The sequence below is a fragment of the Pseudopodoces humilis genome, chromosome 1 (genome assembly GCF_049639895.1).
Source record: "Pseudopodoces humilis isolate 2021_Gansu_Grassland_sample_001 chromosome 1, ASM4963989v1, whole genome shotgun sequence".
Lineage (NCBI taxonomy): Eukaryota > Metazoa > Chordata > Aves > Passeriformes > Paridae > Pseudopodoces > Pseudopodoces humilis.
The window spans coordinates 43,181,882-43,253,970 of NC_142200.1; the positions used below are offsets into that span (position 1 = coordinate 43,181,882).

The 72,089-nt window shown below is 37.5% G+C and overlaps 1 protein-coding gene across 1 annotated transcript; it reads right to left on the reverse strand.

The window, feature by feature from the left end:
* Window positions 1-3,828: 3,828 nt before the first annotated feature.
* On the reverse strand, window positions 3,829-27,704 carry DSG4 (desmoglein 4). The gene is made up of 16 exons (XM_005517201.3): window positions 27,540-27,704; window positions 20,821-20,856; window positions 20,322-20,450; window positions 19,505-19,660; window positions 19,223-19,370; window positions 18,166-18,329; window positions 17,782-17,916; window positions 16,938-17,123; window positions 16,508-16,767; window positions 15,388-15,530; window positions 15,020-15,238; window positions 13,366-13,848; window positions 11,161-11,309; window positions 10,620-10,680; window positions 8,995-9,203; window positions 3,829-7,523 (listed from the first exon to the last, which is right to left on the reverse strand). The coding sequence occupies exons 1-16, from the start codon at window positions 27,585-27,587 to the stop codon at window positions 6,552-6,554; spliced, it is 3,498 nt and encodes a 1,165-aa protein (XP_005517258.2). The 5' UTR covers window positions 27,588-27,704; the 3' UTR covers window positions 3,829-6,551.
* Window positions 27,705-72,089: the final 44,385 nt, after the last annotated feature.

A 72,089-nucleotide genomic window follows, 5' to 3' on the forward strand; every position in this document is an offset into this window, starting at 1 on the left:
TACAAATCAAAACAAGAATATGTATTTCTAAGAATTTGCCATGTTGCCTAGTTTTACATGAACTTTGCACCTTGGCCCCTGTTCTCTTGAATATTGCTTGTATGCTTTACTTTGAATCCTAGATTCACTCTTCACTTATTTATGTTCATACTGTAGGGTTTTAAAGTGTTTAAGAGTGCTCACTTGATGACAAAAGTGGAAAGAAGCAATGCTGTGAAAAAGACTCATGCCTGTCACCAAATATTAGTGTTACAAGGCCTGAACATACTTTAATCTTAGCTAAATTAAATAACAAAGGATTTTCAGGATAAGTGAGGAAATAATAAACTCTGCTTTCAGGAGCTTAACATATCAAGTGAGTTACTCTGTGAATCACAAATGGTGATAGAACAAAGTAAGAGCTGGCTCTGGTAAGACTTCTGTCAGAGAGGGCCATGGATGTGCACACTACTGTGTGGGATGGTTACAGGATATATATCCCACCACTTCAAGACCACTGATATTCTGTTCAATCAAAATATATTTTGATTTAAATGGCAAAAAAGAAAAATCCCAAATAACCCAAGGGCTGCATTCTCTTTTTTATTTTTCCCTTATGGTTACACATCTATGAATGTGCAAACCATATTGGCTAACATCAGTGTTGACTGACAATTTTCCATTAAGACTTACTTGTTTCAGATGCTTTCAGATGATTCCTCCACAAGAACTGTGAATCCCAGACAGTCTCTCAGAACTGAGACCAGACAGCTTTCCAAAGGTGATGAAGAAAACTATTTTCAGTCCTGGAAATCCTGCTGAATTTTTAGTTTAAACTCTCAACTTAGGTGTAATCAAATGTAGAGCAGCCCTCACATGACAGTGGAGCAGAACTAATAAGACTCAGAATAAAAATGGGGATTATTTTCATTCTGTCTCTGAGAATGGCAATAGGAGATGCCATTTAGGAAGTGTGTACAAGCCTGCACACTGTTTGCAGTCCATCCCCTAGTACTCACCCAGATGGGGCTATTTAGTTTGTATTTGTTGACCTGTTACACATGAATTTCTCCAGTCCCTATCTAAGGCTCTAGCTGCACTTACAGCTTACCATGGTCACTTTTATTCAGTAATATATTAACTAGGAAGGTCACAAAGATAAAAGTCAGATGTACAGCACAAGAAAGGCATTACTTTCCTGCTAGTATTTATAAATTTTGCATGTTCGATAGCTGTTATTTTGCTATTTATATTCAAACTTTTGATCTTGAGTGGATTTTACAGTCAAATAGCATTCATTAAAATAGACATTTAGCATCAAAGACTCGAGATGTCCCTCTGCATATGTGCTTCAGGCACATTACTGACAATGTATTTATGGGGGTTACCAAAACACCTTAACACCTGAGCATTTTTCAATCATTGATGAATTTGTAATCATATTCCTAAGGGGAAGAGATTAAGCTGCAATTCCCCTTTTCAAAGACAATGTATTGAAAATTCAGAAATGTTAAACAACTTACCAAGATCCTATAGGGAATCCTGGGGAGCCTTTGTCTCTTGAGTCTGGTTCTGGTGTCACAATTCACCTCCCTGACAACCTGTGCCTGCAGTGACTGTCAGAGGAACAGACCTTCACCTAGCTCTTTGGTACTGGATCACTGTAAAATCAAAGCCTGCAGGTACAAAATTACCGTTTGTTTTACCTAGATTTTGACTGACTTGAAAAAAATCTTTAATGAAGGAGCTGGAAGGAAGCCTGTAATAATATATGTTTTTTTTTTATTTTTTTTTTTAGAGCTTTTCCAAAGAGTATGAAAAATAAAAAGATTAAGCAGGTAAATATCTAAATTTGCAGTTAGGCCAAACAGCACATGATGAACATCAATAATTGGGGTACATGATGGATGTCAACTGAGCAGCTTTTGTTTCCTAAATTATCATTTCCTAAGTTATCATCATGTTCTATATCATAACTCATTGCACTGTATGCTGAATTACATGATGCTGTTTAGCAATTGGTCAAATATGCATCCAAAACTGACATCAGTTGTAATTTTGACATTATTCTCGTTTTTATAAATTTTAAGTGCACTTGGAATATGAAATAACATTGTTTATAGAAACTAGAATTTCTTGAGCATAAAAACTGGTGTTGTGTAACACAATTTTGGTTCATTTCTGTTTAGACAGGTTCTAAATACACAAAATATAAATGATAAATTATCTTTGTTGCATTGGAATGGGTAGTATCATCAGACTGATAGCAAAGTTGCTATAAATTTGAAGATGGACAATTTTTTTCTTCTGACTTCCTGAAAAGATACTTAAATCATTATCTGAAATATGTGTGAGTGCCAATAATCATTCTGTATGAAACTGTAGAAAAAATATGTCAGTGTTAAGGCAAAATAAAATCACAGATTATATATTTGCTTAATACATAATATTTCTTTTAAAAGCAGTAATTTATGGAGTTCAGATAAAACTTTTTGAAAATATCTCAGTACAAACAATAATTATTATCATGAGCACTGGTCTGGAACATTACAAAGAAATTTTAGAACCAAAGTGCTTTTCCCTCAGTTCAGCTCATTTTGACCAGTATGCAGTGAATGTACCTGTGGTGCCTGTGCTGCCCGAATACTGGGTTTCTAGAGACTTCTGCTCTCCTTCTCTCTGTGGTTTGTAGTCCAGCATTAATTTATAGCTCCTCTGAAGCACTTTTTCAGAGCTGCAGGAGAAAAGGGTATCACAGAAAAGGCTGTCTAAAGACAGAGAACAGTGCAGAGAATGATGGGTTGAGGAAATTGTACTGTAAATTCTTGTGAGACCTGACACACATTTCTGCTTGACAATTTGAAATAAAATATTCTTGTCAATTTAACACATGAAATTATTTTGGTTTGGAATGACCTGACTTTCTAAATCAAGACCTGTTTCTTGTTTTTTTTTTTTTTTTTTTTTTTTTTGTCATGAAAGAATGAGATTTTTTTCTGAAAAAAACCCCATCAGTTTAAGGAAACTGTATTTCCCACTGATAAATGGAAAAAAAAATAAAAATCTTGAGCCACTCTATGTAAAACATGATGTTCCAAATGATCATTTATTGTATTTTTTCAGTGCCATTCAGAAATTATTACAAACAAATCTCTAATATTTTTATTTATGAAAACACAAGCCCATAGTAATAATACTTATATTTTAAATAAAATTAAAATGATGCATTTGGTGACTCAGTAGTGAGGAGCATTTGAATTATGCAGTTATGTTAATTCAAGCAAAATGGCGGAATTTTTTTTAATTGTTGCTTAAATTGTGTGGCCTTTTCATGTTGTGCATAGTAAATGCTGCTCACAACAGTTTAAAAGTGTTATTTATTACCAAAGAATTAGGACAGAGTAAAAGGTATGGAGACTTGCAGTTCAAATTGAGAGTGTTCCTAAGACAGAAATCTAACAAGGCCCTCAGCTTGTGGCTCTGTTTTCTTCCATGTCAGTATACTTCTCATCATGCCAAGGTCTCAAAGAGCCTGTCTAAAGCTGTAGGATCCTATTCCCAAATAAACCCGAGTTAAAAAAAAATAAAAAATTGAAGCAAGACATGCACTTGGTATTGCATGCTGCTGACTTTAAGTAAGAGCAATTTTCTTGAATGGCGTAGAGTAGAACTGATATCACTACTGTTTTTCTTCCCTGAAAACCATTCCTTCTTCATTGTTAAACAATACAATTAAAGGTAAGACAGCAAACAGGCTTTTAAATTACAGCTGGAAGAAAAGAAATAAGCTAATGTCTGCTATCCTGAAGTAAACTATATGCTATATTTTAAACAATGAAGCTAGAAAAATAATTTGAACAGAATTTTTAATGAACCAAGTATTTGTTTACATCTTCACATGTATTTTTTTCTTCCACAATTTGTAGTAACTGGTAAAAGAATCCTCAATTCACTGAGAAAACAATTTTTAGGAAGTTTGTAAAAATTACACAGCAATAAGAGTTAACATTCAGAAGTGAACTAGATAATGAAATTGCTGTTTGTTGTGAGAAACCAATATTAAAAGATGCTAAAAATATTTAAAGAAATTGTATTACAATTTGTATTATAATACTGTATCATAATACTTGTATTATAATAATTAATAATAAAAGTTGGTAAAAGATAGTACTAGAAGCAGACAACCACCACATAACCAAAATCTGTCCTTTGAAACAACATTTTTTTCTCTATTTCTCTATTAGTTTTCTATTTATCTATTTTTTTTCTATTCATTCTTCCCCTATTTCTAGACATGCAAGAGACCATTGTTCAGACACTCATACTTCACGCAGCATTCCTTTTCAAGGAATTTGGCATGTGCTGTGGAAGACTATTCTCATTACTTTGAACACAATTCAGAAAAATATTTCTGATTTGCCTAAGATGATTATGGAAATATTTACACTAGGCTTATTTTTTTTTTTTACATTAAAATATTGTCTAGTGGGGTTTGGGTGTATTGCATAGGCTTTTTATATGTCAGATAGTAATACATGTTTAAAATATTTTTTTTAATGTAAACAGGTGATTTACTTTAAAAATGAAAGGGAGTTTATCAGCATTTTAGTGAATTTCTGCACAAATTCTCCAGATGAAAAAGGATATAGCTTCATATATTAGTACTTATTTTCCTTCTTTAAAGAATGGTTCCAGGAACCATAATTACAGGTGGTACATAACTTATAGGAAAGACTAATCCCTTTGAAGTCAATGCAATTTTACTGATACTTAAGATGATGATCAAGCCTACCGATAGAAGCAAAACCAGCAGTACATCAGATTTTATTGGGAGAGCATCTGGCATGCTCAGTTGCTGTAGAAAAAAACCTGAAGGTATGGAAGGGACCTTTCCTGGAGGTAGGCTTGGATTTGGTCATGATTCCTGGGGATTGCTGATGCTGACAGTGGCACCGACTCGGGGCACTGCAGGCTGTTGTTCACAGCAGATCTAGCTGCATTTCCAAAAACATCTTTTAAAAAGCCGTTCTTCGCATCAGGCTCAGAAACTGGTCATCCATCCCTACTTATGTAAGTTTGGATACACAACTGAGTTTCTTTTCCATTTTATAGAGTGGGAGGTTCACAGACAACTCTTAAACTTTTCAACAACCTATCTGTCAAAGCCAAAGAAGCAAAATTTGTGGGGAAACTACTGATTTGGTGGTCTAGCAAAAAAAGCTAGTCCTCCCTATAACTCTATTTTATTTACACTGAAGCAATATTGGGTATGCTATGGTTACTATACATATGATACAGAAGTAAAATGAGATAGAAGATATATTTCAGTATTTTTTTCCTTCAGATCACATTTTAAGACATGTTAAGGTATTATTAGAATAACAGAGTCCAGTAGAGCTGTTTTTGTGGGAAAATAAAAGCCAGATTTAATTAAGTTTATAGACTCATAAAGACTTTTTCAATTAATACATTCAAATAAACTTTCAAAATATCAATGCAAAATACATTGACATAAGAAATAAAAATTCTCCACATTGCTTATTAGCAAATTTATATTGCTTCCAAGTTTTTTTATTCTTTTCAGGAAGACTTCAGCTACGAGTGTCAGTAATACAATACTTGCTATTGCCTCCTCACATCCCAAAGCTTCCAAGATTTTCTTGTCTTATCAGTATTTGAGACAAGAATTGGCATAATATATTATTGCCCTTTTAATATAACCTGACACTGGTGATTTAAATGGTAGTCATAATTTGGCAAAAAAATCTGACTAAGAGTTCCTGTTGTCACTGAAGTCCTTTTAGATTTAAGCAAAGCTGTAATGGCAGTGGAGAAAGGATGAAGCCAACATCTTCCTGGGTGACTGTCAACGCGGCAGCACCAGCTGCGATGGATCGCTCCTCACCATGACAGGATCAGCATGGCAGGCTGTTTTAGGGTGTTTGTTTACTGAGAACTTCAGATAGCAATGGAAGTGCACTATGTTCATATAATTATTATTTATAACTATGGTTGGTGGTAGGAGAAATGGTTGAAAGTGCCGTTTTGTAGCGCTTCTTGAATTACATGCAAAGTAAAATGACGCGTTTGAAAGTGCTTATTTAGTCTTGAGTTGACTAATTATTAAATACATTCTTTTCTTCTCTTGTCAGTGAGGGCCTATTAACACAAATCTGCTTATTGTGAGAGATCACTCAGCTGCACAGTATTTTAACATGCTTTTGAAAGACATCAATTCATGTTGGTACTGTGTGCATGCAAGGATGGACCTCTCACTGCACTCCTCAGTCATTAGATATCTCTCCAAAAATACTAGTCTCTTTATACACTTGCAGTGCTAGGTGGAGAGAAAGAAGTAAATTTAAAGCTAACTTCTATTTTCCCTTCACTGACAAAGTCCTGCATTTGACCTCAAAATGGGGCACCCATCAGAGATCCTCACACAAGCAGGAATCCCTGAAATTTTAGCGCTATTTCTTAGTTATAAATAATAACAATATTCTTGATGGGTGGCAGCTAATGAGTGTCGGTGTAAATAGTGATTTCAGCAGGAAGGGGTGCCAGCAGAGGCCTTACTGACTGGAGTACTGCATGCTGCTGTACTTTGTCACTCGTCTCCGGGAGGTGCCTGGAGATGCTGTGCCCATTCCCTGGCCAAGATGACAGTCGGCACTGAGCATCTGACTCGTGCTGCTCAGGCCCCCCAGATTTGCTCCTCCCAGGCTTGTTCCTCCCAGGCTGCTCATCCCAGACCCTGACACTACTCTCTCTGTGACCACCACATTGTGGGTATTGGATAACTCTGAGGGAATATTTATTAGGCTGCCCGGCATACCGGAGGCAGGCCTGAACACCCTTTCTGTCACTACCACATTTGACCCATCTACCAAATCAGGAATGCTCAGAGATGCCGGGAGTCGGGAGTTAGGCGCGATTACTCTTTCCGTGACGATAACGTTGGAGCCCTCTGTGAGATCGGGGATATCGAGCATGCCACGCAAATCAGAGGCAGACGCAGGCCCGACAACCCTCTCTGTCACGACGACGTTGGATGCACGCAGAGGGTCAACGCAAAGAGAGGGGGAGCCGGAGGTGTAGGTCTCGGTCACCGTCATGTTGCCATGGAGCAAGGGATCCGGCATTGGCCTCGGGGGCTGTATGGTTGTCCCAGACGTGTAGGTGTTTTCAGTAACAACCGTCGTAGTGCCAGCTGGAGGAGGCATAGGTGCACTTCCATTGACAACGATGGTGGTGCCAGGTGGCGGCAGGTTTAGATCACTTTCAGGGCTGGGGAAGGGAATGTTGATGCCTGGCCAGGGTGGGTTGACATCGGGGAAAGGTTCAATCTCTTTGCCTAGACAGATCTCTGCTAGGGTCTTAAATTTTGGTCCTAATGTGTCCAAATACGTTTCATCTGTATCTTCTCCAATAAAGCTGCAGCAACCCACGGAGCCAACAGGAGTACCTACTCCTTCATGATCATAAATTAATAGGCAGTCATTTGCCGGCCGACCTTCATCTTCATCTGCATACACAAATGCTTTCTGGAGTTTGTAAAAACAAAAAAATGAAAAAGAAAAAAATAGAACAGAAGAACAGAGTGAATTTTGTCAGGTTTTTAACCATGAGCTCCCAAACCACAGTAAAGCTTCCCTAACCACAGTAAGGCCCAGCTAACCTGAAAAACAGGACATCAACAGAACAGACTATACCTTCAACGTTTTTTAACCTTGAAATAAGTTTATTTAAATATTACTGTGTTTTATTGTTTCTGCCAACACATAACATTTTGAATTCAGTCTGTCACCAATGGCTCTGTCTGTGGGGCAAAAGGGACAAGCAAACTGATGCCTTCTTTGGGCAGCGGTGTCTGAACAAACTGGTGGGAAGAGGAGTGAAGCAGGGTGGCAAGGGGAGAAATGAAGAGACCAGGAAAGAGGAGATGGGATGGAAGATTGTCCACAGTGGGGGAGGTTTGGTGAGTCCAGAGGGAAGTCCATTTTGAGCAAGAAGGAAATTGCCAACTGGGGATGGTGTTGGGGATCCTGGTGTGGTCATTGCAGGGAGATCAGGCAGGAAAGAGGAGAATTTAAAGTGAGTGCAGAGTGAGGTTGGAGGAAGCAGAAAAAGAATGGAATGGGAGGCCTGGGAGGGAGAGTCAGTGAGTTTGAGGATTCAGGTGGTCCAGGAAGATAGCAGGAACAGTATGTGGAGCCTATGGCTGGCAGACTATTAATATGTAGTGGTCCAGGCCACTTCCTAACAAAAATAGGCAAGAAGATTGCAGTCTGGGAGAAATCCATGCTCAGGATGTCAGGACTGCTCTGTTCTCTCCTCTGCTGAACCTTGTATTTGTAGTATAGCAATCCTTATATCTTAATTGATATTTTGGTGACATGCAGTTATAACATTTATGCCTCACAGTTCATGCATATGAATAAAAATATAGCCCATGAAACCATTAATCATGTAAATTCCATACCATTTTTAATCCCATATGTAAAGGCTCATTAAGGTGTTGTCAATTGAAAAACTGCATTATCAGTGCCACTGGTAGTTGACAAGTCTTTTAGGGAGCAGAAATGGCAATAAAAAATAAGCAAAAACTGATGTTTAAAGTTCTTAAGGATTAAAATTAGTTCATGAAACAAGCTGTACAGGAAGTAGGAGTGAACAACTCCAAAAAGGTATTATAAATTTATACACTGAGAAAGGTGGAAAATACATAAATTTAGTGGGTACTTAGGAAGTTTAAATCATTTAATTGTTTCCTACCCCTACCTTCAGTGTTTCCACCAATTTTACAAAAAGGATGTTGAACAATCCATCTACTATGGCAGCAGCTCAAAGTCAGTACTGCTACCAGTGTGATCAGCTTTGCTCTCACAGCAGTCTTACATCATAGAAGTTTCAATTTGAGTAGAATTAATTTGGATTTCCACCATGTAACCTGGGAAGGAGACTCTAACAGGAAGCATGCTGACAGATCTAACTCAAAGAATAGCAACTAATTACCTCAGAGAAGTAGTTGTCTAGGAAGGCCATGTTCACTCCTCCTTCTCGATACTCTTTTATTGTTCCTCCAATTGACCCTTTTGCTTCCCCTGTTCCAGAAATTCCTCCAGCTGTTCCGTAGCCAGTACCAGTGCCATAGCCAACACCTGTAGTTTCTTCAACACCAGAAGCTACCACTCCACCTCCTCCATACGTGTTATTATATATATCTGAAAACAGAAAACTATATCCTTCCTGTGCTCTGCAAAACCTTACACACAAATTGTTGTTTTTACAAATGCTATAATGACACTATGGATTTTCTAGAGATATTTTAGAGCAATTTCAGTCACAGGTACATGCACAGGTACCAAACATTGAAACTGCAGTAATAATTAAATACATACATATTAATGACACTTGAGCACTTGATTTTATTCCTGAGGCTAGGCAGCATGTGCTCATGTGTTTTAGAAAATCAGTGATTTATTCTGTTATTGGCTGGAAAGATTGTTCTGTCTAGTGTATATATATGCTGTCATGGGCTTTGTGTTAGAAAATCAGATGTTTATCTATGCAAATACATAAATGCGTATCTGTGATCATATTGGCATTGAAATTTTTTCCCTTACACATTTAGAAAATAAACAGTTTTTTAACTACTTCTATGTTTTCTAATAGTGAAATTTTTTAGGGGAGAAGAACAATGGATCATAATAACCACCAGTTTATAATCCAGAATGGGAATGGTCTTTAAAATAAGTTATAAAGTAATACTTAAAGGATTTTATCTTAGCTGTTTTTTTTAATACATGATAACAAAGAAATAATTTTACTAATGATCAGCACATATTATAATAAAAGAATTGCATACAGTAGTCTTGACTATGGTTTGATTGGGAAACATAGGCTAAATTATCTATCTTTTTCATTTTTGATGAAATGAGAAATCTGAGAACATTCTTGTATAATAAATAGCAGAGAAGTTGTCTTGCAGAGTAACATTTCTTCCTGTCAGAAGCTAGTACAAATAGATCTGTGCCAGCATCTTTCCTTCCTCTTCTGAAGTAAGGAATGAGGGAGAAGGAGAAAGAGGCACTGCACAGCTGAGTTTATTCTCTATGATCATTGGATTCCTGGAGGAACCTTATCTCAGAAGAATACATTTATTGTGTTATGTATCAGCTTGTCTAGGTTAACACACAAATTGTCAGTAATTAATTAGCTACTTGACATGCTCCCTTGTGGGAAGCAGGAAACTGGGAAGAGCTAAAGATTTTACCCAAGTTATGAAAGCAAATAATATTCTGGCTAAAGATTGATTTCTGCTAAAACTGGTGTTTTGAAAAGGCTCTCCATTCAGTAGCTGTGCTGATTAAGAAAAATTGCCTGGGATTTGAAAGCCTTGGCAGATATTTCAAAATAAGTGTAGTTTGCAGAAATTAATCTGCTCAAAAGCTCAAACCACAGACTTTTTATTCATACTGGAGGTCCTACCAGCATGAGTTTTAATATCTGCAGATGTGAGATTGAAAGGGCTGAGTTATATAGCTGGGAAACCAAAGGACTCCATGAATCTGAAGGCATGAAGTTCTGGAAGACAGCTTTATGACAGCGTAGCATAGAAGATTTAAGGATTTGCTTACCAGAAGGTTCACCAAAATCACCTCCTGCAGTGGTTGTTGGGGCAAGAATGTGCGAGACATCCTGGAAAACAACATTTTGACTCCTTGAATGATTACCTTGAAATTCCCATATGAAGACCAAGACTTTGTGAATTATGTTAAGGAATTAGCAGTCTAAACTGTTAATGATAGTTATTATCACCATCTCCATTAACAAACAAACAAACAAAAGACAAGTTTTTTTCCTTGCCAACACAAACCATGATCAGTGAAGTTGATTTGTGTTCCCTTCTCCTAAACTTGCACTGAAGAAGCTTGCTAGTTATTATGCTTATTTGAAAGAACAGTGGCACCAAACTGTTGTGTCAAACTGACCACTGCTTAAAACACATAAACCCCATCAGTGAATGCTAATTAAGAATCATCTTTCATATCTGCCTGGCAATTATTGACAATGCCTGACTGGTTTTAGATGACACAGTGTTACTATCACTATTTATAGTCAAATGCAGGGTTCACTCTAAGTATGAATTCTGGTTTTAGAAACATGGGATGTACTGACCCTGTCTTCAGGCTGTGCACCTTCTATTCCCCATGGATGAATTGCCCCTTCTGTGCATTCAGGTACAGGTTCAAATCCAGTTCCAACTCCACCTGCAGCGCCAGGTCCACAGCCGCAACAGTCGCTCATTGACATCAAAATTGGAATCACTTAACAGGAAAGGAATAAGAAACAAGGATTTAGGATATCTCTTCCTCACAGGAGTAGCTGCTCTCACCAGAGGGCAGGTGCTAATGAACTTTTGAAAATATGCCTTCAAAATATTTCTAACCAAGCAGCCTCTAAGTCTGACTTTCAGAATCATTAGCTGCTTATGGAGATGCCTGTATTTGGAAATTCAGAATAATTTGTACCTCTAGTTATAGCAGAGCAACAGAGGGGTGGGGCTGTTACTCCAAATTTATGCTTATACACCTGGGAAGAGACTTTGATCTATCTCAGCTGAACCAATATAAGTTGCATACATATGAAAATAAAACAAACCGAACCAGTGTTGCTATGTATAGCATTCAGTGTTATTCTTTCCTGATATATAAGCATACATTTTTCTCTTCAAGTTTTGTAATTGAAAATAAATACACATCAGTAATAATAGACATATGAGAATTGGTGGAGAATCCACCTGACTACAGTGATCTTTGGCTAAGGCTCCAGTTGCAACTTTCACATATACATAATGCTTGATTTGGAAATGCAGTAGGGGCAAACTCCAAGCCCTAGTTTCACCAAATGTTTACGTAGAGTGAGTCAGGTTTCCCAAACAACTGTATTGCTTGTAATGGCCAACATCAAAACACTGCTTATTTTAGAAAGGCAATGCAATATTAATTCATAGAATCATAGAATGACTTGGGTTGGAAGAGATCTTAAATACCATTTAGTTTTGACCCCTCTGCCATGGGACGCTTTCCACTTATTAGGCTGCTCAAAGACCCATCCAAACCAGACTTGAACACTTCCAGGGATTGGACATCCACAACTTCACTGGGTAGCATATGTCTCTGTCTCATCACCGTCACAGCAAAGAATTTCTTCCTAAACCTACTGTCTTTCAATTTAAATCCATTGCTTCTTGTTGTGTCACTACATGCCCTTGTAAAAAGCTCTCTTCTAAGCCCTATTCAGGCACTGGAAACCTGCCCTAAAGTTTCCTTAGGAGCCTTCTCCAGGCTGAACAGTCCCAACTCTTTCAGCCTGTCTTCGTAGGAGAGTCACTCCAGCCCTCTTGTTACTTGAACATCAAAGAGAAATGAAAAGGGGAAAGGACTATACTGTGTACAAAGTGCTGCCTCATACAGCACGACTAAGGGCGCATTTACTCCAGACTATGAGGGGGGATTTCCAAAGGCAGAAAGACAGTCTCTCCTGTAAGATGAACCATCTGGGGACTACAAACTGAACAGCCTTTTGAGGCTTCAAAATTTTGTGTTTGTTGATGTCTACTAAACAAAGATCAAAACTCGAACCAAACTCCTCAAAAAATCAGGGAGAAAGAAAATCAATTGCCTCAGGTTTTGTAGCCAGTATTTCTGCAATGGGGAATTTTAGATGTTGATTACTTGATGCCCAGGCCATGAAAGAAGGTTGATGGCCTATGATTGTGGTAGTCTGAGAAATAATTGCTTGCATAAATTCTAACTTGAGTCCATGAAGCTCATAATTCTTCATGAATGCTAGGACAAATTAATTAATGTTCTGTTTTGATCCTGTTATCATAAATGGTACTTTTTTTTTTTTTTTTTTTTTTTCTATTAGATGTAATGTTTGGAAGGAGTAGCCAAAAGTTTCAAAATCTGTGATTTATTGTTCTATTACTGAAATCTGGCTTTGAGTTCAAAAGAATCTTAGATCTTTAGATCCTTTGATACCCAGCTTGGAGCTGATACTTGCTCATTTCTTTTAGTAATGTAATGGAAGTACAAATTGCAAAATGTAAGTGACAGGACAGCTCTGTCTAAGAATTGGATAACAAGTCTCAGAAAGGAAATGCTTAATTTTAAATGAAAAATGTATGTGTATATAACATAAAATTTATGGAAATTCTTTTTGTTTAAAAGACAATTTTTTTCTGTGTCAAATGGCCAATAGAAACCAATGGATTAACAACCAACTGGTATTTTAAAAGGTATTTTAGAAGAATTAAAAAATGCACTATTTACATTATTTAGAAAAATAATAAAATTATTTTCTTATTTTTATACTTACAAACAAATATTAATCCACCGAGAAACATCAGGCCAATGGCAGCACCACTAAGGGTAGTATTTGATTCCAGTTGTCTGCCGTAATTTTCATTTCCAGTGTAACCGTCATCAATGGAGGCAGTATATCCATCCTCACCTCCATCGTAGCCATCAGTATAACCCTGCCACTCTGTGTGGTCCTCAAAATCTCCTCCAGGTCTAACCTCACCATAATCATTACCACCTTGTTGTCCTACGTCTTCTCGGTCTCCTCCACCAGTCCCACCACCATCACCAGTAGTGCCACCACCAGAGCTGCCACCACCACCGATGATAATTATTCTTGTGGCCCCACTGGTGCAGTAATTCCGACTGTCACACTGGCAAGCTTGCACAGGAATTATGTGTGGTCTAGCACAGCGCCGGCCTTGGCTATCTCTTACAACCACATAGATCCTATAAAGGTAAAAGTCTATGTTCTGGCCCACTAGTTCTGCAGATGAATCTTGGAGGGGGAAAAAGAAAAAAGAGAGAAAAGTATTTGGATGAAGGTATTGACTGCAAGTGTTCTACAAATCTATACTACTTGTATATTACATTCATAGAACAGAATGAAACAAAGTGTTCCCTTTTTAGGCACTTCAATTACTTATTCATCTACAGTACTTACTCAAAGCTGAAACATATAATACTCATCTATGCTTGTTTTTTTTTCTTGCAAAAACTGAGCCAAATCAGTCTAGTTATCACTTCTAAACTTGAGAAATACAAAAGGGGAAAATTAAATTTTTTATTCCCACTGCTGCTTTTCCTGAATTTTATTTGCACAATGGTAAAGATAGAAGTTGAAAGTTTTATGCATTTCTTTTTCCTCTCTCAAGGAACTCATATATGTTTTTCAGAAAGTTTTCTAGTAGGTTTAAAATATTTAAAAATGCATATTTGCAGCTGTTTAGGACAGGTAGGAGACTCAAGAATACTTGCAATTGTGATACTTGCCATTTAATGTAGTCTTCTATGTATACACTAAATTATGCAAATTCTGTCATTTAGTAATGCATGGGATTTGATTAATTAATCATTTTGTCATGTCGAACTGGCAAAGCTTCACTGGGCACTGACTAAATTTTCTTTAAAATTCAAGTATGTATAACTGGTACAATAAATTAAAAAAGTTGTAATCTTAATTTGTCATTTTCATATGCTTCTCATAAAAGTAAAAAAAGAGTGAAAAAAAAGTAACTGGTAACTTTATACTCTAATAAACAAATTTGAGATTTTTTACATGCTTAGGATATTTTAGATAACACCAAAATAAAAAACTATCAAATTACTCGTTTTGATTTACTTCATTATATTTAGACCAATAAAGGCTCTTGTCATAGTTATACTCAAAGTACAGTCTTGCTGCTCTAATTTTATCAGTAAATTTTCAGTTTCCCTTAAAATATAACACATGTAATAATTCTGATTTAAATATTCTAATATATGTATATGTATGCATGCATGTATTCAAATTAGAAGTTATTTCAAACTTCTTAGATTCATATTTAACTGAGATTTGAATAGATTCTAATAAGTATTTTGTTTGTTAATAAAGTAACATCCTAACAAGTTATCTTAGATAAGAGCTTATTACTATGATTTGTTCTGTTATAAAATGTAGGTTAATTTACCATTTATTCGTCTGATAATCCATGTAGTCTGAGGTTCACCATGTATGCTGAATGTAAAGGGGGTAGCATAGAGATTGCCATCCCTATGCTTTGCTGAGATAATCACTGATGGAGAATGCATACATACTTTCCTCATTTCAGTATTAATAGTTGGGCAGTTGGCATTGATGCCATCTATTGAAAGCACAACAGTACCAGTAGCAGTATATCGAGGAACCCCTGTAAAAAGAAGATGTTTGTGATCAAGAGGGAATATTGATAATATAAATTATGCAGTTAGGGTTGGAGAACTAGAAACAGGGAAAAAACACTGAGAAAAATCTGGAATAGAAAGAGTTTATTTCAGAAAACTTAATCTCTTTTCTTACCTCTGGTGATAGCCAGAACCTCTGCTTGGTACTGCCCATTGACTACGTAGACTGAATCCCGGTTAATAACTTTGTTCAGTGTGATTTCACCAGTGTTTTGGTTGATTCTGAACCAGGCAGCTGGATCGCGTCCTATACTATATCTGTGTTTGGTGAAGTAAAAATACTCAGCATTATGTTACGAATATATGTATTACATATTTATCTTGTAGGTAAAATTTGGCACTTTTCTTAGCATTTTTCTTAGGCTATGTTAGATCCTATTGTATTTTACCCAGTTCAAGCAAAATCCGTGTCCACTCCAAAAGAAGTAGACTAGAAAAGTAATTAGGAATAAAGCAAATGTGTAGAAGCCCATTTTATTTTGAAAGTGGCATCATAGTCTAAAAGTAAAATTTTTCTGGATCCTGTAAACCTTTACTAGAACCCTTGTTGATATCAATGGTTAAATCCACAGCTCTTCCTATAACATTCTACAGTTGTATATGCTGACACGTTTCTGTGTTATAGGAAATTTTTTTCAAATATTTGTAAATAGGTTGTATTTATTACTACATACACTTAAAATCAAATTATGGTCTCTGTTATCATTGTTAATTTCAAGAGAAATAAGTGTAAATTTTTTGTTTTACTAGAGAATGAGCTAGCAGGGACCTCTTCTATTCTGATTGCATAATATTGATGATTATTGGGATATTTTACCTGCTTTTCTTGAGCTGCTACCAAATTCCCTCCTTGCAGAAAATGTTTCAAGAAAAAACATTCTTAGGCTGAGTAAAAAAAAACCCCACAACCCTATTCTAGTCTACTTAAGTTACAGCCTGTTAGAAAAATGATATTTTGTTCATCTTGTGCATAAGTCTAAGGAAAGTAGTCAGGAATGAAAAGCCATTATATCACAAAAATGGGCTATATACTATCGTATAATAATATAGAATACAAAATACTATATAATATATAATATTATTTGATACTATATAGTACTATTCTATTGCCATTTTTCTATTGCTAATCAATGAACACTGTTTTTTAAAGCATCCTTTAAAATACCTATTCCTTATCCCATTGAAATCTCAAGAGAATTATTCCATCCAGGGACTTAAAGCAGAGCAGAGCTTACACAACATTAGTTGCAATAGTTCTAGTGTCCTCATCCATGGCTGTGTATGTTCCTACAACATAATTCACTCTTGCCCCTTCTGCCAGGGAAAACACAACTGAAGATGGATGAAATCTTGGTGGTTCAATCAAATTTTTTACTTCTACTGTGAGGGGTGTTCCAAATATCTGGTACTCATGTGCAACAGAGTGGTGGAAGGCAGCTACATTCCTCACGCCAATCATCAGTGAGTGACTTCGGATATGTTCAAAGTCCAGTTCCTAAAAGGTAAACCACAGAGAACTAGATCATACATAAAAGATCCTTTAATATTTTAAAAGTATTTTTTATTTTAATTGGTTGAGTGACAGTGTTTTTACTGCCTGTTTAATTGTGTTAACAATTACTTAAAATTTTAAGTCAAGAGCTGAATCACAATATTTATCCATACCTTAATTACTCTAAGGATTCCTTGATTTGTAGCTCGATCTGTAACAATTTCAAAACAGTTATCTTCATTACCGGATATAAAGAAAAACTCTGCTAACCAATTGTCTGTAAACTCTTCATCAGCATCCAGAGCTTGTATTCGCAGCAGTTCTGAACTGAGTGAATTTTCTGAAATGCTTGCTGAAAACTGAAATGACAGATAAATACCTATTAGCAAACATATATATATGCATATATACATATATACATATATACATATATACATATATACATATATACATATATACATATATATATATATATGTATATATATATATGTGTGTGTGTGTGAGGGAAACACAGCTCTCTGCAGAGATTCTTTTGAAGGATGTTCTCAGCACAGTCCATGTCAATTTAATAAAAAAAGTGTGCTCTGGGAAAACTGTGATTGTGATTATAGATTTGAAAAGATGTGTCACCTCCAAGGTTATCAGGGGCATCTTAGAGGAAAAGGATTTGTGCTTTCTGTAAGAAATGATCTTCCAAGGATTGGGTTATTCTATATAATCTGGCCATATTGCAGGAATCTGGACACCTGAATGACAAAATTTCTCTGAATACAAAGAAGTCAGCCCTGACAGTGTCAGGATTGACATATCTGAATACAAAAATAATCTATGTGTATGTTCTCAGAATTGTTGCAGAAGTGACTGTATTTTGAGCATGCTTCAAGGGAACAACCCTATAAATCCCATGGAGCATGTAAATGTGAAAGTTCTCTATGGGTTAGTAAGAGCTCTGTTATCTACAGGGCCTTTAAACAGGGTTTTAAATCAGTGTTGCTGCTTTTATTGTTGGAAACTTACAGAGCTTTGAGCAAGAGTTGGAAAGTTGTCATTAACATCGATGACTTTCACGTTACAGCTACAAAGGGATGATATTCCATCTGCAGCCCCATCCCGGTCTGATGCCTTCACAACCAGAGTGTAGCTACTATGTTGCTGTCACAAAAACAGAAATGAGCATGTTAGAAGACCATCTGTGCATCTTATAAATAACTCATGCTTGCTACTATTTCCTAAGGCAGGAATTTGACTTAGGCATTTTATTGTGACACATAAAAAACATGCAATTCTCTATTAATATTTGTAAAAACCACAACCTTGCTCTCTCTTCTATGTTTTTCTTGCTCTCATAGCACATATACACAACAACATCATGTTATTTAGCTTTGGAAGGGAAAATGTTACCTCTCTGTCAAGATAATTTGCAAGATGGAGTTCTCCTGTATATTTATTCATAATGAACATGGGTGGACCAGAAGGTTCCTGACTCTCTATTTTGAAGGCAATTTTAGAATTCAAGTGGTTGGGTTCATCTGCATCTGTTGCAATGATTTTCATCACCAATGTGTCTAAAAATAAAAAAATAATAATTAAAAAAAATCCACAAAACAAACAAACAAACAAAAACCAAACCAAAAAAACCCCACACAATACTAAAATGGTGTATGAAAATGACAGAAGGCTATCTATTCCTTGACATTTACAAAGACAACCAAAAGTTTAGTTTTGTAGTACTGATTCTGACAATGCTGATGACTTTAAATGAATTAAAAATCAAAGTCAGAAGGAATAATGCAGACTTTCACAGAACTTCTTTAAATCACCATGGGGAATATGCAAATACAATAAGTGCTGAGCTTGTAGAGATTATAAGAATCACAGCTTTAAATGAGAATTTCTAGAAAGAAGAAAATTAGTGTTAGGCACCATTGCCTCAGTGCTATTTGCATGTCTAATGTTGATTACTGCACTTTTGGTAAAAAGAACCATTTTAATAGCTTAAATATGGAGTTATTTAATAATATTCTGCTGCAATTATAAATACACAGACCAAAAGTACAAATATTTGAAAGAGAAAAATGGGGAAAATGTGTTTTACGTACCCTCAAAGGAAGTAAGTGCAATGATATTTTTTATTCTAATGAGAAGGAATGAAATTATTTATTTTACATTTTCACATCTGAAAGAATTTGCATGATGGTATGGTTAGAAACTGGAACATGCAGCACTCGTGTGTGGGAGGAAAGGGAGAAGGAAGCATTGCTGTTTAATTTATAGCAATTAGCCCAGGCCCTGGCTCAAATAGCACTTGGAGAAGCATCTGTTGTTCCCTCTTCTGCAGCGGCCCTGACCAATATATGCGATTGCCTAAGAAAAGCAGAAAGAGCACCCCAGATTTATATTAACTGTATCCTGTGAGCTTCACTAGCAGTACTGTAAAAGGCACAGCATAATTACTTACTGTCCATGCTGCTCTCTTCAACAGATCCTGTAAATACAGTTTGTGCAAATACAGGAGGGTTATCATTTATATCCAGGACTCTGACTCGAAGTTCAAGAGGTGGCTCCAAATCAACACCCGTCACTGAGTGTTTAGCAAAGCAACGTATCTAAACAAAGAGATTTACTTGTTTTAAATCCAGAAATTAAGTAAGCAAAGTAGCAATCTGAAATAAACAATCTTGTTGTCTGCCCCACCCTGGATCCATCCAGGATAAAGGTAAAGAAAAAGGGAAGTACTTACAACAAATACTGGTGTTACTTCCCTATCCACTATTGATGTTATATTAATTTCTCCTGTTCTTGGGTTAACAACAAATATTCCATAGGGCGCACGATCAATTCCAACTCCAGAGATGCTGTATGTGATTGGATTGTCTTCTTCACAGTCAGATCGGATCTGCAGTAACAAATAATAATAATTTATGCCAGTTTACCAAGGACACCTACAGGGTTTTTTCTCCTATTCTTAGTTCCTGTAAAAAATTCTATATAACTTCAGTTTCTCAACCACTTGTTACAAGGTTCAGTTGACAGAATCAATGGAAAGCTCTTCTAGAAAGCGTCAACCTATCATCCATCTCCTCTTAAGGACTGGATAGGCTTTCTCTTAAATCTGTCAAGGAGTTGGAGAGAGAAACCTCCAAGGGTCCACTGTGGCTGGACCTCAGTAAAGGCATGGTCATAGTGAGAGAACAGGAAGGTATTTATTTTTTTTCTGTTTCCTGCAGGTCATGTAAAATCTTTGAACTTCTGCTCAGGGGTTTCTTGGGATGAGGGAGAGAGAAGAAAAATGTCATGATCTAGAGCATAAGCACTGGTTGGAGCTGCCTGGCAAGTAGAGTCATGGCAGTGTTCTGGTCACTCCTCAGCAGCCACATGGGTTCACCTTGTGAGACTGCCTCAGCAGAGTTGGGAATGTTGCATCATCTTTTTTTTATTCTACATTCCTTGCTTTGACTACTCTAAGCATACCTATTTTTAACTCTTTCTGCTTTTATCAGCCTGTCTTTGGGAAAACTTCCTTGCCAGGGAATATCTGTATTTTTCTTTCTACTTACTCTGGCAATTGGATTCCTCTTGGAATTATCTTCTCCTTCTCTACAAGCTGCAGCAAATTTGATCCATTCACGTTTTTGTCTTCTAAAGGTTTTCCATCTTGCCATTCCATTTTCATCCCATTCTTTTACCTTTGACAGAAAGTTCCAGTATCATATGACCTCAATCCATTTTAAAAAAATACAGACAATTATAATTTCCAACAATAAGGAGAGAAGAGATTTTTGTAGACCATCTGCTTTTTTGAATGTCTGTGAGTCCCAAATTCTATGACTGTGTATGTTTATTATAAAATTACTCATTTGTATGAGATATTAATTTAGATTTAGGTGAATTTCTCTTGAGAGGGTGAGCAGGTTATTACCTGCAGCTGTTTAATATTTAAATATGTTTTCAATCTTCAAGCTAAGAAGTGTCTTAGCTGAGTATTTTCCATGTAATTTTTTCATTTGTTGCATTTCATTTAATCAGAAAACCATTTTCCAAAGAAATATATATTACCTCTACATGAAATCCTGTGCTGAAATCCAAGAGTACCTGCAAGAACAATAAAAAAATTGGCATGTAAAAATGCAAGGCAAAATGTAGCAAGCAAAACCCAGCTGCAAGATATGGCTATACTGCAGGCCTGGAGCAGTACTTTTTTCAAGCCTATTGCAATAGGCTTGAAATATCCAGCTGCAAGATTTCCACAAATGAATTTGTGAAATTATTTTTTTTCTATATCCAGCACCTGAATTCCTTGACAGTTAAAACCTTCAAAATCTATTCTGTCTTCCAAGACAGAACCTTGAGTTTGAATGGCTTTGCCAGAGCAATTTCCAAGCTATATCTTCCTCAAAATAAAGCTTTCACACAGATTTTTAACACTGCAGCTGAAGAAGGAAGCGGTTACAAGAGTTGTTACCAAACTCTCTAGGAAACTAGAAAAGTATTTATCCTAAATAATTTATTTTTTCCATATTTTTTTTTCTTATTTACAAAGTCAAAAATAAGCCTGAAGTACTTAATGGTGTAATTTAACCAAAAAGAATGAAAATGGTTTTTTGGAACTTCCCAGTGTGATTGAAGAGATTCAATGTGAGATGAAAACCCACCTGTAGTTTTCAGGCAGATTTCCCTGGAGTGTAGTAGGTTTTGATTTGAGACCCAGCTATGCAACTAATCTTAAGTAAACAAAGGTAGCAGGATCAGATGCAGTACGTAATTACTTTAAAACTAACATTTAAATGAGAGGAGCCTCAATTTCTTGATTAGCACAATTTAGAAGAAGGCACAGTTTAACTTTATTCCTAAATAAGGTGTGAAAATTGAGTTTGCTTGGTGAATATACCTGCTACAGAGCATCTCTTTCAAATTTAGGATCTGCTTCTGCTCTCTTCAGACAATAGGGTGAAGAATGTGGCATTTGCAGGACTGGATGTTTGTTCCATTCATCATTGGAAGAAACAAAATATCCAGGTGACTCAAAAATTATGGCAGTGTTTCTCTTTTCTCAACAAATGTTAACAGCTGCAGTTATGAGTATTTAACTTCCCTATAATTTCCCATAGATTTTTGTTTTGTTTTTGTCTGATGTGTTTTATCTGTGGAGTTTTATGTCAGTTATACTTGGATAAAATCTGTGACAATCTTTTATCCTACATTACATCATGGGACTTTCCTCACTTCAAATTTATTGCATTATACTGGCAAGACTGGAACACGGATACAGAATTTTTTCCACTTACTTCATGTTAAGACAACTTCTTACATGCAACAGATTAATGAACAGCAGCTTCACCCTCTTTCCTCTCTCTCTCTTTTCCCCATTTGCCTTTATGCTGCAAAAGTTCACCATCTGTCATTTACAAAACAATATTTCAAATTATCTGTTTTTGCCCAAAACATTCTTTGGCCTGTAATGGATGCCTTAATCTGCTTCTCAGTGAAGGAGTTTAAACTGTGGATCTGCCCATTTGATGTGAATATAGCTTGAATTTTTTTGACTGTTTACTAGAGTAAGGATTTTTTTTTCCTTGTTTGTTTGAGCAAGATGTTGACATAAATGATTAAGAAAAGTACTCCACAGGAAAATCACTACAATATATTCATGTTGTGCTAAATACATCAACACATCTTTTAACTTATGTTGAGTTCATGACTGTTTAAATCTTCAGCTTCAGTAGTAGGGTTCAAATTCACGTGCAGCCATTCCCTTCCTCATCTCAGAGAAGGGACAATATCAGACTCCATGTGAACAGCAAAGTTTGCTCACCCCAGTGGGAGCTCAGTCCTGCTCTTTTATAACCCGCCTTGGAGCCCAGGGGGACATGGAAAAGTCAAAGGAAGGACAGACTATACGCTCACTAGAGAACCTGAGTGATGAGGTCCACCAGAAATAACACTAATTGAACGTCTCTTATCAGTCTGTCCCACCTCCTTTGGTGAGCACAATGAAATCCTCTCCACCCTTAGGCTGAAATCCCTTCTGGCATGCAAACAATTGTCTTGACCCGGCAAAGTATGGGTATGTACCTCCCAGTGCAACTTTAGTGAATCTTGTCTGCTGTCTGCATCCTGTGGCCTATCCTTTTACTTAACAGTGAGACTAATACCTCACACCCACCCACATCACTCTCATACTCTGAAAAACTATTATGAGTTTTTCTGAAATAAGAATCATACCTGTAAAGAATTCTATTACTTAAGGACATGAGTATTCATAATCCTCTTGATTCCAGCCTACAGGCAGTTCTGTTTTAGTAGTAAAAGTAAAGTAGTAAAGTAGTAGAAATACATCTTTTACACTGGAGTCTCATCTTTTGCTTTTGAGCACCAGAAATGGGAACATCAGAAACTTGTCCATTGGTGATGTTGGGGATTGTAAATTCAGGCCCTATATTTTCACACTTGTCCTGTGATAGCTAAGGAAAACCCCATTTTGCTACTTGTTGGTAATGAAAGATTTTGAATTCTTGAATTGAATAAAGTTCCTTAATGCAGTTCATGTTACTATTGGAAAAGGCTGATCCAATGAACTTTGTTGCTGTGCTTGTTATGTCTCTCAGTTATGGCTGTGGTATAGCAAGGAGGGCAAGCAGGCATCAGCAAAAATGTCTAGTTCACCAGATAAAACTGAACAATTTTGAAGTTACATTTATCCTACATGTTCCAGAGGGAGGGAGGCTCCTCCACCTCCCCAACTACTTTCTGATTCTCCCCTGTCACCAGCAGTTAGAAGTCTTCCCCTAACCCAGTTATCTGTTTCTAATATTTATCAGGGATGCAAACCTTTTATTTCTTGTGCTATTTCCAGCAGATAAATTCTGTCTCCTAGCAGCTAACCCCAGCAAATTTCTAGGTAGTTAAAAAAATTCCTTTCTAAACCACTATTCAAGTATAGTACTTTCCATAGACACAGGGACAAACAATAATTAAGGCAGTAGGAGCCACTGGAATGTGTGGGATGCATCCTGAGGACCTTGGGGTAGCCAAGCTGGTCAGAATGATGCCAAGATTTGCTGTCCTGTTAGTCTCTGAGAGAGTGAAAAAAAGGAAGCTGCAGAGAATCTCGAGGCTGGTTGCACAAGCTGTTTCTGTTTCAGGTTGGGAGATGGGCAGGCAGGAAACAAGTTTATGGTTTTTGTCATTTGCACAGTGTTCTGTCTGAAATCTTGTCTTTTATTGTAATGATACCTGGACTCTGTGTCCAAAATGACACCTTAGAGACATATTGGAGTTATTCTGGATTTATTCTGATGCAGCTGGGGACAGAATTAGGCCCATAGGATGTGTATTATTCTTTGCACCCTCAAAGCAATTTACAAACAAGAATTAACTAATCATTAATTGTGTACCAAGCAATATCATACGTAATTACGGAATCCTCCCTCCCCCACCTACTCAAATCTAAATGACTGAACACGCCTTTAACATCTTCCCAGCATTATTCATATGGGATCTGCTTCTCTCTCTTTGAAGTCAACAGTGGCATTGTTGCTGGCCTGGATGGGAGGAGTGCTGAGAACTCACACGTATTGTGTTAGTCATCAGACTGCTGTGGTAGCTCTGGTACTGTCAGCGTTTTGGGACTTTTACGTCTTTCTTACTCATCCAAAGCCCTGACTAGAAAAGGGTTGCAATAATGAACCCTTCCCTTTTATTCATTCTGCATCTCTTTAAAAAAAATGATACATCTGTGCATATGAAATAATGAGAAGCAGAATTCAAATATAAGGCAAACCCTCATATTTTAAAAATATGCCATTTGAAAACTTTTTAATTGAAACATGATTTTCTTTTTCTACACTTCACCTTTTCATATGTCACTTTTGAATGTACTTCATCCAATTTAAAGGGAAAGATTTTTCTGGAATTTTGTTTTCTAATTCAGAGGAGGTCAGGTGTTTCCTATGTTAGCAATACTTTGAATTGCAGCCAGGATGGAGAATCCATTACTGTTTCAACAATCATGACAGGAATAATCCAAGAATTATGACAATGCTCATGTCAGGCAGAATAATATACTTTGAAGTTTTATTTATTTTAAAATAAGTTTATTCAATTAAATGAGCACTTTGAGGAAGTTTCTACTGAGATTGTTTCTGTTCTGCTATTGTATCTTGTATTGTATGGAGATACAATACATTTCCATAGAGTAACTGAGCTTAATCATTAGAAAAATGAACTGAAAAGTAATTTCAATATAAGATGTATGCCATTATCATTAAAATTTGAGTTTTTCAAATTAGTCATGCTAAGTGCCCTCAATAAATCTCCTCAATAAAACCTGAATTCTGATATGACTGAGAGTGTTCTGTCTGCAAATGCATGTTTGCTTAACAGCCATTTTACCTAGGAATGTAAAACTGCAGGTTTAAGTACCTAATCTTAGGTGATAATTCCTGGATGTGGAATTGCTTTAGTTTCTCTTTCTACAACAAATTTATCTGGCAGAGGAACCTGCAGGTTCCTGATTCAATCCTGGCAGATGTTTCATATGAATATACAAGGAGAGGATTTAGCTTTTTGACTATTTTTATGTACAATCAAGTTATGAGTAGGATGTGTAACCATAGCCTAACAACAGGAGTGGGGGGGTGGAAAATAAGCCTAGATAACACATGGGAAAATGTATCCAGACAAAAGTGCATAAGAGATGTGGTGAATTTAAAATTATTGGCTGTCACATGATAGCTGGCAGGAGAAGAGTCATACCTGATCAAACAGGTTATTTCCATAAAACGTGTCTGTGCTAGTATCACAAACAGAACTCCCTTACTCATGAGAATAATGGCTTTGAAGTCACATGAGCAGGGGTTGCAGAATCAGTCCCACCAATGGTGAAATCCATAGAGAAAATTATTTGTTTCAGGGCTGGAAAGTTTTCTCTTTTTTTTTTGAAAGTGCAGGAGTGTACTAAAATACGTATAACTCCGTGGTAATTTTATTTGATGCAACTTATTAACAATATACTAACCTGACACACCATTCAGACAGGTGATTTTCATGAATGATTAGTTAAGCTGAAAGCCAAAATTGTTTTTCAGAATACACTAAAACTGGAAACTTAAATTTATAATTTATTTGATCTTGACAGTTTGTCTGCCACCTTTCTATTAGGCATTGAAAGATGCTATTAAGCTGTAGAGGCCATCATGAGCATTGCTGGGCAGAAGAACACATAACAAGAACAAGGGTTTCCTCTGGGTAGTAAAAGTTCAAGTATTTGTTAGTCCTCAAAACACAACAGCATTTTTCAGAATCGCTCTTTTTTTTCTGACCCAACACCTACCCTCCATCACTCACAATTTTAACAACAATATACTGAAAGAATGAAAATGGCTTCACATGCTGAGAGAAGTAAAGCAGCAAAATGTCTTTTGAATGGGCAGATCTTAGACATAAAACAGTCAAGCTTTTTGAACTGCGACACACTGGGAGTGTGCATCACCAGGTAACTGAGTAAAATGAATAGTCACTAGTGCTTCATGAAAATCCAGAAGTGTTAGTGTGATGTGCAACAGGCCTGTCTCAGACACCTCTCTGCTGCCTTGAACAAGCAGAAACTTATCCGAACCATAACTTGCTTTTGCCAAGTTTTGCCCTTGTTTGCTTGGCAGCTGCTCTGTGTTAATTAGTTCTACTTTACTGATTGAAGAGCTGTCACATAAAATTAATGGATTGTATTTTCTTAATGGTTTTAGAATTTCTTAATCTATAACACAAACTTTTTCTCAAACTATAGCATTTTTAGAGAAGACAGTAATGAGAAGTTAACGAACATTTAAGCATAGTAATACACTGTGTAAAATGTAAAATTGCATGAAAACCACAGGACATAACTATAGTAGAAATCCTACTCTTCTCAATCTTCTGGGCCTTAAACCTCTACCGAATTTCAAGAGGTCAGCACAGATGAGTAAAATTAATCCACACAAAAATCAGATTGCAGGAGCAGTAGGGCGCCCGTAGCCTTTTTAAGTCCCTTCTGGATAATTTCCATGCCTTGATGAACACATTGAACAACTATTCCACTTGACTGTAGCCACAACTTGCCTTTTACAGTGAGAAAAACAAAACCAAACAGCAACACTTTCATCATGCATTCACTTGCTCAGCACATGGCGGCTCAGACACTAGTGCACAGCAACACAGGAATCCTTTGCAGTGAGAAATAATAGGCCAAGTCTTGACTTTTACTTAATTGAGATCTCTAAATTTTGTCATTTTTTTTTCTCTCTTGAATACAGCTGTAGGATTTGGTCAGCTCTGAAGTGATCTTGCTAATAATTTTAGAAAAAAGAGATTTGAATTTTTTTAGGAGCCGGTATTTCCTCAACTGATAAAAAAGTAAAGACATAGAACCAAATTATATTCAACCATTAAAATGTTTATAATTATAAACATTTTATTAATAACTGTGACCTTTAAGTAGCAGCCACGGAAAATATTTGCCTGAAAAATCATGCAGTAAACATAGAAAGTCACATCTTGAACATCAACAGATCGCCGAAAGTCTAGAAAGAAACATTTGTCAGCATTTAATGAAAAAGTAATTTAATTCTATAAAATGTTCAGAAGTGCTGTTTAAAATGAGCAGGTCTTTGGTTTTTATGGTAAATTTCACAAGATATTTTTGGGGAATAGTTTATGTTGTAGAATGTAATGTTCTGCTGAGGAAGATGAAGCTGGCGTAGTCACAGAGTTTACAGATATCGTTTTAAAATCTGACTTACCAACAAAAGGAACAGAAAAGCAGCCGTTCGGTGAGGGAGCCAATCCATGGCATCTGACTTCTCAGAAACAAGTCCAACTGAGTTATGGTTACCAGCCTGTTCCTGTTCCCCTCCCCCCCCAGCTCTGGTGACTATTTAAAAAGACACTCTGTATATGTCCTTATACTCAGCCCTTCAAGGTGTCTCTGCCTCCCTCTGAGGGAAGAACTGAAGATGCTGTATAACAGAGTGTCTTTCCCCACCCCAAAATCCTGGGCTGGTCTCACCTGAAACGCTTGACAACATCATTATTGCTTGCAGGTAAAAGCTAAGAGACACACCTTAATTCTTATTGCACTGAAACCCTTTGTTGGATACAAAAAGGTACGTTTTAAACACTGAAAGCAAGCTTCGCTGAGAAGATACCGGGTGATTTAAAAATTACTCACAACATAAGGAATCATTAAAATGGTAACTTATCATTGCTTTGAATGCAACTTCCAGTTTTCTCTTTGCACCGTGTATAGCAGAAGAACTTAATGAATATTACCATAAAGAGTACGGACTTAAAAAAATTATTAATTTAAATTAGAAGTCCATTTGTTTACTTCCAGGCACAAAGGAGTGAGTTCCATGCACATTGTTTGCAGAAAGGAAGCACTCAGAGCAGAATAGTGCTGTCACTTAAGAAGTAACATATTAATTTTGGAGAAAAAATAGTGCTTTATTCATGGGGCTGCAAGACTATCTGAAGCAGAGGAAGATTTTCTCCGTTTACCAGCTGCAAAGCCTCCTCATGCCATACCTGTCCCTTCCAATGGGCTGTGCTCTAGCTGACACAGCGGAAAGGGAGAGTGTTAGAGAAACTGGAGAGCTGCTCAAAAACAACAGGTAGTGGAGGAGAGAGAGGATGTGCTGCACAGCTCTCTTCTGGCCTCGTTGCTGATGGCAAGAGCACAGTTGTGTGGGGGACAAAGAAATCAGAGAAGATTGCCCACTTTGCTGTCTTTTCTGCAGCACAAGCATTGTTAAGTGCCTCCTTGTGTCTTTGGGACACCTGAACCACCCCTTAATGGACAAGGAAAAGTTAGAGTGGCCTTCTGCTCTGTGACTGAAGCTGGGAGGGGATGAAGCACACTTCATCCCCAAAAGTGCAATACCACTGGTGTGCTCCTGAGCCTGCTGAGCCCTCCATGGTGCTTGGCATCTCCTGAGGCTGGACTTGAGCTGGGAAAAGTGTGCTCAGCACCTCTGGGGCTGCTCAGCCCCTGCCAGGGTGAGGTCCCATGCTCCTGCTGGGTAAGCAGCTTTGCAGCTTGCTGCGTCTCAATGCCACTTATCATGGGTACTTTGCTGTCCTGCGACTGGCCAGGGCTGCCAAAGCCAGTCATGTGTGTCCCCTTCTGTCACTCAGCTCTTGGAACCAAGCTCAACGGGCCCATCCGTGAGTCAGTGAGGCAGACCTGGACAAGCAATGTTAAATGGATCATATCTGCATTTTTTCTTTTCTGGGAAATTCTCAACAATCTGAAATTTGCTTTTGGCTTAAGTAAGAAGTTAATTGTTGTACATATAAAATATACATGTTCTTTTATGAACACAAGTATCTTATTTCAGAACTTTTGCTTAATCATATATTTAAAAAAAGTCAATTTAAAAACATTTTTACTTTTAGATTGTTTAGTTCTCCTATTTGGATGTTTTGTTTGGATTCTGCTTGCAGAATTTGTAACATTATTTTTGTATTTTTTATTCTTTCATACCAGACTGATAGCTAAAAACAGCGGACAGTATATATCACTCAAAACTGCTCCTGGCAATGCTGAAATTCTATTTTGACCTCTGGATAGAAGAAGTTATTTCTTGCAACTGCAAAATAGGCATGTTCTTTTACAGACCAAAATATCCCTTGCTGAGTCAATTTTTTTATTATAACAGAAGATAATTTTATCTATAAAATATGATAAAATGCCTCAAAAAACAATAGCCTCAGTAGAAGTGAAAGAAAAAGTACCAGCTGGTACACTTTATCTTTCTTTGCCATAACTCGTTATGAAGGGTGCACATGAGAAAAGATAAATAAGAAAAATTCTTCAATGGGAAAATTGTAATGAAATTTAAAATAGGATTTTCAAATACATGCTCAAAAAAATAATTTGCACATTTACAATGTTTAAAAAATAGTTTAGTCTAAAAATGACTGAAAAATGTACAGTAGTTTGATGCAGTTTGAAGAGGAAATCTTAATCTGCTGACCCCTTTTGGAATATGGGAATTAATAAAACAGTACTACTGGCATCAACCCAACACTCATTTTGTACTCTTGGTGTTTTTCTCTCCTTTAGATGCTGGATGTTTTTATGTTTGTTCTTTTACCCGTGTTAGCACCTTACAAAACAGTAAAGGACCATGGATCATTTTGGAAACAAAGATACATAATTAAAAATGTAATTGGTGTATAATGCAGTTAATTAAAATTTTTATTTTCATGGAAAGATTTTTCAATTATTTTTTTTTGTATCTGAAAATTCAACCAGTCACCTACTGATATTACAGAGCCAGCTAGGAGTCCACATCCTAGAGTTTCCCATTTTCAGGAATTAGCTGATGTATTCAAGTACCTCTGAAAGCACCCTTTTTATGTGGCACTGGTCTTGTTACTTTTAAAACACAGTTCTTGAGTCAGTTTTTTAAAATGGGTCTCTAAGATTGCAAAAGCCCAAGCTTGCAGCTGATTTCAAACCCACCTCATCCATATTTGATGCAGTCCTCTTTCAGACAAATATATACATGTACACACATTTCAGTCAGCTTTCTGAACATTTCACAGGAAAATATTTGGTCCTGTACCCATCCTGGCACAAAGTGCCCAATATGACTCGTTTGCCCCTGTTGTGGGGTTCAGTGAGGAGCCTTTTGATCCAGGTCAGCAATAAGCAATTTCCCCCTCGAGGGTCCTGTATCTACATGAGATAATAATGGACACACACCCTAATACTGTAGTCTCAAATTAACCTTCCTGTGTGGAAAGGGAAAAACCCCAACAGAAACAATTAAACTTTCCTGCTCTAACTTTACCCTCTTGATTAAAGGAAGCTTGTTTACGCAGCAATTACCTGGAGAATCTGTCATACTTAAGTTAACAAAGACCTCCATTCTGAAAGAGAAATTCAGCCTATATCCTGAACTATCTGTTTTCTGGCAAACACCCAGAAATGTGGATTTGAATTATTTTATTGGTGTTATATTCAGACCTATATAGAAGGCTACAAAGAGGAGTTTCTATAATAGGAAGGGAAGGCAAATGGGAAATGCCATGCACTCTATCAAAGCAATGTGTGATGACGTTGGCAAGACTTACCTTGTTCTAATATGAAAAACCCAAAGCACAGCAAGATGCAGTGACTTGTCCGAAATATCTCAGCTAAGTAGGGGCAGGACTCTGTCTCACCTGGTGCACTTAAAGATAACTTATGAGTGGCAGATGTCAATGCACTCACCTCTGATATACCTTACTTTACATTTATGGAGCTGAAGCTCCTGGAACTTGTTTGACAGGTATGGCACAGGGACACACTTTGCGATGCTTATGATACATGGGTTTCTGATTCAACGTATACTTATGTTTTGACATATTCTGGGAATCTCACTTTAATATCAGGACCACAGTTTTTTCTGGGAAAACTTTTATGCAGTATGGGCTTCTCCTGTCAACACTGTTTTAGATTGCTAAACATGTGTATCAATCCAAAAGAATTTCTCTCATTATATTATCAACCCAACTGTCTGGGAATGAAACTGAATGTTAAAATTTGATTTTGGCAGGATCACGACAAAGGCAATTTTCAGTTTCCTCAGAATAGATAATTTTTGCAGCCTATTCATTCAGCATACTGCTGCTAGTGACTGTTGATAGTAATCATGATTATAAAAATGTTGTTTCTGAGTTGCTGAAAATGTGTGAGGCAAACCTAGGAACATAATCAGAAAGACAATCTTGCAAGTAAACTAGAAAATGTGTATAAGAAAAAACATGCAGAAATAAGAATGAATAGAGCATTGCAATCACAAAATTGCTCACTCTGACATTATGCCTGTTATCTCTGTCAAACCTTTGGATTCAACAGCAACAGGAAAACATTTGGATTCATAAGAGTGGCAGTCAGTCACCTGCTATTTTTTCCAGCAATTAGCACCTCCTGGCTTATTCTCCCATTCTGGGGTACAATTTTCCTTTTATTTTTAATGAGCAGCTAGTGAGTTTCATCCTCTGCTGAAGTGAAGTTCAGTGGCACGGGGGTTTGCAGTGGGGTCTAGACTTACATGAAGGATACAGATGTCTGAATGAGTTACTGACACAGCTCCCCATGAATGATGAGTCCCACCACTGAAAGACAGTCTTGCCTTCTTTCTACTATTACAACAACGGGAGTAATTCCCAGCTCCTGAGCCTGAACGCACAGCCCAGGAACTCTCTAAGAACCATGTCCAAACCATGCTACTCCCTTAAGTTTTCTGCGTAAGGCAGATCTGCAGTGACAGAGCACTGACTTCTGGTGTAAAATAGAACATTCACTGGCATGGCAGCATCTGGGAGGTGATATGAGAGAATACACAAGGTGCTGACCACAGAAGATCTCCAGAGGTCCTCAAGTATTGTCTGGGAAAGTCAAGAAAGTCTTTTGACCATATAGCCCTCCCCACCTCCCTCCAACCACAAAGCTATCCTCTGTCATTAATTATTATCTCCTAAAAAGGAAGACTTAATTGAGAAGGTAGAATTAACTTACTACTGAAACTGTCCCAAGCTTCCTCACTTTCTTTGCCTCTTAGAGAAAAAGATGCTAAGCAGGTTCTTTTTCTCTCATTGAGTTTACTTAGCCTATCTTCATTACCTAGAAAGGAAGACCTGAAGGCAGGGCAATGGTCATCAATAGGCTCTAGAAAGCAGCAGCAATCCAGGAGCAATAAAGATCAAACTTACTCAGGGAGTGAGTTTAATATGCAGTAGCCAATCTCACAAATTATTCCTTTAAAGATGGGGTGATGATCACCTTAATTTCATTTTATAGATTTTACTGCTGATTGATTACTCCTGTGTTTGGTTTTCAGAAACCAGATGTAGCTGGTCTCACTTGCCCCAGCAAGATCTAAGGATGCTTGGCCTTGGCTTAGTAGCCACCCAGGTCTCCAAAACAGTAGATGCAGTTGTGTATAAAATATTTCTGGTATTTTTCCAGACTAGATTTTGCTTTTGTTTCTGGTGGAAGAGTATCAGTGGTGAGTGGACTCTCCCTTGATTTTATCTCACTCTCACCAGAGAGAACAACAGAAAGTCCCAGGATCATTTCTCTGAACACAATGCAGAAGTGTCTCCTGGTACAGAGAGAATTTCTGAATGCATCCAACATGAGCATTGGCCTAGCTGTTACTCAAAGTCAAACAAAAGAAAGGAGATGTTCAGAAACTTCTGCAGTTTTTACTCAGAAATCACAGAAAATAATAATCCTAGAAATTTATGGTTCATATAATGGAAGCTGAACATCTTGTATTCCTGGTGGGATTAGCAAAGTCATCATGAATCCATACCTTCACTGGCTTTGGCCTGTGATGGTGATTTTAGAGCGGCCTGTGATGGTGATTTTAGAGCTGCTTTTTTTGAAGATGTTTAGGTATGAAGGGAAGCATCCTTGGAGCCAGGAACTGAAACCAAATGAGAGGTGTACTTGTTGCTTACTAGAGGGAGAAAATGGTCTTAGTACAAGTTAGGTCAGTGGCAGGAACTGTGTGCTGCTTTGCTGCAGGTTGCTCATATCTGTGATGCTGCATGTAAGAATAAAGCTGCCTGTACATTGGTCTGCTTTCTCACAGTTTGCTAAATAAAGAAGTAAAACATTCTGATACAATAGGAGAGAGTAAAACTGTTCAATTCAGACAGTAAGCAAAGTTCATGTGAGTGCAAAATAAACGGTTTGTATTGCTTCTTTTTAAATGTAATGCTTAAAACATCACTTACAGCATATAATTAACTTCCTTCTTGTTAATCAAAGGCACTGATCTACCAATTTTACATGAAGAGCAGCCAATTTATAAATGTTCCAGCTAATAATTTTCCTGACTTGCCTTGGGCATGAATGAAATTGGTGGACTTCCCTGTGCTGTGACAATGTCTGGACAGCATTTTGAAGATCTGAATATAATCCATGGCAAATTTCTATCTGGATGTGGGGTTGGAGAAAAAGAACCACACTTAGAATTGAGGAGCAAAGGGAACACTGCTATTTGTTTGGCTTCACAAGCACTGGAGGGTAATTGATCTCTGCCCTTAAAACACATGAAAAAGCAAAAAGCAGTTCTGTAAAAAGAATATGTGAAGAAACCCACATATGCTTCTGGAATTATTTCATAAAATACCTTACTTCATTAAAGCTATGGAAAATTGTTCTTCGTAGTACCTGTGACAATACTGGCAGCTAGATAAATAATGAAAGATTGTCAGAGCTGAAGATACTGTAATGTTAGTGAAACATCCATCTGAAACCAGAAACAATCTACTATTTATATTGCAAATATTTTAACATTATTATTTCTTTAATTATTTATTTCAGTTTTTTTGCATCATCAGTATTATGTGAGAGATAATTAGTGGTATATAATAAATATAATATATATTAATAGAATTCTATTATATATATTAAATACATATGATATAATATGTATATTATACATATATGTACATGTTATAAATAAATATATAAAATATATTAAGTACATTTATACATTATATATTTATACAATAAATATTATATATTATAGATATAGTATATATAATTTAATATATGTAATTATACATTATTATATATTAAAATATATAGTATAATAATATTAATATATATTAATAAATAAATAGATAATATATATAAAATAATGCCAACATTTACATTTTATCCACATAAGTTTAAAAAAAATGCCAGGCAACAAAAAAAAAGCCAGTAAAGCACATGTGAGGGAAGTTAAGGTTAGTTTGGGGAAGAGTAGGATGGCTAAAACTATATGGATAAATAAAACTCTGGCATAATGTTTGAAATATGTTCTATATTAAAGTGTCTAGACCAAGTTTTTCCAGTGTCTAGTGAATAAAACACTGATATTAATTGGAAATTTTGCTTTTACAGTATATCTTGTTTAACTAAAAATAAATTAGAAATCTCATGAGCTGTCCTGCTTACATATACAGAAAAGAACCTCTGTGCTGGGACAAAAAACAGTTATAATCCTGGATTTAAGGGAGAAAGTGCCAAGAAAATAAAGATCTAGGAGGATAGGAGCAATATGGAGCTACCCAGGACTAATTTTATGACAAGCAGAGGTTGAACTTTAAGCAACATCTCTAAAAACTCTTACCAGCTAACAAACTTGTGAAGTCACATCCAAGCATCTAAGTGGCATGACACTGAAACCTGTAAAGCACCACCAAATTAGTGCTGCTAAAATCAGGCCTGATAATTAGAAAATCATGTTGGGTAACAGCATCACAGCATCACTTCAAAAGAAGATGATTTAAGCAATCTAATTTCAGCAGTCAGTAAAAAAACCAAAACTAGCACAACAAACCAACTAGAAAACCTTGTCTTGTAAAGCTGAAGCACGAACCCTTATACTTATGGTAGTTAAAGGTGAATTTGATTTAGATAGTGAAAAGTTAGGTATCACTTTCAATAGATTTGGCTTCAGATAAACAAGTGGAACAGCAGAAGCATGTCTGGGCAAAAAGGGCAAAGCTATAAAACTGTGTCTGGAACCCTGCTTCACTCTTCTGGTGTTCCTCCCTCAGCTGACTTGCTAACTCTTTGTACATGATAAGAAGATAACTCCAAGGATAGAGTCTGGGTATAAGCCTGAGGAGCTCAACATTCATGACAGGATAATTCAGATTTTTTAGATAAATATTCACATATATTTTCTGATATATAATTCCAAATTCATGTTCAGGCCCTGGATGAGCTAGGACTGTATGTCTAAACTAAAACAAACAAATTCATCATCTTTATTATATTAAATTATTCCTGGATTTGAAGCCCTAAACAGTATTTTTACTTGGTCTTAATGCTTTCAGTACCCAAAAGCAAATAAACTCCTGCAGCATAGTGCTCTCATCCTGCTTTTACTTTCAACTTTTTCCATTTTTGCCAAGAGACGTCTCATTCCCATTTTGGTTCAAAGTCCTTTTTTCAGGACAACTGCTTTATCTCTGACACCCTGATGTGTTTCCTTCCTCCTGAAAACTGCCAAGCAGGATGGGCACATGAGAGACAGACAGACAGACAGACAGACAGGCCTGCTCAGTCCAGCTCTCACTACACTGGGTCTAGAGGAGGGGTAGCAGTATTGCTACCTGAATGCTCCTCACAATGCCTTCAAAGGTGGTGTAAGGAGAGCTAATCCTTCAACCCCCCCTTCTTCCTGGGAAAAAAGGAAGGAGAGATGAGTAAAAGGAAAGCAGTGCCTTTCCTTCTAGCCCTTAGAGTCTGTACTCTAATTAATGGGTATGCCTGACTGCGATTAGAGAAGTCCCAGCACTGCCTTTATATAGCAATGACCAAGTATTTGTAGATGCTGCTGCAGGGCATGGTCAGCAATCTTCATCTGCTGCCTTTGCCGAGGCTCAGGGAGCATTTGCGCTTCCACAGCACGAACAAACCAGCTCTCAGGACACTACTGGGAGTGTGATCGCTTCTTTTCAACTGACTATATAGGCCAGGTATGTGAGCTACATGCAAACATGCAGTTTCTTGTCTAATCTGACAGCTCAGGCAGTGATTGCTGTGTGAATTGCATGACTAATAGCACAAAGATATTCTGAATCCAGCCTTATTCAAGTATGAACTGAGTCCCTGAAGAGGTAGCCATTTGCTCGGATGTTTTTTACCATCTTAGTCATGACACTGATAGTGACTTCAGATGCTGCCCTATCCCTCCAAATTATTTTGGAGAATGGACACCTGTGTCCTTTTCTCAAGGCATATTTTTGTGGTGTAGCTTGTATCTGAGTGTTAGGGATCAATGAGAAAGTGGAAGTTATAGGGTTTAGAAATCATCATTACAGTATTGCCATTGACAACAGTAACCAGTAAGGTTGAAATTACCTCTCTAACACAGTGCTTGATTAAAAATTAGTAATTAAACATGAAAATCACTAAGTAAAATTAAAATACTTTAAGATGACAGATTTTTAATGAATTTTCTGGGTGAAAAAGCCAATAGCCAGGCTTAAGCATTGGAATATGTATTTTCATATTTTCCATAATGTAATACTTTTGTTTTACATTTTATTTACGTAACATGTTACACATCAACTTCTTTAGTGTGGTGGCATCGTTATTTTCTGGTTTTATATGAGCACAAGTAATGTTGGCATCTGGACTCTTTTTATGTTTCAAAGCTTGTAAAGTATTACATCTGGCTGAGGATCTTTATGCTGTATATATCTTGTATATTCTATGCTTGCATACTGAATTTGTGAGAAGATGTCTTAATAAAAATATTGTTTCATTTTAATGACATAAAAATGTATTACTATCATACCATAGCTCCCTTTAGCTTACCAGCTTGAGTCTGAGAGTGGCCAACAGCAATTGCTCAGTGCAATAGCCAAGTTCAGAACAGAACTCGTGGAAGAGGGTGGTTAGGAACTTCATGAGCTGGAAATTGCACCCATACAGCTATACCTAACAGTATTTGATGCACCTTTCTTTATTAATTGAACACTTTTACACCACCAAAGCACCCTGTGGCAGTGAGTTCCTCAGATTTAGTTAGGTACAATGTGAAAAAGTTCTTCCTTTTGTTGTTTTAAATATGAGGACTGATTATTTTACTGAATGCCCTCTGTTATGAGAGCAATAATAATAATAATGTAGCTGTTCATTAGTCACCTTCTCCAGGTTATTTAGTGGCATCTTCCTGAATGATGGGGCCTTACACAACAAAATAAAGAGCACACCTTCTAAGAATGACAACTAAACCTCTTTTAATCAAGAGGAAGCCTTCCCTGTAAATAACCATCATTATGTACCATTAAGGATTAATGTGGTGCATTGCTGGAAATAAAGATTAGCTTGTTTTATCTCTCCAGTTGTTCTGGATTCTGTCTTTCATCTCTGGGAAGTGACTGACCCAGAGATTATTGAATTCATGGCAGTGGATGTCCTTGGGTTTCCTTTGGAACTTTGGAATAGGTCCCATGAGGGGAAATCTGTTACTGTAGGTGAAATGGGTTTTCCCATATATAGTATAACAAGAAGCATCTCACAGGAGGTTTGAATGCAGATCCATGAAGCTGTAGTCCTAAATTATGTGAACCAGGCTTTTAATTTATTCTCTTGACACAGGTACTTTTGGACACCTGTCTAGTTTTTTAGGCCTTGCAAACTCTCTGCCAAAGAGCAGATGGTGGAGATTTCTCACATCTCTAAGTCCAAGAAATAAATACCCCAGAGCCTAAAGGGTACCCCAGAGCCTCAGAAACTGAGGCTGGAGAAGCACTTAATAAACTGTCCACTATTTCCAATGGCTATCGTACCTGCTGTGTGGACCAGCTTTCCCTTACCTCCTTCCAAGGCCTAGGTTCATGTCACCTGCCGAGGTTAGGCATCACAAATGCTTCTATTATCAGTAGAGTATCACCTGCTCCAGACAGGTCAAAGATGAGCCTCCAGAGATGGCTCTTTCTGACTCTTGAGAAAGTTGAAATGACTGTCCTTCTAGCACCACAGTTTGTATTGCCTTTATTGGGCAGGCACTTAGTTAGCCAGGTGGGATTTATCTATGCCTGGGTTCCAAACTTTGCATGAGCTGAAGATATGACCAGCCCTTGTGCTGGTCACTTGATGATGGGAAGGCTCGCTGTGTGTTATTCCATTGTTCCTCTGCCAGCTTCTGTTGCAATCTGGCCCATGGACGTCTCAGACAAGTCACCGAAGAACATCTAGACTGGGTTGGGTACCTTTTACAAGCCTAATTAAAAGGAAGCAATTACTGGGATTACATGTACGACCAAGATTCTGTGCAAGCAAATATCCTTCGGTATTTATTGAAGCTTCATTTTAAAAATACTTCTTGCAACAATATTTGTCTATTAATTTGCCTTAATTGTGTATACAATGCAGAGATTTATATTTCTTATAAAGTTCTGAATTTCATTCAGATCTGTTTCCTTTTGAATCTTAAAAGACAAACTTTCTGGTTTGGTCACCATCAGATGGAGGAAAGACATTGCCCCTCTAAAAAGTTTCAGATCCTACTGCTCTCCAGTTTAATTAACACATCTTTTACTACACCTGTGAGGACTCCCTGCTTTCTGTTGTCTCCTCAGTTTTCACAGACACCACAGCTCCCAATGTCCATGATGATGACAGCTCTGCCTCTGAGCATGGTGGGAGCATGTGATGCCAAGTGCTCACCCTGTGTATGCTATCTAAAGGACACATGAGCATTTTTAAGTCATGCTTAGTTTAAATTGAACAAGCATTCTAGGTATATGAGAAAATCTAAGGAAATAGGCATGCTCCATGTTGACTAATCTAGTTTTTGTTTGTTTGGTTGGTTGGTTGGTTGTTTCATTGGGGTTTTTTTGCTATTTCCCCCCTTCTGGTGGCTTATGTGGGAAAATTGTCTCTAGAAAACCCTTTAAAACCAACAGATATGGATTTTTCTAATTTTGTTTGCGTGACATTTTGGCTAAAATATTTCAGACCTGAGCCATACAAATCTAAAAGTATCTATTTTTTTTTTGCTAGTGCCTGATACACACCCCCAGTGGCAGTACAAATTTGCAGTGCTTGTAGGGACTGGAACTGAGCCCTGTGGCATCCTAGGGGGTGTCTCAGAGGTGTCCCTCAGGGCAGGTCACTGTGGTAGATCCTCCTCTGGTACTTGCAATGGGGATTTTCACTCTCCAGAACTTTACCATGCCCTCCACCCTTCCCAGCCCCCAGCTTCCTCTTCTGGTGTCATCGCTGAGGAGAGCTCCCTTGCAGCTCTGGAAGATACACAGGTGCACTCTCTGATCATTTGGTATATCCAATCCATGCATGAAATATGACAATATACTTGAACACACATTCAGAAATTAACCAATATGGTGGGAACGTATAAACGTCTTGCATCTGTCAAAAGATGTTGAGATACCTATGCAGCTTCAGACAAGATTAAGTTGTCACACAACCCTCCCACATGCCGTCTTTGGGCTTCCAGGGCACTTTGAAACCATTTATGTTTCTTTTACACAAGGACAAAGGATGGGAAGGTGAAGCCAACAAAAGAAAAGCAGGTATTAAGAACAGGGATAAGTATTCAAATATTGGATTTCACACTAGTGCTTATTTCTGTAAAAAAGCAAATCATTACCAGTAGTTTATACCTTTATGACTCTGATGCATAAATTATGTCAGAAGAAGCAAAGATTAAATACTAAAAATGTCTCAATCACTGTTAAATATAAAACTGATGCCTCAACAACAACAACAAAAAATAGAAGAAGGAAGCATTGTCATGATATTAGCAAGTTATCCAGTTGGTTTCACAAGATATGACAGTGCACACATAATTAGACAAGGAATGAGAGTGGTGAAAATGGAGAGGTGTGGCTTTATAGTGCACTGAGTACTGGCACACACCTAAGAAAACAACCAGTCACTCAGGAAACTGAGTGATAAACAGTTTCTGTACCCCACATCCAAGGTGATAAGCTGAACTCCAGCAAGGCAGAACGCTTCATCCACTGATTCAGCTGTGTACCTCAGAAGTGTAGGTCTGCCAAACTAGCTTTAGAAAGGTGTGTGAAACCTAAAGTCGACTTCAACCAAGCATTGACTTCAAGGTGACTGGGAGAGTGCAACTCCAGGAAGCAACACAGAGGGTACTGTGTGTTGTGCAAGGATAGGAAACTCTGCTAACCATATATACTCTTTTTGGCATCCTACCTTTGGACTGTGACCTGACTGTAACTGTGTTTATCTCTTTTTGTTAATTAATAGCAAGTGTCTTATCACAGTATGGTTTGACTTGAAAGGGACTTTAAAGATTATCTAGTTCTACCCTCCCTGCTATGAATAGGAAACCTTCCATGAGATGAGGTTTCTCAAAGCCTTATCCAACTTGGCCCCGAGCACTTCCAGGGATGGGACATTCACAACTTCTCTGGGCAACCTGTTCCAGTGCCTCACTACCCTCACAGTAAAGAATTTCTTATAAATCAAATCTAAGCTTACCCTCTTTCAGTTTAAAGCCATTTCCTTTAGTCCTATCACTACATGCCTTTGTAAAAAGTCCCTCTCCAGCTCTCTTGCAGGCCCCCTTCAGGCACTGAAAGGCTGCTGTAAGTCATCTCTTGGAGCCTTCTCCTCTCCAAACTGAACAACTCCCACTCTTTCAACCTGTCTTCATGGGAGACGTCTTCCAGCCCTCTGATCATATTTGTGGGTCTCCTCTGGATTTTCTCCAATGAGTCCACATCCTTCTTATGCTGAGGGCCCCAAAACTGGATGCAGTACTCCAGGTGCCTCACAAGAGCAGGCAGAGGGGCAGAATCACCTTCTTTGACCTGCTGGCCATGCTGCTTTTGACCCAGTTCAGGTTGTGGTTGACTTTCTGGGCTGCAAGCGCATTTTGCTGGTTCATGTTGAACTTACCAACTAACAGCCCCAGGTCCTTTGCCTCAGGGCTGCTCTTAATCCATTCTCTGCCAAACCTGTATTTGTGCTTGGAATTGCCCTGATCCAGGTCCTTGCACTTTTCAGTACCTTGCACTTTGCATTGTTGCACACGTGCCCACCTCATAAGCCTGTCCATGTCCCTCTGGATAGCATCCCTTCCCTTTGTTGACTGCACCACCCAGCTCGGTATCAGCAGCAAACTTGCTGAGGATGCACTTGATCCCACTGCCCATGATATGGACAAGGATGTTAAACAGTGCCATTCCCAGTATCAGCTCTGAGTAATGCCACTCATCAGTGGTCTCCATGTAGACATCAAGCCACAGTTAACCACAATTTTTTCATTTGTGACCATCCAACCAATTCATTATTGACCAACTGACCATCCATCAAATTTATGTCTCTCCAGTTTAGAGACAAGGATGTTGTGCCAGACAGTGTCAAATGCTTTGCAGAGGTCCAGGTGGGTTATAACAGTTGCTCTTCCCTTATCCACCAACTTTGTAACCCTGATGTAGAAGGCCACCAGATTTGTCAGGCATGATTTATCCTAAGTGAAGACACATTGACTGTTATCAATCATCTTATTTTTCATTTCCCTCATCATAGTTTTCAGGAGCATCTGGTCCATGGTCTTGTTGGGCACTGAAGACTGACCGACCTGTAGTTCCTTAGGTCTTTCTTCTTCACCTTTTTAAAAATTTGGGTTATGTTTACCCTTTTCCCATAAGTGACATGGACTGCCAGGACCTCTCAAATATGATGGATAGTAACAGCCATTTCCTCATCCAGTTCCTCAGGACTTGGGGGTGTATCTCATCAAGTCCTATGGATTTCTGCATCTTCAGGCTCCTTAGCTGTTCTTGAACCTGATCTCCTACAGCTGGCAGTTCTTAATTTTCTCAGTTCCTGCCTTTACTTTCAATGACTTGGGTGATGTGGATGGAGCATTTGCTGATGAAGATTAAAACCAAAAGCCTTTGAGTACACCTGTCTTCTTCATTTCTCAGGTAATCAGATCTCACATTTCCTTCTTGAGAGGATCCACGTTTTTCCTTGTCTTTCTTTTGTCACTGACTTACCTATAGAAGGTTTTCTTGTTGCCCTTTATGTCCCTGATCATATTTAATTCTCTCAGGGGTTTAGCTTTCCTAACCTGATCTCTGGCTGCTGGGACAATTTCTCTGTATTCTTTCCAGACCACCTCTCCATGCTTCTACCCTCCCTGTTTGTAGAACAAGGTTCAGCACAGCACCTCTTTTTGTTGGCTCCTCTGTCACTTGGAGAAGGAATTCACTATTGGCACCATTCCAGGAGCCTCCTGTATTGCTGTGTTGTCCTTCCAACAGTCATCCTGGCAGCAGAAGTCCTCCCATGAGCACCAGGGCTTGTGAATGTAAGGCTGTTCCAATCTGTCCATAGAGGGTCTCATCTTCCAGTTTTCCTAGTCCCATGGTCTGTACAAAACCACCTTCCCAGCCCTCCTTTTTATCTTGGCCATTAAGCTTTTGATTGGCTCTTCATCTGTCCCCAAGGGCTCCATGCACTCCAACTGATCACTGACTTGGAGTGCAACACCACCTCCTTTTCTTCCCTACTTGTCCTTCCTTGTCCTTCCAAAAGAAAGAGCCTTCCCTTCCAACACTCCAGTCACAGGAGCCATCCCACATACCTCTGGTTTCCATGATGCCAATAAGATCATAGCCTGAAGGCATGTGCACCTCTCTAACTCCCTTTTTTAATTCTTTGTGGAAGAGAATTTGGGTTTAGTCATGTTCATAAAAATCACAGTGTTATATAATTGTTTTATAATAGCAGCAATATTATTAATAATGGTAATAAAAATGGGAAATTATAGAATCACAACCTGAGTTGAAAGGGTTCCACAAGGATCATTGAGTCTAACTTCTGGCCCTGGAAACATGAAAATTTCTGTGCTGTGTGCAATAGAATCTTTCTTTAAAAGAAATATTTGAGTTTTTTTTTTCACTCTAAGCAATTGCTCAGATATTTGAAAGGATTTACAATTGCTGAGACTTGGAAGGAACAGCAAACAAAACCTGAAATGTGAAGAATCTATAAATGAACCCTGTCAGAATAAAGGCATGCTGAATATGTTGGATAATGGGACTAGGTGCCTATAATATGCTTATAGGAGAACTCTGTATATTATGAATGTCATTGGTTCCCTCTGTGTAAAACACTTGATTGTCCAAAATAAATTAATAGTCTTTTTTTAACAGCTGCCAAAAAAGCTAAAAGAAGGGCAATAAGTCAGCCTCACTCTACTGGTACAACTGGATTTAGGAAATGGCTGAGAAAGACAGTGACGCAAGTTGGTAGTTTGGTATGGAAATTGCTAAGTAAGCAAAAAGCAGACTCATTCACTTTAATAAACACATCTCTTTCCACTTATACCAAATCCATAGATTAGAGGGGGGAACAATGTTTCTAAGAATCCTGTTAAAACTCAGTCATGATTTATCAAGAATAAAAAGCCAATACTTCAAAAAGAAACTCAACCTAACCCACCAGCTCCCACTATGGACACTACGTTGGCTATTCTTTGTTGTTGATCACCAGAAATGGCTGGAAAATCTTATCTAATGCATTTATAACTCTTGGCAGTTTCTCGTTTTAAGGAAAAAAGTAACATTTTACAGTAAACTTTAAATGGTTTTGAGAAACCATTCAATTTTTTCTAAATCACATCTGATTTTATCCCTTACTTCAAAAAATATACAGTCCATGAATAACCACTTTTTGAGTAGGAGGAAGCTATCTGGAAATGTTTGAGGAATCTGCAAATAAGTAATTTGTGGTGGGTATTGTAAACTGAGTTTGCACTTAAAACTCTTCTGGGGAAGAAAGGCATCACCTTTATGAAAGGTGGTCCTTGGATAGTGTCTCTGCACTGATATAGAATGCAAAACTAGAGAGCTGGACCACCAAAACCAATGGAAGAATATTCTTGAATCCCAGTTTTCAGTCTCAATGGTGAATTTTCAGATGCTTCTCCTGGTCATCCTGCCCCAGCTGGTGCAAACTGTGGTTGTTCAGAGAGCAGGATGAATGAGTCCTCTCTCTGTGCTGGTCACTGTTGCCTTTCATTAACCTACCGCACCAATTTCCTCGCAAGCACCTTTCCTTTGGGGCGTGGTTTTAAGAGCAGTGGCTGGTGCAATAAACTCCTTCTCCTGTCGGCCTGCTGAGCTAGGTTGCTGCACCAGAGGAAGCAGTTCATAGTTTTAAGGCTAGAGGGGACCATTACAATAATTTTACTTGCCATGCATTTCAAACAAAGTACATAATTCAGAATATATCTGGTCCTGATGCAAGGCTTTTGCATGCTGGAGATTCCATTGCTCACCCTGGTTATTTGTCTAATGTCTATTTTACTCCCATCTGAAAAATTGGTACTGCATTTACAGCTTGTGTTTTTCTAGTATACAGATTTCAACTTTGTATTCTTGCTTAGTTCACTGAAGTTAAAGAGTCCTCTAATGACCAAATTTTCTACTCATGTACATAATTGTGGCCCATGAAAATATCTATGGACCTTTCTGCCCCCAGTTACAAGTTGTAACACCAGCAACAGGCACAGCTTGCTGTTCCTCCTGGAAGTAATGAGCTGCAAGATATTTTCCTCAGTCTCTGTTTGCAAAAGCCATCTCCATCTTTTAATCAAGGGCTCCCAGTTTTCCTTGTCTTTGCATCTAAAATATGCAATTAGACTTAAATACATAGATGGCTGATTACATGCTACCAACAACAGACTTTGAGAGGAGACAAGCAAAAGAGGTGGTCAACAGTCATTCATAAACTTTGTAAATGGTTATCAATGTAAGTGACAAAGAGTGATTGATGGGGGTATGTTAGACTTGGTATCCAAATGCTCCTGTGCTATTCCCTTTCTACCCACCATAAATCCCTTGAACTCCAGGCCACAGTGTGCTTTGCTCACCCTTCTCCTTTCCTCATGCAGTCAACCCATCACTGGAAAGGTGATCCTTCAGAGAAGCTACTTCTCCCAGGAGGAGGTACCTGAAAGGTAATATGCATATCTGAGCAGGAATAGGAGGAATAGTTTTTTTGTCTCCTTCTACCCCCTAAACTGAATCCATCAGTGAGACCTGAAGCTTCAGCTGAAGGAGCATAAAATTTATGTCTAAAGAGGAAAGGAGCTGAGTAGGACCAAACCATTCCCAACAACATTTGGATAAAGTCTTAGTGCAGTTTGGGATAACAATAAGTAAAATCTGATTATTTCTGTGAGAAAAAGATATTGTGGCAGTCTAGATATGCCTTTCTCATTTGCAGAAGGAAGTGCGTGTATTTTAAATACAAATTCCTGTTCTGCTTTCTAAGACAGAAAAGGAAATGAAGATGGAAGAAAACTTTGGGACTTCCCTGGCTAGTCTGGGGAACTCTTTAGCATATTTAACTTTAAACACTTAACTTGAGTAAAAGAAATAGGAGCACTGCCTCGCTGGGCAGCCACTGGAGAGGAAGTCTCCTGTAGATGATGAATCAGAGTGTCCAAATTCCCAATTACTTGCTGGAGATGCTTATCTCCTCCTAGTGACTACAGAGGGAGCACAGGGTGATGACATTCAGCAAGACACAGCATCAACTGAAGACCTACAGTGAGCTGGCTTTCCCTCCCTCTGAAGAAATACACTGTACATGTATTTCTCCCCTTATAGAAGTTATTCCACATGCTGTGACTACAGAAACAATGTTGTATGACTTAAGTGAGCTGCATTCTAGACCTTGTTTTCTGAGTGCTTAAATGAATTCTTCAGCAGTTCTTGCAGTCACCTTTTGCAGCATCAGATTGCCATTTTGGCTAAATTCAAAACAAATATACAAATGAAGAAACCACTCTTAACTCTTAAGAAGTTTGCAGTACAGGCTGTTTACACCCAGTATCAGCTGCAAATTGGTTGCCTAGCCATCTGCAAAACTTTGTAGATGCAGCACAGAGCTACAGCTGATGCCTGAAAAATCAGAAGATTCTGTGGTTAGGGTGTACTTCTGACTCATTCCCTGTCCTGTTACCCTTCCCCTATGACACAGGATCAGACATCTACTCATTATTCAGCTTCAGAGCTCACACTATCCACAGAATGAAAAATATTGTCCTTTTCTAGAGCAATTGTTAGAAATCACACTGGAGTCAAACACCATCAGGGTGCAATCTGGTCAGGTACAAGATCAATTGTTCATCCCTTAAAGTATTTTCAATCAAAAGTTTTGCTTTGTGAACACAAGTTTTCAAGCAGTTTTTAACTGCAGAGACTCTTACTCCTTTGCAGCTTCGTTCCCCTTTCACTTCATCACTTTATAGCTCTAATTCATCAAGCAGGACATGTAAACTTCCAGAGATAAATGAATACCGTGCATTCCACCAGGCTCATGCTCCATGGTTCTTTCAGTGCCTTAAACACACAATAGTTTCAAAGCTTTGACAGCTGCTGGAAAGAAGCCTCAAGGCTTACGGTGTGTTTAGTTATGCTATCAGCCCTCTTCTGCATATCTTGCAAAACAAGCTCTGGTGTCTATGCTGCAACTGAATTTACAAGAAATTCCACAGAGGTCTGAGATGGCAAAAGAAAACAAATCCTGTCATTTTCAGATTACAAATTCAGCCAACAAGGAGGCATTCATGCCTCTTAAACTTGGAAATTAACCATACGAGCCACAGCAGCATGGCAGCTGAAAGTTTTCTGGCTTAGAAACCATATGTGAATTGAAATATGCTGATTTTGAGCATGCTTTCAGACATGGACAAGAGAAGGATGAGTCACCCCTGAGAGCTGGCATAATTCAAACTGCCCTGGCTGGTGTCAGCTGTAGTCACTGAGCCTGAGGGACAGCCAAGCTCCTTGGTGGAGGGAAAGCACAGCAATTCTGCAGTGGTATGCAGAACAGAGGAAGTTTGAAGGAGTTGTGCCTGCAATTCCTGCATGTCTGGTTGCCACAGCTCCATCTCTCACAAGGTTATGTCAGTAGTCTGCAGACACCCTGAAGATACACAGGTGACTGAGGGCACGGCATCGCTCTGGAGTCCTCTGTTGGGAAGGTTATCTGCACCAGGCACTGCATAGCAGACTTCCTTTGGGTTGCATTGTGGTTTCATATGGTAAGAGTTAAAGTACTGTTTCCTTCTGCAAAACACAATCCTGCCTTTCCTCCTCCTGCGAGAAGTCCCATGCAGCCAGAGGAACAAGTTGGGCTTGTAGGCTGCATATATATCAGCCTTTGAACTGAACTCTACCTCCAGTCACTCCCCTGTGAGTTAGAGTAAGTCTTGCCCTTCACTGAAACTAACTGGGAAGTTTCATTGCTGATGCAGAGGAAAGATGACAGTTCCAAGAGAAATTTCCCAGTACAACAAGCAAAAGGCCAAGTGAAACAAATTTTTATTAGTGTAATCATTAAGTCACCCTTGCTTTCTGAAGACATTCATGTTCAGAAAATAAATTCTTAGCATACTTCTACATAAGGTATTCATTGATAAGAACAGAGGTACAGCTTTAAATAAAACATTCTATTTAGAAGTCTAAGGAAGCTTAAAAAGCATTTATCAGGTTTATTGACCTTGTAATTTTAAATTTAAAAAAACAAAATAACAGGACTTTTCTGCAAGAGAGAGGTACAGTTTTTGTTCCAATTGTGGGAAATATAAAATAATAAGGCTAAAAAGACAAACAAATGAGTCTGCTGTGAAAATTGTGACTTTGCTTGTTTTCCCTAAAACAAAGGCTTTTAAGGTAGTGAAAATTGTGACTTTGCTTGTTTTCCCTAAAACAAAGGCTTTTAAGGTAGTTTCTGAAACAAATGTTTATGAAAAAAATATTTTACAGAGAAAGATACACTAGCGATAAGTTTGGCTGAGAAGAGCACAGGAAGCCTGTGAAGCTAGAAACAACAGTTCATGTAGAAACTTAGTTTTAATAAGATCAAGTTTTGCCCTGCCGTGTTTTGAAACTATCTGGAAGAGCCTGTTGCCTTCCACAAAGAACAAACACAGCTAAAATTACTAACGCAATGACTCTACTTAACAAACAACTTAATACCTGAAGACTTTCTAACTGGGTGTGGGGGTGTAATTTGCTCTTTTGGATATTTCTGCTTGGATGGGAGCCAGTGTAAACTCCCAAGTCAAGTCATCTTGATTTAAAAGCCATTTTCTGAAGCTCTCAGTTCCCATGAAAGCCTAATATCTATTTAATACTGGAGATTCAGATACAACTGAAGCACTTCCTATGGAGGTTTTCTCTAAGTTTTCAACAGTAGAACAGACATGCTTTTGAACACAGAAGTAAATATGCAGTACACCTTGTTAATTTTAGATTAATAAAAAGAAATATTTACAAATTGACAATATCTGTTTATGTGTATTAGATCACCTAACACAAGTACCTGCATTAAAAAGATTTTTTTAATGTGAAGGTTACATTGTACCTGGATCTTTTCTCATAAGGTGTCATTCATAATTTTAACAGGAAAAAAAGCTCTGTGATAAATTCCAGCTGCTTTCACATTGTCATAAAAATACTGTGAATATTTTTGTAGATGCAGCAACCAGGTGTAAAGGTAAAGCTTTCTATGTGTCACTAAGAAATCATGTAAGCTTCTGTTTACTATTTTTTTAAAACAGCCTTGGACATCTTTTAACCTGTGAATGCTGGAAAAGCTTCATTGTGCAATTGTGTTAACTTTTTTTCCCAATAAATCAGATTATCTTTCACTCATCAAAATATGATGAGCACAAATCCAAAACAAAACCCCATACCAGCCACCATGAAGAAAACTAAGCCACCTCAGCCATATCATGTGCAGTGGCAGAGTTTCATCTGGCATGTGAAACAGGCAAAACTTTCAATTAATTCAGAAATACAAGAATTTAAATTGATTGTTGGAAAGGCTTTTAAGCAACTAACTGGACAAACTTTGAACTTTTGTATCACTCAGCTAGATCTGAATGGTCTGTAAAGTATTTATGGCTTATCTACTCGCAGTCTTTGTGAAAGCTCAATGTAGAGGGAAAACAGATTTCTGAAAGAATTGCTCTTTAGTGAGAAAGGAGTGGAAGAAGTAAAGAGCTGGGCTTCCCCCCTTCTTTGTGTGACAGTCCCCAGGAATGAGTGGACACGGAGGCAGGACACAGAGAAGCTGCCCCTGCAGAAGGGTGCAGAGGAAGGATTTTGTTCTAGCAATTGACCCTGCTCTGTCTGGGCACAGCCCAGTTTATACTCCCTGCTGCACTAAGGGCATTTCTACAAGTCTAAGCTTATTTCAGAAACAGAAGGAAGTCACAGGCCTCACTTCCATTCAGTTTAATTTTGCTATTTGTTATATATGATATTTTCTCCTTGAAATAATTATTTTTATCTGGATGATTACTGAGAATGGCAGGTCAGTAACACTTGCCATCAGCTGAGGTAATGCCTCTCAGCTACTCCAGTTTTCTTTGCTACACATTCCGACATGTTGTCTTCATATCTCAGTCTCCAAGCACGTCTGGAGGGCAAAGTGGCCGAGGTGAAAACAAAACCACAGGTATAATACTGACAGTCCTGCAACCACACAAGGGATGAGCTAATTCTGCCTTGGCAGAATTCTACCTTGGCTGGGACCAGGGGCAATGCAGTGGACCTCTGACCGCTGCATTTTTTTTCCAGTGAGAACTGATAAAAAAATTCTTGTAGTGAAATCCTGCACCAGAAACTTCCCAGCACAAATAGCAGGCCATCAGCACCAGTGTCATTTCATCTTGCTAATTTTGCAGCTGATACAGGAGCAGAGCATATTCAGTAGCAATTGTCCTGACTTTACTGAGGTTATATACGCATTTTTACAGAGCTGAGGGTTAAAGTCTTCCTGATTTATCTGTTAACGCAAGGAATGTTTGTGGTAGGAACTAAAAATAATGAGGGTAAATTGCAATACTAAAATTAAGCAGAAAAAACCCTTTTGAAGTGTTGCCCTGTAGGACTAGCTTAAACTAGTTTGGTCAGGTTTGGGAAGCGTAAGAAGATGGAGAGGCTGAAAATGTGGTGAAACTCCATTCTGACATGACAGAAAAGGCATTTTATCCATCTCATCACTGAGAGATGTAAGACTGAGCAAGACACAGACAAACCCTCAAAAGGATTTTGGTGTGGAAAAAAATGTGACAAGCAGGTAAGCAAAGTATTATTCATACTATTTCAACATTTTTTAAGATGTTTTCTCCTAAGTGCTTTTTTCTTCTAGTTAAATAGTAAGTGCTTTATGGAGCTGGATGGCTGCTGGGTGCCTCTGAGAAAGCACACACTGGGAGAGGTACAGGGAATCCAGGCCACTCTCTTCAGCTGTCAGGTTCCTGGAGTAGAAACCCAAATACAGAACAGTGATCTGAAGATTTTTTCTCCAGGAACCTGACAACCAAAAGCCTGTGCTACAGCAGGGAGAAGATCCTGTCAGACTGGAAAATATGCTTTGCACACCAGAAAGTGGCCAAGAAGAACTAGGGGGTAATTTGCAACCTTTAGGTGTAGCCGCTACAGAGGAATGATGTAAATTCTTCCAAGAGGAAGAACAAGGGAATGTGCCCACATATTGCTTTACCTTGTCATAGCAATGCCATCCTGCATAGGGTGGTTTTCCCTGCTTACCCAAGTGTGAAAGGCTGGACTCGCCCTCTCTGAAAAGCCTGCTTTTATCTGAGTAGATGGGGATGAAGTAGAGTTTGTCTTCCTCTGGGGACAGAGTGAAATTCCCTCTGGCTGACCCAGGGACTTTGCAACAGCAACCTGTAACTCTTCTCTGCTTTTTCTGACATGAGTCTAGCCAAAGAAAAGGTTTATCTCATGATCTTAAAGCTTAATGGAGCCTTTCCCCACCGATTTCAGTATGAGCTCAAGTGCTTGTAACTAAAGGCAGTTTTGAAAAATATGCTTATGTAATAAATATGGTTGATTCATGCCTCTGTATGTATAGGGACACAGGTGGATGAAAGTTTTATCCCCTCTTTTTCTATAACCAGTGAGTCTACCCAGGCATAGGTAGTAACTACAAGGAATAAAGTGGAGGAAAAATCCCAGCAAAAATAAACAAATCCCCTTGCAGACAAATAGAGACTCCCCACAGTGTTCATTTCACATTATGAAGAGAGTTTTAAAGTGTGCAGAGAAGGCAAAACTTCTGTGTTGTGGCTCCTTTTACAGTGCCTTTGTTATGTAGAATACCCTTTGCAAAACAAAGAATCAGGCAAAAATATTCCAAATCCATAATTTCTTGTATGCAATGCTTACAGTAGTTAATGAAGACCAGTTGCATGAAATGCTGAAAGACATCTAAAGGAAAAAATGTTCTTTTTAAGTTTTGCAGCTCAAGAGAAAAACATGGGAAATACTTGAACCAACTGCTAGCACAGAGCATACTCCCAGTTATATGTGTTAAAAGGTCATATGTGACACTACTGTTAAATTAACATTTAAAATTTCACGGTCATGTTCTAGGGTTTTGCATGCATTGAAGACTGCATATGGGTTTAGCCAGGATGCTGCCACCTTCAGGAATTAAGTTTTGTGCAAATTTAAGGTAATTGCAGTTGTAAAATGAAATAATTCTGGTGGTAATCTCAGTTTAACTAATTTGCCAGGCATGTAAACCACTTTATATCCCCACTGAATTCCCTGTTCATCTGATAGTCCATCTTTGAATTTATCCTTTGTTGTCTAAGGGTAAGAAATTCTAGGGCAATCTAAGGCTGGTTTAATTAGTGTGCCAAGGGACTGGGTAAGGGCGTGCCGTGTTAAGCAGACAGCAAAAAGCTGTATGAATGTGTAAATTACAGTCAATCAAAATCCCTTTTAAATTAGTCCCACTCTGTGTATACATTCTACCAGATAGTTCAAAAGGGTCAGATGTTCAATTATGCCTTGGAGGCACACACTGGAGTGAAAAAATGGTGTGGAACTGAAATGCACAAAACACATTTTTTCCATCTCTTTGTACTATTAGAGCATTTCAAATTAGTCTTGTACCACACTGGAATGAAAAGGGGATCCTTCAAATTTTTTTTAAAGGTCATTCACATCAGTATAGTAACTATGGTAGCCCCATAGTTAGTAGACTTTAATAAAATGTAAAATTTGATTATTTCATTCCTTGTTTTGAATTATTAAGAATAAAGATTTGTCCCAAAGTCTTTCCTATTTCAAGAAATAACCTAATCAATTGGCTATTTTAAATTGTGCCTTGCTCTTGCTCTGGTACTAGTTCTGTTTGATATAAGAGTGAACCTTACAAAAAGACTGCTGACAGTATCAAAGACCGATATTCATTTGTGTAACTTTTGATGTCTGAGGTGTAGATGTCTACATCTGAGCTAGTCACACAGGTAACCCAGGGTCACCCAGACCCCATTTGTAGTCGTCAAAGTAGAATAAATACAATCAGTGCCACATAGTGAGATACTAACCTGACCAAATGTAGAGACTGAGCTTAGGATGAGACATATCCATCAACTATTGGCCAGATCTCTCCTGACTATAAAAGAGCCAAAGCTCATATGTTTGTGTTGCTGTAGTAAACATTAATTTAGTCAGATGAGTCTCAGACAATTCCCTGCATTACCTAAATTTCAGGGATTGGTTGTGATACTCACCTTGGGTGTCTGGGAGCAAGGATTAAATATTTCCTTAACCAATTTTCTTCCATGCTCCTAACCAAACAGACCTGGCCCACACTGTAAAAACAATTAGATACTTTTTAGTCATCAAGAATGATTCTATTTGATCTGATTAATAAGATCTTTGCAGGATATAGCTTCAACTTGGGTTTATAAGCAAATATTGTCTCAATTCTTTCTCTGTACCTTAAACTGTCTTTCAGCTGAAATAAAAATTGTGCACATATATATATATGTAGATACATAAATATATAATTACTTATTTTTCCTATAAATCTTCTTAGAAATTGGAACTTCTCTGTCTAAAACTTAGTGAATGTCAGAAGAAAGGGCCTTTAGCTTATGAAAGGTATTTTTTCTTTTGTCAAAAGTAGAATTAACCCTTCCTTACTTTGTTTTTAGAAATTTAATGTAAAGCAGCATTAATGTCACCCATGTATGATAAAGTTTAAAGCTATTATAAAGGAAAAAATGTAAATGTAATGAAAACTTGTATTTGCATTGTTTTTTAGCCTGTACCTATCATATATTCTCCATTTTCCAGGTAATATAGTAAAAAACCCCAACAACTCTGGAATATCCTTGTGTATCCTACAGATCTTATCTGCTTCTAACATCTGATGATCACAGCTTTATAATTTTATATAGTTACCTAAAATAAGATTTTACTTTGAATCGTTTGAAATGCAGCATGAAAGAACTGCACACCCCAAATACACTAATGGCCTGGCTTGTTAAAGTATTGAAAGGCAGCATGCAGTTAAATTAATTATGGGACAGAGGGTTTATGCCTTGTCCAAGACTACACCACAAACCCAAGAAAGCCCAATTTAACTTCATGCTCAAATCAGAGGGATTTTTTTCTTGTGACTTTAGTAGAAATTTGCCAGGATCCAGAAAAGAAAGGGAGGATGCTGTCAGGTGTCAACTGCTTTGTCTTGAGAGAAACCTGAGAGAGATACAGGTCAGTTACTTTCAACAGAAAGGGAAGACCCTTAATGGTGTAAATACACAAATGCAGTCTCACCTTCAAATATTTCCCCTTCTGAATCTGAAACAAATATGTTACAGTGTAAGTTTTCAAATATTGCCTTTTCCTCTATCATTTGTCTGCAACTTCTGTTGTGGAAGTACTGCACCTCAGGTGTAACAGCATTGTTTTTACTCTTTTTAATGATTTAATTTAAGAAAAACAGTGTGAATGAAGATAGAAATGGCAGAGGAATCCAACCAGCTGTAAAACCTGTGGAATAATAACCATTTTCTTTCTAGTATCCCAAGAGACAATTTTGTTGACTGGCTGAGCAAAGGCAAGGAAAAGTGACTAGAAGTAGGAAGCTGTTTCCATGTCAAGTGGGGTCAGTGGTGCCCTTGGAGAGCTCCACCTCTCTGGCAATTAGGGAGGGATGGGAGGGATGGTCCAACAAGGTGAAGGTAGGGAAAGAAAACTGGGCAGGAGCATTGCCCATGTTGAGGGGCTGGGAGATACAAATATGAAAAAACATATTTCTCTGTTTTGTATTAGACCACTTTGCCTTTGTATAGAGACTCCCACAGATCCTCTCAGTTTCACTTGTCCTGAAATTACCTTCCTCCTCTTCTACTCTCCTCTTCCTGCAGAAGTTTTGAGCAAGTAATGATTCCTCCTCCAGGTCTCCTTTTCTTTGGACTAAGCAACACAAGTTCTGTCAAGCTGTTATCACAGGCCAAGTTTCACAGGCCTTTGATCAATCTCTCGTGTAGGTACCTTACAAACACCCCACAGTCTTATCAGAGATCAGGAAGTCAGAAAGTTGGGTTCTATGTCTTACAAACAGCACTTCTGTTTATATATCAGAGTTACCAGGATAATGATAATTTTGTTGTTCCTACTGCCTACAACCTTTTTCTTCAGTAATTGAAAGCCTTGGATCCAATTTAGCTTGTGATACTCAAAAAATTAGAACCTATTCTGCATATTTGTTGCTTAGATTGCCATTGTCCATCTCTTATTGGTAATTTTCTTTTATTTTTTATGCAAAAGCAGAATGGTTTTTATGTAACTTGGGTCAAATTACTACCTTTTTCACAATTTTAAAACTACATGTATTGCTGAATTATATTAAAACCAAACTTACTGTTGTGGCACAAAAAAGAATTTGTTTATGTAGACAGAAGTTTTCTAGTAGTAAACTTCAGTGTATATTTTATGTTTTCATCTGCTGATGTGAGTTGAATGTGGGAGTACCTGAGCATGTGGAAATCATGTTAATAAATTGCTGCTAACATTTGTACAACAACACACATGTTGCAGCTTGGGTTTCATAGCATTCCACCACACAGGGATCAGAGCATTCCTTGCTCTTTTCAGTACCTATTAGTCTTGTTTAGAAGTGCAATGCATCTGAACATTAAAAAAAAAAAAAAAAAAGGAAGGAAAAGACAGTGGAAAAAATGTTTTCAGTCTTTATAGTTTTCTGAAGGTGGAATACATTTTATGTTTAAACGTGATATTGTTTTCATTTGGATTTTTGAAGAAAAAAGAAAAAATAAGGGTCAGCAAACTACCTGGAGGTAGATTTGGATGACTAAATCACTCCTCTTGGATTTCATTGGACTGCACAGAGGACAACTAAGTGTTTCAGATCTAAGCTGGATTTTGTATGATCTTTGGGGGAATGGTTATATAAAAGCGTTACACACACAAGGAAAACATAAACAGTGAAAAGGACAAGTTGTCTTCTTTAGGTTTCATGTGGTTTGATATCATGTAAATATGGTAAACAGCAAAGTAATGTATGAGAAAGCTTTGGAGAGCTACAGAGATTTTGCAGAAGCTTCTGGCATGCAGACTTTAAATACAGAACAAGATACTGCCTGTTGCTTAGGTTTGGCTGAATAATACAGTCCAAGAAAACACACAAAAATAGTCTTGACAAGTTACTTTCTACTTAACTGGCATGCAATCCAGTGTGTTCCATCATGCATATTAATATCTTGCCTTGAGTAGGCTTGTTTCTCAGTTCACATCATTACTATCAGTATTACCAAGACCTGTTTCAAAAAGATCAACAATATTATGCAGATGAAAAAAGGAGCAAACAATTAAGAAACAAGGCCCACTGTGCTTACAGTTGCTTGCTGAATGTGCCATTAAGTAGTTACTCTCTACTCCATTACTTTCTCCTCTGTCTTTCCTTGTAGAGTCATTTATAAAGTGAGAAGTAGCAATTATATATTTCATATTACAAGTGTCTGTGACTGTAATTATTTTCTTCACACTTTCCACAGGAGAAGAAAAGAAAAAAAAAAGACTGCTTAATCTACAGCTCTTTATTCTAGAGGCCTTTTTGTGTGAATCAAGACATTTTGGAGTGCTGGAAATAGAGTTAAATTTTTCTGGAGACAACTTCCTTTTTATTCATTAAAGCATTTCTTGCCTGAAAGACTACTGTGACCAATGACCATGATTATGATTATAAAGAGTGAAGACCAGTGCACCTGGTTGGCTCAGAATTGTTCTTTATATATTATCCTGGGTAATTACACTAAAAATAAGGCAAAAAATAGCCATTATTGTTCTTATAAAATGTGTTACCAAAATCTTACTTGTAATTAACTATTTCCTAAGAGTAGTTTCTTGGATGGGAATAAACTATCTTTGTTGACCATAATTAAATGAAATATTAAACATATAGTACAACACTTCAAGAGTTTATGATCCTGTAAGATAATGTTCAAAGCTACTCCAGGGAAGGTTCAGACTGGATGTCAGAAAACATTTCTTTACTGAGAGGGTGGTCAAACACTGGAATAGGATTTCTGGGGAGGTGGTTGATGTCCCAGATCTGACAGTTTTAGAGACATTTGGACAATGAACTTAACAACACACTTTATCTTTTGGTCAGCCTTGAGGTGGTCAGGAAGTTGGACCAGATGATCATTGTAGGCCCCTTCCAACCAAACTGTTCTGTTCTATTCTATTCTATTCTATTCTATTCTATTCTATTCTATTCTATTCTATTCTATTCTATTCTATTCTATTCTATTCTATTCTATTCTATTCTATTCTATTCTATTCTATTCTATTCTATTCTATTCTATTCTTACATCACCCCCGAGAGGCTTCTTCTTTGACCATGGTTGTTTGTGCCACCAACCATTCTTGGCTTCGGTTTGTAGTGAATGTGCTGAAAGACTTGGAGAAAAAAATGTTTTATTTAGCAACATGACTGGAACTAAAAGACAGCACCTGAAGCCTCAGAACTGCCCCAGGAAACTCAGCTGAGAAACAACTGTTCTTAAAGGTTAATAAAGAGTAGTCAAACAACAGATAAGGACTGAAATACCATTGGACTGTAACCAGACAAACACTAAAATAAATTTTTGACAGGAGTGTTTATCTTTTGAGCAGCTGGAAGGAAGCAATTACTAAACATAAAAGAAACTGTTGGATTTCCTGCAGTAAATGCAAGCTTAATTGATTACTTTCAAGTTTATGTAAAAAAACTTTGACCACTAATATCTAATACAATAAAAATTGTATTGAAATTATTCTGTGTACTAAAGAACAAATATATACTCTCAATGATTAATATTAGTATTGATTATACCATAAAAAAGTGCATGAAGTAGTGAGAATGCTACAAAAAGGACTGCAGCTATGAGCTTGTTTTTACATCCATTATCTATTTAGCAAGAGAAAGAGAATAAAATGTTTCTTCATATGTTTTTATTGCCAATTTAGACACATTCCAATTGCTTTCAAGAAAAACAGAGAATTTGATGGGCTTTCACATCAGTTATAGTGAGGAAAAAATCCACACTTATGAACTACATGGACAATACAAAATACAATAAAAAAGTTACAGAATAGTAATTTTTGCATTTGTAGAAACATTGAATTTTTATTTGATGACTGAAGGGGTACAGTCATTCTGCTATCTATATTATTCATTCTTTCAAAAATAAATAAATTGCTTATTATTTCTGTGAACTTTAACTTTTACAGAAGTTGTTATCATACTGATGAGAGAAGCAGCTCTGTGTTTTGCTGAGTGTTCTCTGATTTTTCCTAGCCCTCTCTCCAGAGTGTCTAACCCTCTGCACATGCAATATAGAGCTTTTTACCCCCTAGGACTAAGCAACACTAAGCAATTAGGTGACAGAGCAGCTAATACACCTTGAGTCCTGCCCTGGCACCTCAGGTGGGCTAGGACAAAGCTGGCTGTGGATCTGTGTGCTTTCCCAGTGAAAACTTGGAGGTTGAGTTTACCCTGAGGAACAGAGTGGGAGGAGAGTTAGTACACAATCTACTTATCAGCCTTAAATAGCCCAATAAAATGGTATTAACAACAAAGAACTTTTGTTTGCCTGACTGAGTAGAAATATTTCCGGAAGAAATTTTTCCTGGTCATGAAGAATCTGCATGGAATACTTCTGGAATAAATCATTCTTGCTCTCCAATCAAAGCAGATTTTTTTTTTTTCAGATGAGCATGTATTTGACAATGCAGGAAATCTTTTACTTAAAATATTATTTGTGATTTTTATTCACATGTATTTCACATATATCCCATGTATGTTCTTCATAAGTATACAAAATACATATGTAAAAGACACATTTTCAAACAAATATAAAAATATTTCCAATTTTAACTAACTCGGATGACTAACATGTTTTACTGTCTGAAGGTGATAACCACCTAAGGAATAAAACATCATAAATATGTCAGCTGGCAAGCTTGAATTGTTTTTACCACCACAGAGGTGAAACCTGAGCCTCCTGTGAATGTTCAGAAGCCTTCATCTGCAGACATCATCACAGCCTGGCAATCAGCTCTGCTTGCTTCTTTATAGAGGTGATCACAGCATTACACCAAAGGGAATATGTAAAGAGGAGCCATGGAGTGTGGCCTAACAAACCACAGTGGGGTAGGTACAGTCTGCTCTTTCTGAAGCCAATCCTATTTCTCACTCTTAGAGAAAAACCAGCTGGGACAAAGTAACAGCTTAACTTGTTAAACTTGTTCTGTTTTATTTAGAGTAAAAGGCAAAGTTTACATTGAAGCCTGAAACCTTAATCTCTTTTCCTGTATTTTCTCAGTCCTATTGTGATCTTTATTTTTTGGCCATTTCTAGAATTACAAGACCTTATGTTAAAAAAAAAAAAAAGATAAAGGTGCTGAGACATTTTAGACATTTAGACATTTTAGGCTAGCACTGGGGATGCCTGCCCCACCTTTCTGCTTGTGTTTGGGTCACAGAAGTGGATGTGAACCAGTTCCTCAGGCATGGCAGTTCACAGCCCAGCGTGGTAATGTCAACCAAAGTGGATGTTGGCTAACACACCCGACCGTGAATTACAGCAGCCAGACGCGGGCCCGGTCTTGCTGACTGTGAGAAATCTGAGGGGGGAAGAAATTCCTACACCTGTTATCTTCTTCTTTATAGATTATGAGGGTTTCTCATCTTTTCCCACTAGGATTTTTTGCTGACAGGCACCATCATTCTTAAACCCATAACAAAGCAGGAACTGTGTTTTGTTTAGGATTCTCACTGTAGCATATATCATATTAACATAGAGTTTTGTAAGCTGGGGTTAAGCAGAACAGGGCAAATGAGGGGGAAAGAACAACAGGAAGAAAGAGTGATTCTTTAAATATGCAAGGAAAAAAATGATGCTGGAGTCACAGCTTTTAAAACCATATTTGAGATATAGGGAAGCACAACACACCCACAGCAGGACAGAGGACTATAAGAGCTGTGCAGAATGATTGGAATTAAGGCTAATTAGAAGACTGGGTACTATTCTACCTCTGAGCTATACACTGAAAAAATCATTTGGTCCTCCAGTTCTGTTGTCATCAACGCTGTTAGCAAAACTTTTAGAGTACTTGAATATGAGTCCCAAGCTAAAATGCCAAATTAAGTGAATTTTAACCCCGTAACAGCTTACCAAAACTATCTTGTGTGGGTCTTAAAAAGAAACCACATAGTGAACATTTTGCTTGGTATCTCAGCATGAGACACAGCATGCAGCCAAGCAAAACCACATTCCCCTACTTTTCAAGTATCTTAAAAATTTTATTGCCTATTAAATATTTGTTTACTCAGCCTGTAGTTGAAACCACAGCACTGTAAACATTGCTAACCAATGCTATTTGAGGTTTTGACTAAAACCTCACTTAGATGTGAGATCTGTTGGACTTTCTCAGGGAATCAGTCATGAGTCTGAGCACAAAAACAAGCCCAGGTATGAGAGAATGTAAGTCCAGGGTCCTACCCAGGTGTGCTCCTGGCTCAACTTTTCCTTGGCAAATCCCAAACCTGAGAATCCATGTGTTGGAGCCATCATTGCTAAGGAAAGGGTGCAAGAAGAAAGAGTCACAGTTTTTTTAAAGTTTAAAAATAGAGAAAGTCTTCTATTCAGAGTGTCCTGGAATCAATGAGATCACAAAATCAAGGGGTTTTTGTCATCAGAATTGTGGTTTTTGGTTTTTTTTGGTTTTTTTTTTTTTTTTTTTTTTTTTAGGTACAAATGGACAGAACAATTAAATTAATTTAGAAATTATCTACTAAATAAAGGTAAAAGTTAATATGGTAAAGCAGCATTATGCTTTAAATACCTTTTTAGATATTTGGTCTTAGCCTAACATGGAACTGTCTGTAGTTGACATCAGAGAATAAACCATCATATGTTTCTGCTACAGCCACATAAAAACTTTGTTGAAGAGAAATGCATGCATGTTCATGATTTTTACCTGAAAATAGGAGTATATGCCACTCTGTCTATGTCTATAAGGAAAGATATTGGTGTATTTTCATCAGAGGCATTATTATATAGTCATTACAAAATACTCAGTGTTGCTAAAAGTCTGTTTCTTCCTGCTGGTAAAGCACTTACTTTATTAAAACTCCTGCAAAATATAGAAGGAAAGGGATATTTATTAGACTGAATTAATGTAGCTAATACATATTTTCTTTTAAAATACATTAATTTCAATAAAAAGTCAGAGTATGGAACAAATATTACTCTTTTAATATGTCAATATTGAAAGCAAGATGAAAATAAAGTGCCCTCACCTTGAATTTCTTTTTGAGTGGGCAAGTTAGCCTGACTTTTTCAACACTTCATAACACATGAAAGAACTACAAATCACAGGTATTTTCCTAATGATTTGTCTGCTGCTCAGGTTACTTCTTAGTGGTATCAACCACATCAATTCAGTAAATCTAAATATTTAAGTGAGGAGTGTGACTAAAGCAAGTTCAACAGTCCAGCTGTGCAGATACATGTTGATTTTATTTAAGGACTACTGAGAGCAGACATTTCACACTCACAGCAATGTGTTGAGTCTATTTTATTAGCTGAATGAGCAATTATTTTTTTTAATCAGAAGCAATTGTAACTACACAGGATAAAATAAGTATTTTATTTTTGAGAGTTTTCAAAACAACATGTGTAGTTCCCATGTGTATTTGCAGAACTTAATGACATATGTACAACATTAAGCATGAGGGTACAATCTGCGTTTGAATTTTTCTAAATCATAGCCACAAATTCATCCACGTGGGATATTACATTAGTATAAACAAGCAGTTAACAATCTTTAAAGTGGCAAAAAAATAACCAATTGATTCATTATTATCATTGTTGTTCTTATTTCACATGCAAGAGAGGCAGAGAAATTCAGGGATTTTCCCAAAACAGCAGGTAGAGTTGGAAGTGCATCAGGAATTAAAATGGAGGACAAAATGGTTATCATTGTGTTCATACTTCTTGTAGACTGTCCAATAAAGACCACATGCAGCTATATCAGATACATAAGACAATATGACTCTTTCTGCTATTTAATATAACTTTTATTTAAAAGAGGGTATTATATTTAAAAAACTCCAAAACTATAAATGTTGCAAATAAGCAACTTATTTTATTTTACAGCCTTTGACAATTGTGCCTGCTAAATAGGTCAGGTAAAGATTCTGCTCTGTCAGCACAGTGATTGTTGTACGTATTGTTCTGATGCTATCAAGAGAGAATGTGTCACTGAGTCTCATCTTTTACATGAAAAAAAGGAAAAAAAATAACAAATCTTAAACAGATTAAGCCACACCAGAATGAACAATGAAGAAACACAATTGAATGGTGATCCTTAATATCCATTTTTACTATATAAATATATACATATATATGTATACACATGTACACATATACACACAAGTATATTTGTTGCAGTATGTATGCAAGAGTAAAGATTTTATCACCTGCAACATCAAGATACTGCATAAACTCTCTAACTTGGTTCTAGCTGTATAAAGACAGATCAAAGATTCAGCCCAGGTGTGGCTCTGGAGTTTCATTGCTCAAGGCTAATTATTCACAAAAAGTCCCCACCCTAGAGACCTGTCAGGCTGGTTTACCTTTTGGTTGGTAGACATTTTAGAGAAGACACTACCTAAGCTCAGCTATTTTGTATGACATACTACAGCATCTAAAACAATTTCACAGATTTTATGGGATATTTGATGAACTGCAGATTACACGTGAATGTAATTTTGTCACCCAGAAGCAGAGAGGAGTTTCCAAGACGTTGAGCTCATGCTGAGCTCTAATTAAAATCAATTTCAGTAAACAGGCAAAAGCACATCTACACATCTACATCTCTGCAATACATGTACATCTCTACAATATTGTAGAGATGGTTCAATGTTTTAACTTCCTCATGATCAAACCAACTAAAAATATTTATTTTGATCATGACCAAAATGTGTGAAACATTATGCTACATACAATAAAATAACTCATTTAATTGTGCACCAAGTATCACCATTTTAAAAACAAATTACTTTTAGAGATGTTTTTTTTAAGGATAGCCTCTACCTTTATTTACTTATGAGTCATTAACTGTGATCAAGGCTGCTCTAGTCTGAATCAAGAAAATACAAAAGGTTTATTACAATCATCTGTCCTTGTCATAGCTACACAGAGGATTAATAAAAGTAAAAAAGACATTTTTGTAGAGACAATAGGTCTGTCCTGGGCACCAAGTTGAAGCAAAACAAGTGGAGACAGTCCTGTTTCTTGTTGCAGTGCTCTGTTTGATCTTTTCTCCTGGATTTCCTTTTAATTGTACTGCTGGAACATTCAGGAGTCTCACTCAATTATTTGAGCAAAAACTCTACAGAGAACATAAAATTTGGTAAAATGGTTACCAATGTTTTATTTAAACAATTTTTTTTTCTTTTAACAGTTGAGATTGTAAGGACACTGGTCCTGCCTACCTTTGTTTTCATTTGAAATAAGATTTCTTTCTCTTCTCTGCTATTTCTGGTATTTCTGTATCTGCCTTTTGGAAATGTCTTGGTAGTACTGAAAAGCATCAACATCAATCACATCTAGGGTTTTCATGAAGTAGGTAAGCTAAGCAGTCAATTTGCTTAAATATTTGAATTTGGCAATAAAAGCTGAGATTAACACTTAGTAAAAATTCTCCTGGAAGACAATACGATTTCCAGGAACTGACTCAGGAATGAGTAACAATTTCACACAAGAGGACATCTGAAGAACATATCATCTTCTATTAATATTGTAAACATCAACAAATTAATGAAATACGTTAGTAAGGAAGGTGTCATTATGCATGAGCTGGGATGCAGATACTTTAGTAGAGGAACGATAAATACGTACGAGCGATTATGTGAGCTCTTACTTGGATCAGAAAGGTTGTGCTAATAGTGATGTGTCCGGTTCAATTTATTAACCTGTCATAAAATATTGCATCTGCTTATTAAGAGCTATCACTGCATGGAGAGACTGGGTCATGGGATGCTCTGGCATAACCACAGGCCAAACAAAGGTTGGCCTCCTCTTTTAGGTCAGTAGGCAAGTATCCTCTTTCCCTCCATAGAAGCAACATTTTAGTCAATTGACTTTATTGGGTGGTTATAACTCCCACAAATAAGTAAACAGAAACTGTTTCTGTGTTTTGTGGCTTTGCAGGATTCAGCCTTTCAGGAAGATGAAATATGTGTTGAAATGTAAATGCATTTAATAATTTTGATACCAATGAAAAATATTTGTATGACTTTTCAGCAGAGTAAAAATAAAGTTGTAATAAATCAAATAAAGTATTTTCAGATAATTCTGATTCCAGGTGTGATTCTCCCCTTTGTTCAGTTTGCACATGATCTTGGCTATTTGTATCAGATTAGAAGGCCACAAAGATACCTCTTGTTCTCTAAATCAATGAATTAATTTCTTCCTCAGTTCCAATGTATGAACTACATAATTGGAAAAATATTGTATTACTATATTTTGGGTGGCACTTTCTGTCACTTTCTGAGCAGAAGGATGTGTCTTTAAATTCTCCTTTTTTTTTTTTTTCCATTTCAACAATATGATGTAGAAGAATTCAAACAAAAATAGCTTACTCTTCCTACCATTTTGCATATATATTTATGAGCACGTTCTCCTCACTGTGTTACATCTGGACTTTTGGCAAGGGTACAGTTTTCTTGAAGTCCTACAGAAAAGAGCACGTTCTTCATGATGTCATCAGAAAAAGTTCTGTAAGTGAGATCAGGTTGGAAGAGGAAGTAGAAGTTACGTGGGATCACAGGAAGGGGTGCATGAGACTGTCTTGATCCATTAGACCAGGGGTTCATCCTAACAAATATGGCCTTGGCATGGATGGAGAAATAATGTTATTTGAAATAAATAGACATTTTAAATACTTAAACTGTCAATTGTGAGATAATTTCTATTTTGGGTCTTGTTTGTTATATGAGACTTGAAAAGGCTTAAGACAGTTCTAATCAGAGCAATCATATGATGTCCTAGCTTTCATTGAGGCTATTAATATGGATTAATCCTCAATGGCTAAAGGCAATAGCTTGTGCAGAAAGCATATAGATGGTAGCCTGAAATTTGATCTATTAGATATTCTGTATCTGTTATTAGCACTTTTCTGTTCAGTAAAATGATGCCGTGGAAAAATAGTGTATAAGAGTAGTTTCTATCACTTGGTGTCATACCGTTAATGAAGCCTCTTCTGCTACTAACAGCAAAATGCTGTTGTAATTTTTAGCAAATGCTATGTAAGGAAATTAAGTTACCTGACCTTGGACTCAAATGTATGTGGACTATCATAGCCTGCATGCCCAGTAACTCCACTCAGATGGGTGGAGATTAAATAAGCACTAAATAAGTAGTTTTTATAATAGCTTATACTTTATTTAGTGTAAATAGCTCTAAATAAGCAGCATATAAAACTGCATAACAAGATGGAACAATTTGCTAATAGTGTTGTCCACAACACGTGCCATTTCTTCCTCTGGAAAAAAAGGGAAAGGAGGGAGAGGAAGAGGGAACAGAGAGCTCCTTCAGAGACACCATGCCTCCTGAGGGTATCCAAAGGTGAGCTAGAGCTCACTGGACATGTCTGGCTCACAGATCTGACCTGAAACGTTTGTCATGCTAGTATGGAAATAGGAGAAAGGAGTTGATGTTGTGCATGAACCTGTGACCATGTTCATATGTGCATATGTGGAATTGGAAAAAGAAAACTGGAATGTGAGGAATTTTGTAAACTGTTACTAGAGATTTCTAGTTTTCTTTTGAAGTTGTGCATTTTAGAGGGGAAAGGAGGGAGCAGAAGTACTACAAAAAGAGAAACTATGTTATATGAATAGGTTGTCAGTGTTTTCAGGAATTTGCAATTATTTAAGAAGTTAAAGGTGCTAAATAAGAACAAGAACTTTATTTTTTTCAGCTTCTGCCCATGACACACCTTATTTTAACTGATTATTATACAAATCATGAACTACGAAGATAATTGCTTCCCAGGCCAAATGACAAAGGAATTCTTATTTCCAGTATATGCCCTGTTGAATGCCGAAGGCATTGTACATGCTAAGGCTAATGCTTTGCTGTATAATAGACACCTACTGATTAGTAGTTCTCAAGCTTAATTTGGTTATGGTATGATAAATTAGGGAGTGTCTTTCTAAGCAAAACTGACATAATGCTTTTCTTCCACTGGAGCTAAGATAAATCTGTGATTCCAATAACACATCTCCAGAAAAGTTAATTAGATTAAATTTAAAGCATCTTATACATTTCATGTATTTGACTATTAAAAATACCCCAAAATGATGCCATTCTTCTCACATTTGAGTGTTGTGCTTGTCTAATTATTTTCCAAAATTACATTAGGCAATATGAGTACCAGGCTCATGTGTGGCTCCTTTGTCTATATCTCTATACAGGTGAAATGTCTGTGTTTTTTCTTCTACTAATGTTATTCAGAAGAAGCCGAAGACTGCTTATACTGATTTGGATTTTGCATTGGATACTCACATTTCTCCATTTTAAAGGCTACTAGAGGGAGCAAACTAAATGCATTTATCAGGAGGAGGTTTCTGAGAAGACTGATGCTGGAGGAGGAAAACATGATCATATTGATGGTGTGTCACTGGTAACTGAGAGCCTAGTGAGAGATCCTAATGTCTCCTGCTGGAATGAGTGTGTGCTCTGTGTTTTTGAGAAAGTTTTTAACTGAGAGAGAGGGAAGTGCTTTTGTATCCCTTGGACCTTAGTGATGGCCCAGCAATCAACTAAGACAGCAAAGCACATGTGGCAGGGTGTCATTTGGTCTGGATAAGTGGCTCTTTCTCATGCTTGATAAAGATTGATGAGGTTCTGAACCCTTGCCAAAAATATGCCAGAGTGATTCAAATCAAGCTTGTCTTTGAAAAGATGATCTATACATCTTGAAAGCCATTGAGGCTGAGGCTGTGAGAATGAGCAAGGATTTGGGGACTGGGTCAAGCTTAATCTGGTGGGTTTGGACAGTTCCATACCTGTACATCTGCAGCAGGCTGATGTGTCTGTGCTAGGCAGGTGACCACAGTAAAGCCCTGAGGTCTGCTCAGAGGAGTTGATGCTGAGGGGCCAAGTGTAGCCCCTACAACCATGCACAGCAATTTGGTATAAAGTGGTTTAAGATTAGTGGTTTTCCACCTGTTTACCTGCCCTAAATAGGCTCTGAATATATTTGCTAAGGCATACAGATAAGGAGTCAAATTGCTAGCAAAAATGTGAAAAATTCATGCCAGATCAAATATATGAAACATTCTAAAAATATTTGTGCAGGCAAATAAGGGGCTTTGCAGGCAGGAGGAGGGAGAAACTTTACACCATCCTCTGTGATGTTTGCACAGTGCTGTTGACGTGGGAGTGGTTAGCAAAGATCAAAGGTCACGTTTCAACAGAGGAAAAGGATAATGCATTCACACTAATTCACATAATTATTCTCAATTAGCTAGAAGATAAACATAACTGTCTTTTATATATTTTATGGATTCTGTTTTTGTATTTGTAGGTCACACGGTGTTCCAACATGGCCTCACCCTTGGCTTCAGGCCCTTCAGGGGTGTTCCTGCTCTGTCGTGGGCTTATCCATGGCCACATTCTTTGAGGTGCTCCAGCACAACCTCGTGCACAGCCACTGGTGCTACAAGGTGCACATGCTGCAGCATGGATCCTCCACAGCCACAGATGCTTCTCCTGCATGGACTTATCCTTGGGCCACAACCTTTCACAGGTACACCTGCTGTGATGCAGACATAACCATGGATGCAGTGCCTCATCCACAGGGATGGTCACCTCAACTCAAGTTCACATTGGAGTTCCAGCCTGTCCAGGAGAGCAGCACAGAACAAGCAGTGATGCCCTGGCCACCTGCCAGCCCAGGCCCATCACCACTGCTGTTACCAAAGTGTTCCCAGGCACAGCACTACAGCAAAGAGTAAAAGCAAATTTTATCACTAATGAACATTCGACTCTAATACACAGCTGAGCAAGCAAGGCCCATGGCAAGCACAGGAGCGTGACAATTAATAGCTAAAGAGCAATAAAATAAGAAATAAAACTGATCTAGTGAATTTCAATGTCTGAACATTCCTTCTTGTCCCATCTTTCTAACAAAAAATCTGCACTTTTTTTTCCAAACAGTTAAATCCTGCTTCTTAGCATTTTTATTATTATATTATATTATATTATATTATATTATATTATATTATATTATTATATTATATTATATTATATTATATTATATTATATTATATTATAGTATAGTATAGTATATTTTATTATTACATGGTGATAAGCCCATAATCTGTCAACAGAAATAATTACTATTTGTTCAAAGTATTCTGTACCTAGATTATGAGATAATAAATAATTCAAGACAGAATTCAATACAGCTTTGTACTGGAATGTTCCACAAAGTGTTCAGCACAAGGCCATTGTATTTTCAAAAATTATAAAACCCAACGTACTTAGGAACAAATCTATATGATGCTATACAGTGGTTGATATTTATGTTCAAAGGCACATAATAGCATCATGAGGAAACACAAGGTAAGGTTTTGAAAGAGCATAACTGCTTTCCAGCTGATTAGTCTGAATGCAACATACCACCAATGCAGTTAACAGTACTAGCTCAGTAATACACCAGGGATCTCTGCTCTGTTACACAGTACAGACTCCCCTGTAATGTCATGCATCTTACATTTTTAGGTGCTTTTTAATATTTTCTGGTTGTACATAAAGTTTTGTTCATCTGCAGATTCCCACTGAATAATTGTAAAACATGAATACTTTATAAAGCATCTGGAATTGCTTAATTCTAGGTGTTTCTTAATCTAAGGAACATTTCTTGCCAACATCATGCTTAAGCACTGGGATCATGGACTCAGAGGATTAATATTTTGTACCACCTCCTTCCTCCTTCTTTGAGGGATAGGCTGGTAGGTGAAATAAATAAATGTAAAACAAATTCCCTGTTATTGTTCATGGCTTGAGTGTGGATAGGCTCAGCCTGCTATCTCATGACTTGAGGGGGAACTCTGGATGTCAGACTTTTCTTTCCTGTTTGGCTCCCCAGCTAGAGGTGGCTCCAAGGCTCAGCAAGGACTCAAGCTCTGGGAGACAGTTTTCCTGGGCTTTCCTAGACTGTGGCAAACCCACATTTGACCACACATGAGAGCAGTGAAGGATCAGGGTGCTCTCGCTTGCTGCTGACAGACTGCAGTGGCTTCCTAAGAACTGTCTTACCTCATCATCAGACAAAGCAAGACCCAGTGTGCAACTGTGCTGAAGGGGGAAGCTGCCCCAGAAGAAATTATTTTGTTACTTTTTCCTTAAGCAGAGCTTTTGGGCATGGAGCAGCTGCCACAGCAACACCACTTTGCTGTAAGGCATTTGGTGGAGTAACTTTGACAATGAAACTACATTAAAACCAGAGAAGGGACATCCCGAGGCAGCAAACCCAAGAATAATGTTTCATGAAGAAGCATCACTGCACATAAGGGATAGAGAAATAAGCTGCAAAAGGGATGCTGACTATAAAACCATAGCACTATATCCTTGGTGCTGTTTTTCACAAGACTTTTCTCAGTAACCCAGCTCATGTGCCAGCTCTCTGACAAACTCTGCAGTGGCTTGTCCATGTGACACTCAAAGAAAATAAGATATAATGATTACATTCAATATAAAGCACATACAAATAATTTGGCTTGCATTAATCTTGATCCAGTATTTAAATAAAAATAAATCAACCAAAGGTCAAAGGCTGTATCAGGACCCACCTGATCCTAATCTTTTCCTGGGCCTTTTCAGCACAGACCACATCCTTGGACTAGTCGCTTCATCACTCCATACATTCATTTTCCTCCCTGTAGAATGGACTATAGACACTTCTGCCCTGTGAGGTGTTTCAGGGAAGTTTCAGGAGAAGGATGCTGTTTATGAACAAGCAGCCACAAACCAGTAAGTAACCTCATATAGAGTTTAATGGCCACCCATCAATCAGTATCACAATTATCAGCGTGACTGTGTGTGTGAGATCAAATAATGTCTGTCTTTAGGACTGCTTTCACTCTCCTGAGCACTTCATTAACATTCTTTCTTTGTTCAAAGCAACTGCCCTCTATATTTTGTCTGCTTGGGTATAAAAATGGAATGAAAAACCAATGTGATCTAGTGATGATTCATTTGAGGTCCAGGTCCATACAAGTGAGAAAACATCAGTATTTCTTCATGTTCATTACTACCAGGGCCTCTACCTCTTTTTCCAACAAAACCTGCTGTGTTATGCATGGATCTCACTGTGCCTGCACATGGCTTTGTTTGTTTATACTGTTCTATATGCCTGTCTGCCCCTCCTGTGTATACATTTATTATATAAATAACTTTAAGTTAGTGACTTTCCTGTGATCTACCCATGAGATTTAACAGCAAGCTGCTCAATTTCAAGCATAACACACTGATATTAGACACAATGATAAAACTCTCCCCAAACAAGAAAACCCAAACATACAGCAAATGCTTGACCTTGATGTGGTGGAAAACTTTGTGTGTTCCCATGGTCCTGCAGATACTCCAATTGCAGTGGTGGTGCAAGCCACTCCCTGTGATCACCCAAGATGAACAAAGTTCAGAGCAAGGGATGTGGCACTGGTCTTTGGGTGTCCCTATAAAAAACATGAGGAAACTCAAATAAGCCATGGAAAGAACAGAAATAACAAGGTCGTCCTATAAGGATTTGTGATGTTGACCACGAAAAAGCATTGACTCTTTGGAGTGTTTATGTACACTCTTAAGAGGAGCTAGAAAATGCTTCAAAGCCTTGTAAGAGATAGAGTGGCTGGCAAAAGTTGGCAAATTTGCTGTGTTACACAACTGTGAAGAGACGGTGAAACATTAGATGGGAAGAGACAATTCTAGACAATGTGCTGCTGCCTTATCAGCAGTTATCAGCCATAAAGACACCAGCAAAATAATAAAAAAGTATCCTCTCCCCAAAGACACAAAAGAAGTAAATATTGCACCAATGAACATACAGCAGTCTTCCAAGATGACATCACATTGAAAGGAGCAAGGATGCATGGAAGAGATAAAGTGTAAAAATCAGCTATGTTGAATAAAAGTTTTCATGGTACAACTCATGGTAAAGGAATGACATTAATTTGTATTGATCCATTTTAAGATAATATTAAGAGGCATATGGTTATCACATAAATACATTCACAGGTGTATGTGGTTTTGACTATCAAGTAGATTGGCCCAAGGGGAACTAATTGCAAATTGGACTATTATCTGCAAATCAGTGATATGATGTCTTTAACACATTGACCTCAACTATTCATTTTAATTTAATGTATTGTAATATTTAATTTTATGTTAATAAATTTAGTGAGTTTTCTCTCCAGTTTTTTTTAAAAGTGTTGTTTTATACTACCATTGTGTAAAAGAAATTATCATCTTTTTATGTAAGAAAAAATACAAACTAATTTTCTATTAAAAATTTGTATTATGTCTTATGTCTTTACATTAATATCAAGGTCCTGTTTGCTTTTTCCACTTTTTTATTTTTTTTATTGCAGTGTGAGTTTTTTCAAGGATATCTTCCTGGTTCTCCAACTTTGAAAAAATCAATAGTATTCTGGAGACCAGAACATATGTTATTTCTTAAGAGTTATATTTACTTAAGGCACAAAAAAGAGACAGTTGTGTAGGACATATATTTTTACACCAGATATTTAAAACACATAAAAGTTTACTTCCCTTGCATTATATGTAGAATATTCTAAACAAAAAGAATAAGCAATATATTCTATATGTTAAAATGTAAGCCATTTGGGACTCAGTGCAGTATCTCAATTGTGTACTCAAGTTACATGAGAAATTATAAACAAAGATTATTTCTGGCAGTGTGCTCTTTGCTTTACAAACTTGAGATTTTGGTTTCTTTCCAACTTACCTCCCTTTAGACCTCTTTCTGTGAAGGACAATTTTATTCAATGCTAGACTGGTAATATTCAAAAGCCCTTTGATCTCAATATTATGCTCAGTCTTCTCTCCGTCTGGCAATGAGCTTGAAAATCACCAAAGTCATTCAGCTGCTGTCTTTTGTCATCTCAGCTGTGTGCTCAGGGCAGTGTTTCTTGTCTCATATATCAATGAATATTTCTATCTGCTCCATCTTCTCTACCAAGTGATGGTGAACGTTACCAGACTCTTGGCTTCCTATTACTGCTAAAGAAACTCTCAAGGAAAAACATCCTACCACACCATGAAAACTCTTTCCTGTAATAATGAGTTAGAGTTTCTTCTGCAGTTTTTCTA

Coding starts and splice junctions, on each gene's coding strand:
- DSG4 (XM_005517201.3), bottom strand. CDS start 27,587: ATGGATTGGCTCCCTCACCGAACGGCTGCTTTTCTGTTCCTTTTGTTG. Junction 11,310..13,365: donor CGGTGGATTAATATTTGTTT/GTAAGTATAAAA, acceptor TTTCCTGTTAAG/TGATTCCAATTTTGATGTCA. Junction 9,204..10,619: donor TGATTTTGGTGAACCTTCTG/GTAAGCAAATCC, acceptor TTCTGTTTTCAG/ATATATATAATAACACGTAT.